Raw genomic sequence first — 72089 nt, 5'->3', positions numbered from 1 at the left:
GGACCAACTGACGGTGCTGGACCACGGTTACTAAGCAGAAGATACCTGTGCTAAAAAGCACTACCAAGGACCAGCTGACGGTGCTGGACCTCGGATACCGAGATGGAGGCACCTAGGCCAAAGGCTGTGGCGAGAACCAGCAGACATTGCTGGCACCCGGATGGGTAGCAGAAGGAACAAGAGCCAATGGCACTACCAAGGACCAACTGACGGTGCTGGACCACGGTTACTAAGCAGAAGGTACCTGTGTTAAAAAGCACTACCAAGGACCAGCTGACGGTGCTGGACCTCGGATACCGAGATGGAGGCACCTAGGCCAAAGGCTCTGGCGAGAACCAGCAGAGAGTACTGGAACCCGGGTGGGTAGCAGAAGGTACCCATTGAAAGCAAAGTAGCCAGGCCGCAAGCCGGCCGCAGTTACCGAAACCCACAGTCCTACAGGGGGTCCCTGTCCCATTGGCACTACGGATCCAGCCTTCAGTGCCAGTTCCCGCAGCCCACATAGGAGTCACCTAAACTGCAGGCACCGTAGAGTCGGTTAACCCGGCCGCAAGACGACAGGACAACGGATTGGTGGCATAGTGACCTTGACACTACCCGGAAACAGCAGGCGTGCTGTAACCAGGCTGGGCAACAGGGAGTCCCCGTGCCAAAGACACTGCCGAGAACCAGCTGACGGTGCTGGAACCCAGATGGTTATCAAAAGCTACAAGAGCCAATGGCACTACCGAGGAACAGCTGACAGTGCTGGACCACGGTTACTAGGCAGGAGGTACCTGTGCTAAAAAGCACTACCAAGGACCAGCTGACGGTGCTGGACCTCGGATACCGAGATGGAGGCACCTAGGCCAAAGGCTCTGGCGAGAACCAGCAGACAGTGCTGGAACCCGGGTGGGTAGCAGAAGGTACCCATTGAAAGCAAAGTAGCCAGGCCGCAAGCCGGCCGCAGTTACCGAAACCCACAGTCCTACAGGGGGTCCCTGTCCCATTGGCACTACGGATCCAGCCTTCAGTGCCAGTTCCCGCAGCCCACATACGAGTCACCTAAACTGCAGGCACCGTAGAGTCGGTTAACCCGGCCGCAAGACGACAGGACAATGGATTGGTGGCATAGTGACCTTGACACTACCCGGAAACAGCAGGCGTGCTGTAACCAGGCTGGGCAACAGGGAGTCCCCGTGCCAAAGACACTACCGAGAACCAGCTGACGGTGCTGGAACCCAGATGGTTATCAAAAGCTACAAGAGCCAATGGCACTACCGAGGAACAGCTGACGGTGCTGGACCACGGTTACTAGGCAGGAGGTACCTGTGCTAAAAAGCACTACCAAGGACCAGCTGACGGTGCTGGACCTCGGATACCGAGATGGAGGCACCTAGGCCAAAGGCTCTGGCGAGAACCAGCAGACAGTGCTGGAACCCGGGTGGGTAGCAGAAGGTACCCATTGAAAGCAAAGTAGCCAGGCCGCAAGCCGGCCGCAGTTACCGAAACCCACAGTCCTACAGGGGGTCCCTGTCCCATTGGCACTATGGATCCAGCCTTCAGTGCCAGTTCCCGCAGCCCACATAGGAGTCACCTAAACTGCAGGCACCGTAGAGTCGGTTAACCCGGCCGCAAGACGACAGGACAACGGATTGGTGGCATAGTGACCTTGACACTACCCGGAAACAGCAGGCGTGCTGGAACCAGGCTGGGCAACAGGGAGTACCCGTGCCAAAGACACTGCCGAGAACCAGCTGACGGTGCTGGAACCCAGATTGATATCAAAAGCTACAAGAGCCAATGGCACTACCGAGGAACAGCTGACGGTGCTGGACCACGGTTACTAGGCAGGAGGTATCTGTGCTAAAAAGCACTACCAAGGACCAGCTGACGGTGCTGGACCTCGGATACCGAGATGGAGGCACCTAGGCCAAAGGCTCTGGCGAGAACCAGCAGACAGTGCTAGAACCCGGGTGGGTAGCAGAAGGTACCCATTGAAAGCAAAGTAGCCAGGCCGCAAGCCGACCGCAGTTACCGAAACCCACAGTCCTACAGGGGGTCCCTGTCCCATTGGCACTACGGATCCAGCCTTCAGTGCCAGTTCCCGCAGCCCACATAGGAGTCACCTAAACTGCAGGCACAGTAGAGTCGGCTAACCCAGCCGCAAGACGACAGGACAACGGATTGGTGGCATAGTGACCTTGACACTACCCGGAAACAGCAGGCGTGCTGGAACCAGGCTGGGCAACAGGGAGTCCCCGTGCCAAAGACACTGCCGAGAACCAGCTGACGGTGCTGGAACCCAGATGAGTAGCAAAAGCTACAAGAGCCAATGGCACTACTGAGGAACAGCTGACGGTGCTGGACCACGGTTACTAGGCAGGAGGTACCTGTGCTAAAAAGCACTACCAAGGACCAGCTGACGGTGCTGGACCTCGGATACCGAGATGGAGGCACCTAGGCCAAAGGCTCTGGCGAGAACCAGCAGACAGTGCTAGAACCCGGGTGGGTAGCAGAAGGTACCCATTGAAAGCAAAGTAGCCAGGCCGCAAGCCGGCCGCAGTTACCGAAACCCACAGTCCTACAGGGGGTCCATGTCCCATTGGCACTACGGATCCAGCCTTCAGTGCCAGTTCCCGCAGCCCACATAGGAGTCACCTAAACTGCAGGCACCGTAGATTCGACTAACCCGGCCGCAAGACGACAGGACAACGGATTGGTGGCATAGTGACCTTGACACTACCCGGAAACAGCAGGCGTGCTGGAACCAGGCTGGGCAACAGGGAGTCCCCGTGCCAAAGACACTGCCGAGCACCAACTGGCGTTGTTTGAGCCCAGGGACAATCATGGTGTAGGCCGAGGCCTACTTGGTGGTAGTTTTAGATTGTTTGTAGGCTATAACAGACTGTCAACGTGCTCCAATTAGGCATCTGTCTCCACTCTGTTTCCAGGATTTCACGTGACCACCAACACCGCCAGTTTATGCGTACAGTAGCCGTCTGCCCAATCCACACGTGTTGCTGTGTTACTGGGATTCTGTAATGTCAGCAGATCCCCTGATGTGTGTTTGCCACTGTCTCCTGCTCTGTCCACCTTCCCACCGCTTGCAGTGGGAAGGTGGACAGCGCAGGAGACAGTGGCGGACACATATTGGGGGATCTGCTGATGTTACAGAACCCCAGTAACACAGGATCACGTGTGGAATGCGTGGACGGCAACTGTGAGCAGGAAATGGCGGTGTTGGAGGTCAGGGGAAATACTAGAGACAGAGTGGAGACAGAGGCCAAATCAGAGAATGTTTAAATCTGAAGTAGTTACAATTTGGAGGCAGCAGCAGTTTGCCCTCCACACAGCAGGGGAGCAGCTGACATTACTGAACCCCACTTTCACATGAACGAGTGTGTTTTTCTGTGTGGACTGCACTTCCGAGCACCAACTAGCGTTGTTGGAGCCCAGGGAGAACCAGGGTGCAGGCCGAGGCCTACTAGGAGCCAGGTGTAAAGCTGAGGTATTTTGACTTTGGAGGGAGCAGGACACTTTGCCCTCCACACAGCAGGGGATCAGCAGACGTTACTGACCCCCACTTTCACATGAACGAGTGTGTTTTTCTGTATGGACGGCACTTGCGAGCAACAACTGACGATGTTGGAGCCCAGGGATAGTCATTTTGTAGGCCGAGGCCTACTTGGAGGCAGTGTAAGATAAGACGTTGTTTGAATTTGGAGGCAGTAGCAGTTTGCCCTCCACACAGCAGGGGATCAGCTGACGTTACTGAACCCCACTTTCACATGAACGAGTGTGTTTTTCTGTGTGGACAGCACTTCCGAGCACCAACTAGCGTTGTTGGAGCCCAGGGAGAACCAGGGTACAGGCCGAGGCCTAATAGGAGCCAGGTGTAAAGCTGAGGTATTTTGACTTTGTAGGGAGCAGGACACTTTGCCCTCCACACAGCAGGGGATCAGCTGACGTTACTGACCCCCACTTTCACATGAACGAGTGTGTTTTTCTGTGTGGACAGCACTTCCGAGCACCAACTAGCGTTGTTGGAACCCAGGGACAATCATGGTGCAGGCCGAGGCCTACTAGGAGCCAGGTGTAAAGCTGAGGTATTTTGACTTTGAAGGGAGCAGGACACTTTGCCCTCCACACAGCAGGGGATCAGCTGACATTACTGACCCCCACTTTCACATGAACAAGTGTGTTTTTCTGTGTGGACAGCACTTCCGAGCACCAACTAGCGTTGTTGGAGCCCAGGGAGAACCAGGGTGCAGGCCGAGGCCTACTTGGTGGCAGTTTTACAGTGTTTGTAGGCTACAACAGACTGTCAACGTGCTCCAATTAGGCATCTGTCTCCACTCTGTTTCCAGGATTTCACGTGACTACCAACACCGCCAGTTTATGCATACAGTAGCCGTCTGCCCAATCCACACGTGTTCCTGTGTTACTGGTGTTCTGTAATGTCAGCAGATCCCCTGATGTTTGTCTGCCAATGTCTCCTGCTCTGTCCACATTCCCACCACTTGCAGTGGGAAGGTGGACAGCGCAGGAGACAGTGGCGGACACACATTGGGGGATCTGCTGACGTAACAGAACCCCAGTAACACAGGAACACGTGTGGAATGCGTGGACGGCAACTGTGAGCAGGAACTGGCGGTGTTGGAGGTCAGGGGAAATACTAGAGACAGAGTGGAGACAGAGGCCAAATCAGAGAATGTTTAAATCTGAAGTAGTAACAATTTGGAGGCAGCAGCAGTTTGCCCTCCACACAGCAGGGGAGCAGCTGACATTACTGAACTCCACTTTCACATGAACGAGTGTGTTTTTCTGTGTGGACAGCACTTCCGAGCACCAACTAGCGTTGTTGGAGCCCAGGGTCAATCATGGTGCAGGCCGAGGCCTACTTGGAGCCAGGTGTAAAGCTGAGGTATTTTGACTTTGGAGGGAGCAGGACACTTTGCCCTCCACACAGCAGGGGATCAGCTGACATTACTGACCCCCACTTTCACATGAACGAGTGTGTTTTTCTGTGTGGACAGCACTTCCGAGCACCAACTAGCGTTGTTGGAGCCCAGGGACAATCATGTTGCAGGCCGAGGCCTACTAGGAGCCAGGTGTAAAGCTGAGGTATTTTGACTTTGAAGGGAGCAGGACACTTTGCCCTCCACACAGCATGGGATCAGCTGACATTACTGAACCCCACGTTCACATGACCGAGTGTGTTTTTCTGTGTGGACAGCACTTCTGAGCACCAACTAGCGTTGTTGGAGCCCAGGGAGAACCAGGGTGCAGGCTGAGGCCTACTTGGTGGCAGTTTTGCAGTGTTTGTAGGCTACAACAGACTGTCAACGTGCTCCAATTAGGCATCTGTCTCCACTCTGTTTCCAGGATTTCACGTGACTACCAACACCGCCAGTTTATGTGTACAGTAGCCGTCTGCCCAATCCACACGTGTTGCTGTGTTACTGGGATTCTGTAATGTCAGCAGATCCCCTGATGTGTGTCTGCCACTGTCTCCTGCTCTGTCTACATTCCCACCGCTTGCAGTGGGAAGGTGGACAGCGCAGGAGACAGTGGCGGACACATGTTGGGGGATCTACTGACGTAACAGAACCCCAGTAACACAGGAACACGTGTGGAATGCGTGGACGGCAGCTGTGAGCAGGAACTGGCGGTGTTGGAGGTCAGGGGAAATACTAGAGACAGAGTGGAGACAGAGGCCAAATCAGAGAATGTTTAAATCTGAAGTAGTAACAATTTGGAGGCAGCAGCAGTTTGCCCTCCACACAGCAGGGGAGCAGCTGACGTTACCGAACCCCACTTACACATGAGCGAGTGTTTTGTCTGTGTGGACAGCACTTCCGAGCACCAACTGACGTTGTCGGAGCCCAGGGAAAATGAGGTAGTAGGCCGAGGTCTACTTGGAGCCAGGTGTAAATCTGAGGTTGTTTGACTGTGGAGGGAGCAGTACACTTTGCCATACACACAGCAGGGGATCAGCTGACGTTACCGAACCCCACTTACACATGAGCGAGTGTTTTGTCTGTGCGGACAGCACTTCTGAGCACCAACTGGTGGTGTCGGAGCCCAGGGAAAATCAGGTAGTAGGCCGAGGCCTACTTGGTGGCAGTTTGCGATTGTTTCTAGACTACTACTAACTGTCAACGTACTCCAATTAGGCCTCTGTCTTCACTCTGTTTCGAGTATTTGCGTTGGCTTCCAACCACGCCAGTTGCTGCTCTGAAATGCCGTCTGCACAAGCCACACTTGTTCCTGTGTTACTGGGGTTCTGTAACAGCAGCTTCTCCCTAGAGGTGAGTCAGGCAATGTCTCCTGCTCTGTCCACATTTCCACTACAAGTAGTGGGAATGTAGACAAAGCAGGAGATATTGCCGTGCTCAACTCTGGAAATGAGCAGATGTTACAGGACCCAGGTACCACAGGATCAAGTGTGGATTGTGCAGACGGCACTTGAGAGCAGAAACAGGCGGTGTTGTAGGCCGGAGGAAATACTCAAAACAGAGTGGAGACAGAGGGCAAATCAGAGAACATATTAAATCAGAGGTAGTCAGAAGTTGTAGGCAGCAGGAGAGTTTGCCGTACACACAGCAGGGGATCAGCTGACGTTACCGAACCCCACTTACACATGAGCGAGTGTTTTGTCTGTGCGGACAGCACTTCTGAGCAACAACGGGCGTTGCTGTAGCCCAGGAAATAAAGTTCAGGTCATAGAAACATGAACACAACAGGAGACCTGGATCCTGTTGCCAGCCAATTATTTATTCTGGAAGAGGACTGGGAAATTCAGGTGAGATCCAGGCCTTGTTCATTTTCACAAAAGTAAGCCGGTCAACATTATCGGCGGATAGTCGCGTGCGACGGTCTGTTACCACACCACCTGCAGCACTAAAGACACGTTCCGATAATGCACTGGCAGCAGGGCAAGCCAGCACCTCCAATGCATACTGGCTAAGCTCTGGCCATGTATCCAGCTTAGAGACCCAATACTTGAACGGGGAAGAGCCGTCTGGGAGAACACTAACAGGGCACGACAAGTAGTCTGTCACCATCTGACGGAAACGTTGCCTCCTGCTGACTGGAGCCATCTGTGATGGTGTAGCCGTTTGTGGCGGTCCCACAAAACTTTTCCACATTTGGGCCATACTGGCCTTGCCTTGTCCTGCGGCACTGCCTCTGCTACCTCTTTGTGCAGAGCTTCCTCCACTGCCTCTACCCACATGGCTGCTTTGAAAAGCACTACCAGCAACACTTGTGGGGGGAATGGAGAACATGATGGCCTGCACAAGTGTTTCTTGGTACTCCCGCATTTTTCGCTCCCGGTTCAACTGTGGTATGAGGCTTTGTAAATTGTCCCGGTAGCGAGGATCTAGGAGGGTGTACACCCAATAATCAGCCGTGTGGAGAATGTTGGCGATGCGGCGGTCATTTAACAAGCACTGCAGCATGAAATCAACCATGTGCTGCAGACTGCCAACTGGACCGGAAACGCTGTCCCCAGCTTGAGGCAGCATCTCTGCCTGCTCAGCATCACCCCACCCTCGCTGTACACACTGACTACTAGAGCCTTGTGTACCTCCCTCCTCTGGAGAGATGTGTTCCTCCTCCTCCATTGACTCCTCGTCATCCTCCTCACTAAGTGTCCCCTGCCTGGGCCTTTGTGTGGAAGCACGTTGCGCAGACTTGCCAGAAACAGATGGCATTTCTGACTGCTCATCCTCGACATCTTCAAAAACCTCCTCACTTAGTGCTTGTAAGGTTTTTTGAAGCAGACAGATGAGGGGGACAGTCATGCTGATTAGTGCATCATCTGCACTGGCCATCCGCGTGGAGTCATCGAAGGCACGCAAAACTTGGCAGATGTCCCTCATAGTGGCCCACTCAGTGGTGGTGAAGTGTGTCCGGCGCACAGTGCGACTTGTTTGCGCCTGATGCAGCTGGTACTCCATTACTGCTGCCTGCTGCTCACACAACCGCTCCAACATATGTAACGTTGAATTCCACCTGGTGGGGAGGTCACATATGATGCGATGTTCTGGCAGGCGGAATCGGCGTTGCAGAGATGCAATGCGCGATCTTGCCATGCTGGAACGCCGCAAGTGAGCACACTCTAGGCGAACCTTGTGCAGCAGTGCATCAAGATCCGGATAGTCCCTCAGAAAGCTCTGCACGACCAAATTGAGCACGTGTGCCAGACATGGTATGTGAGTGAGGTTGCCTAGGCCCAGAGCTGCCACTAGATTTCGGCCATTGTCACTCACTACCAAACCTGGCTGGAGATTCGCTGGCACAAACCACACATCGCTCTCCTGCTTGATGGCATTCCAGAGCTCCTGTGCTGTGTGGCTCCGATTCCCCAAAGAAATTAATTTAAGGACGGCCTGTTGACGTTTGGCCACACCTGTGCTCATATCTGGCCTAACAGGCTCACACAGTGCTGATTCCGAGGAACTAGAGTAGGAGGAGGACTCAATATGTACAGACTGCATTCCTGCAATCCTTGGAGTTGGCAGAATACGTACAGAGCCACTCTCCAGACCTGTACCCGGCTCCACAACATTGACCCAATGGGCAGTGAGGGAAAGGTATCGTCCCTGTCCATGGCTACTGGTCCACGCAACGGTGGTCAGGTGGACCTTGCTACTGACGGCATTTAGTAGCGCATTTTTAATTTTTCCCTCCACATGCTTTTGCAGGGCAGGGACAGCTTGCCTGCTGAAATAAAAGCGGCTGGGCACATTGTATTGTGGAACTGCCAATGACATAAAGTTCCGGAATGTGTCAGTCTCCACCAGCCTGAATGACAGCATCTCAAGGGCCAGTAGTTTGGCAATGCCGGCATTCAGAGCCAGTGCTCGGGGATGGTTTGCCGAGTATGGCCGCTTTTTCTCCCATGCCTGTGCTACCGATTGCTGGTGAGTGGCCTGGGAGGGTGCTGATGACTGCAAACGTGGTTCAGTGGGTGGAATTTCACTGGGTCTCTGGACAACAGTGGCAGTGGTTCTTCCATGGCGTTCCAGTGAGGAAGCCGAACCAGCTGTGTGTGAGCTAGAGGAAGAGGCCCCAACACGAGCTGAAGAGGTGGTAGGTGCTGCTGAAGGTTGGCCTACATCTTCAGTGTGTCTGTGTAACTCCACCTCGTGCTTGGTACGCACATGTTTCCACATATTTGTGGTATTGAGGTTGGTCACATTTTTGCCTCGTTTCACTTTCTGATGACACAGCTTGCATTTGACAAAGCAAATGTCATCTGCAACTGTGTCAAAAAAATACCACGCACTGCAAGTCCTGGGAGCGCCCGTTTTGTGTTTTGGAAGAGGATTGCTCCTCACGGGTGCCAAAGTGGAGGCTACAGGCAACCAAGTCTGCCCCCCGCCCTCTCCCTCCTCTTTTGGCCGTTCGGAGAATCTCTTCCTCAGAGCTGCTCCCACCACCTTCCTGTGGCTGACGCCATGATGGGTCAAGGACCTCATCATCTCCACTCCCCTCTTCAAGCACCGGCTGGTCCTGGGTTGTCTCGCCAGCACCATACGCACCAGAAATTGGCAACTGAGTCTCATCATCATCTGATGCATACTGAGGTGTGCTGACCATAGGCACTGGCCCACCCGCCTCTTCAGATTCAGAGGGACAAAGCAGTTGCGCATCACTGCATACTCCCTCTTCTTCACGCTCTAGAATGCTGCTTGGCTGGCCACCTCTTTCCAAGCCAACAGATTCTGAGAACAGAAGTAAAGATTGAGATGGCTCCTGTCCAGGGCTCTCAGACTGCCTGGGCAATTTGGCAGGTGGTGAAGAGACAGATGGTTGCTCTTCAGTGCTCTGGCCTTGGGAGGATGCGGAAGTCATTGAAGTGGATGCGTTAGCTGCCATCCATCCGACAACGGCTTCAATTTGTTCGTCACGCAGCAGTGGGGTACGGCGAGGTCCTACAAAGCTGCGCATGAAGGACTGTTGCCTGGTAAAAGTGGGGGATGCCGGGTCACTGGTGGCCGCAGCAGACACCGAATCCCCATGTCCTCTCCCTGCTGAATCCCCCCGTCCTCTCCCTGCTGAAACTCCATGGCCACGACCACGTGCCTTACTCCCTGCCTTCTTCATCTTGGTAGACTGATAAAGATAGGCAGAAAAGTAAAAAAGGGGTGGCTTAGTGTTCTTATTCCTGAACACCTGCTAACCAGTATAAGAAACACTAATTTGGCTAAGAGTGTGTGTACTACACTTTAATATGATCTAATGTGGCCTAGACAACTGTAAAGTGGAGTGTTTGGTGAACTTTATTTCCTTTTTTTTTTGGGTGGGGGGAAAGGAAAGGAAAGGATGTGACCAAAGTTTGAAAGCTATAGTATCACAAACTTTTTGGAGCGATTACAATGCAGGAAGCTAACCTACAATGCAATTGATGAGGCTCCAAAAAATAGGGTGATACTAGCCTGGCTGGCCCTGAAGGGCACAAGCCAGCAAAAAGGCTCCTCTATCTAATCCTATATAGTGTTTGCAACCAACCAATGACAATGGATGCGGTTGGAAGCACACAAATATAGGAGCAAAAATCTGGCTAAATTTGCTGCAAAAAAAGGACTATGTATGAGGCAGTGATGCACGCTGAGCAGACTACAGCTAGCGGTGGCTGTAGAACACACTGCAACGTGAGCTGCACTCACACACAGAGAGACCTATCAGACAGCCAAAAACAGTGCAGAGAAATGGGCTATAGCACTGAAAGGCTGCTGAAAAGCTCCGCTGTCCACTCCTTTAGTGTTTGCAACCAACGTATATGGATACGTATGGAAGCACACTATACAGGAGAAAAAAAAAGCAGCAATAAAAGAAAAATGTGTATGAGGCAGAGACACACGCTGGCCGGCCTACAAGCAGACGTGCCTGCAGGACACACTACACAGCGTGGGTCTGCACTCACACAGCCCTTGCAGACAGCTGTGAAAACAGCGCTGCTAGGGAAAAGCAAGCTACAGTGGTGGTTTATGTAGCCTGGATAAAGCACAATATTGTTTTTAGAATCGCTATTTCTAACTGTCCCTCACAGTCTTCAACAGCAGCCTGTCCCTAACTGAATTCACAGCAGAGTGACCAGAAATGGCGGCTGCAGCGCTTTTTATAGTGCATCATGACATCATTTCAGCAGCCAATCACAGCCATGCCAGTAGTTAACATGCCTACATGCCTAACAGGATATGCCCACACTTCTGAGGATCCCCATTGGCTGAATCAAATCGAGCGGGCTCCTAGCATTATGGGAACTTCCGATTCCGGTATTCGATATGAAAAAAGTATCGGAACTAACTATCGGAATTCCGATACAGCTAATATCGGCCAATACCCGATACTTGCGGTATCGGAATGCTCAACACTAATGCTGTCAGATCACCTCCGGTCAGCCATGGACTCCGCACAGCCTCACTGACATCAGTGGTAGTCAGTGAGGCTGTGCGGAGTCCCTGGCTGACCTGAGGTGAACTCAGGAGCGTGGAAAAAAGTTCAGATACGTTCCCACGCTTATTAGTTCATCTTCGGTCAGCCGGGGAAGTCATTCATTTGGCAGTGGTTTACAGTGGGGTCGGTAGCATTAACACAGGTCCTCGTTGTAAACTAGCTAACCCCTTGTGATGGATTGCAGCGAGGGACCTGACTAAATGGCGGAGAGGCATGTATATTGTTGGTTTTCTATTTTTTCCATGACAAAAAGGGATTCCTTTGGATTAGCAGAATAATAAATTTAGTCAAAAACCTTGTGTGATTATGTCATTAAAAGAATTTTTAATGTGTATGTGCCTTTTTTTAACCCTTTACTATTCTAGGGTTAATAATGGAGAGGTGTCTTATTGACACCTCTCCATTATTAACCCAGCTTAATGTCACCTTTCAATAGCAAGTTGACATTAACCCATTATTATTAACCCATGAGCCACAGCTAAAGGCAATGGGAATAGAGAGGCTAAGCGCCAGAAAAGGTGAAACTTATAGATGCACCTTTTCTGGGGTGGCTGGGGGCAGATTTTTTTAGCCGGGGGGGGGGGGCAAAACAATGGTCCCTCTCTAGGCTATTAATATCTGCCCTCACTCACTGGCTTTCCCTCTCTGGCGGAGAAGTTATCACAGGAGTCCACGCAATTTTTTTCAACGAATTTACCCGTTAATTTAATACCTACATGTGCAAAAATTTGCACACATACCCTAATCTAATTATTAGTCAAAGACATATAAAAAACTAAATGAAATGAAATGGTTTACTGTATGTAAACCATGTGTCATTTCATGTCGGGTTTTGGAATGAATTTACAGAAGCCGGTAATTGATTTAACAGCTATTATGCTATGCAGAATTCTATGAACTATATATATATATATATGTATATATGTGTGTATCAATGACATCCTTATGGATATAATGTTATTCTCGGGCTTACTGTGCGCTGCTTGACCAGGATAAAGTCACCACAAAATGAGAAATTTTAACTGTTTAATTGGTGAATTAAACAGTTAAAATTTCTCATTTTGTGGTGACTTTATCCTGGACAAGCAGCGCACAGTAAGCCCGAGAATAACATTATATCCATAAGGATTCGTATTGGTGGTCACACAGTGGACCTTCGGGTGTGCAGCAGGCTGACGGCGAGTTTATATGCTTATACTTTTCCTGGAAAGGGTGAGTATACTCTTGCTATATCTATTCAATTGTCCGCCAGATAAGACCCTATTGCGCTTTTCTGTTTCCTAGTTTTATTATATTGTATCAATGACATGACGCATAACATGGAAACCTTCAAAAAGAACTTGAAGACCTACCTCTTCCGACAAGCCTACAACTTGCAGTAACCACCGATCCACCAAACCACTGCATGACCAGCTCTACCCTCGCCTACTGTATCCTCACCCATCCTGTTGTAGATTGTGAGCCCTCGCGGGCAGGGTCCTCTCTCATTCTGTACCCGTCGTGACTTGTATTGTTTAAGATTACTGTACTTGTATGTATTATGTATACCCCTCCTCACATGTAAAGCGGCATGGAATAAATAGCGCTATAATAATAAATAATAATAATAAATATATATATATATATATATATATTGGTACAGTAAAGAGTGTTTTACTGGATGGGAGATACATTACTCCCAGCAGGTTAATGTTTGGCCGGGCTTTTCCCTAAAGACATGATCTGCGATGATGTCATGGTCACATGATCAGCCCATGTGATGTCTACCTCACTTGTAGGAGGGGTTATGGGCTATGTAATGGAGGTTGGTGTTTGGCACATGGTGAGTGTGTCTGAAAGTTACAGGAACTTGGCTGGACTTAGCCTGAACTTGTATACAGGATCCCCGTGCTGCAGGACTATAGCAGCAAGACTCTAAACAACCATGGGAATGGCACCTGGCAGATGCCGCGGACCTGGCAGCCGCTTAGTTAAGCCCGTCCCATACAAGGGGTGAGTCTGGGACCAGTGGTTCTCCAAGCTGGAGTATATTTATGTTTTTCCTTACTTTCTGTTAATCTGCTGTTTGCAACGTGATATTAAACCATTGAAATTGGACTTTACGCCTGTGTGTTGCCTCGTTACTGCAGCCCTGCCATTACCTACCAGAGTGAATCCCTACAATTGGTGGACTGAACACTGGCAAACGCAGTGAGGCCAGGCTGTTTTTCTTATTTTTGATTTGTACCCCAGTCTATGTCCTGGGTGAAACGAGTGGCATAGACCTAGGCGGAGAACTTTCCAGAAATGGAGGCCACGATAAAAACGCTCATAGAGGCCATGCAACAGCAGCAGCAGGCTATGCAGCAACAGGCTACACAGCAGCAGGCCATGCAACAGCAGCAGGAGGCCATGCAACAGCAGGCTATGCAGCAGCAGGCTATGCAGCAGCAGCAGGAAACCAATCAGCTGTTGATACATCATATCACGACAGCGCAGACAAAAGGAATTAACCGGGGAATCCATGATGTCCAGAAAGCGGTTCGTACAGCGGTTCCCAAAATGGAGAAGTCGGAAGATGTGGAGACGTACCTGGAGATGTTCGAAGGAGTCACTGAGAGAGAGAAGCTACCCCGGGACCAGTGGGCAGAAATCATCGCTCCGTTTCTGGCCCCAGGACCTTTGAAAGCATATCAGGACCTACCCACGGAGCAAAGTGTGGACTACACGGTCGTCAAGGGTGAGATACTGGCACGTCTTGGGGTAAATGTGTTAGTTCGGGCCCAGCGGGTACATGAGTGGGAGTTTACCCCCTCCAAGCTGGCTCGATCCCAGTATTACGACCTGATGCACCTGTTACGAAAGTGGTTGCAGTCTGAGGTGTTGTACCCCACAGCCATGCTGGACCGCATAGTGACTGATAAGTTTTGGAGGGCATTGCCCCCCTCCCTCCAGACATGGGTTGGACAGGCATCCCCTACTAATGCCATGCAGATGATAGAACTCATAGAAAGGTATGGGCTACCAAAGAGCTACAGGGAGAGACTCCCCAGAAGGTAACAGGAAGGTTCCCTAAGTCTCCACCCCTGGTTCGGCGAGCGGAGCCCAGGAAGGCCACTCTGGACTTATCTGGGGAAGTAAGGAGCCCCATAATCTGCTGGCGGTGCCAGGAACCAGGTCATATGAGAGCTGATTGCCCCCACCTGGCTGAGCCCATGGACACAAACTATGGGTACCTCCAGTCTCACTATGCCGAACCAATGTGTGCAATGGGCACCCCGAATGGTCCCAATATGGAACATTTGTGTCGGGTTGAAGTGGAAGGCACCCCGGCTGTGGCCCTATTGGACTCAGGGAGTCTTGTAACGCTGGTGCGAGCCAGCTGGATACAAACCAGCGAGTATACGGGTCGGAAAATAGGGGTGTTGTGTATACATGGGGACTTAAAAGACTATCCCACCACACTAGTGGTGATAAACACGCCAGCGGGAAGGCAGTGCCACGAGGTGGGGGTTGTGACTAATCTGCATTATGAAGTGATAATTGGAATAGACTTTCCTTTATATTCTGTGCTGTGACCATCTGTTGTCCCACCCACGGATCAACAGCCGGCACCAGTGGCAACCAGGTTACATTCTCCAGAAGTAGGGCATGAACCTGGTGGCCCGGAGGAAGAAGTGCTGGCGGTAGGGGTAACCTTCCCTTCGGTGGAGGAGGGGAAGAATTTTACCATAGAAGTATTGGCTGGAGAGGTGGAAGACTTGCCGCCGGGACCCGAGTTGTCAGACTTGAATGTAGCAGGTGACAATTTTGGTACGGCGCAACTCCGAGACCCTACTTTGGCCCGGGACAGAGAAAATGTACTGTTTGTTAATTGGGAACCCCAACAACCTGGGGCAGCTACAGTGTTGCCACACTTTGAGCTGAACCAAGATTTGCTGTACTGAGTAGATAAAATAAGTGGGGAAATGGTAGAACAGTTACTGGTACCTCAGGCATATCGTAGGCTGGTAATGGACTTAGCGCATGCGCATGTACTTGGGGGGCATTTGGGCAAAAAGAGAACCCTAGACCGAATTCTGCAGCAGTTCTACTGGCTAGGGGTCCATGAAGAAGTTAAACGGTACTGTAATTCCTGTCCGGTGTGCCAGGTAACCAGTCCCCAGCCTCACTTTCAGAGTCCCTTGGTACCTTTACCAATCATAGAGGTACCCTTCGAGAGAGTGGCAATGGATCTGGTCGGTCCTCTCAATAAGGCGGCAAGGGGACACCAACACATCTTGGTGGTTCTAGATTATACTACCCGATATCCTGATGCCATTCCTCTGCACCACACATCAGCTAAGCTTATAGCAAAGTAACTCATGGGTATGTTTTCGCAGGTGAGAATTCCTCAAGAAATTTTAACAGACCAGGGAACCCCCATTATGTCAAAAATTATGAAGGAACTCTGCCGTTTGCTAAATATTATACAGTTGCGCACATCGGTCTATCATCCCCAAACAGATGGTCTGGTAGAAAGATTCAATAAGACACTGAAGAACATGTTAAAAAAGGCAGTTTCCAAAGATGGGAAGGACTGGGATCTCTTATTGCCATATTTGTTGTTTGCAGTGTGGGAGGTGCCTCAGGCATCTACGGGGTTCTCGCCTTTTGAACTATTGAATGGCAGAAATCCACGGGGCTTACTCGATATAGCCAAAGAGGCCTGGGAAACCAACCTACCCCCCACAAAAGTGTGATGAACATGTTGCAAAAATGCAAGAAAGAATGGAGACAGTCCTACCTGTTATGAATGGGTCACTGAGGAGGAAAGTGCAAAAGGCTGTGCCACCAGAACACCAGAGAGGTTGGTCACTCAGCGGATTGCAGACCCCTGATCTTAACAACACAACTAGCAGTAGCCGTGGAACGTTCCTACGATGCCCTAGACGCTTTGTCACAGGCGGAGGACTAACTAATCCTAAAGACAGAAAGGTGAAATCTAAACTGCCCCGGAGCAAATCCCCAAAGGAATAGTCAGCCCCCAAACATATATTGTCGGTGAGACAAGATGAAACACAGACAGAAAATAGACTGAGCAAATGATGGGGCCCACACTGACTAGATAGGACAGGACAGAAAAGGCACTGTCTGCAATCTCGCAAAAACCCTAAAAATTCCAACACGACTGAAGCACAAAAATACTGAGGTTAGCACAACCTCGCCCCCACTAAATCAGCATTTTAGGTGTGAACTGGCGGCTAGCAACAGGCTAATACAGCAGGGGACTGAGCAAACAAACACAAGATACAAAAATACAGGGCAGGAGCCAGCAGCCCCAGGGGGAGCCAGCTGACTCCTGACAGCAAGGCAAAATCAGATGCAAAGGATTTAGCAAATGACACTTAGCTGGAAAATGCAGGATCAGGCAGGAGACAGATATCCTCACTATGCACAGACAGGAATATCACCGGCAGCCACTTAGAGAAGCTTGCTCGCTTAAGTACTCCAAGTCACTACCTCCACTTCTCCACTCATCCTCTGCAGCTGTTGGATTAACATCCTGTTGACCAGCTCCACTACCAGCAGTATCCACCAGAGGGAGCCCTGCCACAAAAGTCGGATTAACCCCTTCACTACCAAGGGTGGTTTGCACGTTAACTCCCAGGCCAATTTTTACAATTCTGACCACTGTCCCTTTATGAGGTAATAACTCTGGAACACTTCCATGGATCCCGGTGATTCTGACACTTTTTTCTCGTGACATATTGTACTTCATGTTAGTGGTAAAATTTCATTCATATAACTTGCGTTTATTTGTGAAAAAAATGGAAATTTGGCGAAAATTTTGAAAATTTTGCAATTCTCCAAATTTGAATTTTTATGCTCTTAAATCACAGAGATATGGCACTCAAAAAACTTAATAGATAACATTTCCCACCTGTTTACTTTACATCAGCACAATTTGCGAACCAAAATTTTTTTTGTTAGGAAGTTATAAGGGCTAAAAGTTCACCAGCGATTTCTCATTTTTACAACACCATTTTATTTTTAGGGACCACATCACATTTGAAGCCACTTTGAGGGGTCTATATGATAGAAAATACCCAAAAGTGACACCCTTCTAAAAACTGCACCCCTCAAGGTGCTCAAAGCCACATTCAAGAAGCTTATTAACCCTTCAGGTGCTTCACAGGAATTTTTTGAATGTTTAAAAAAATGAACATTTAACTTTTTTCACAAAAAAAAATACTTCAGGTTCAATTTTTTTATTTTACCAAGGTTAACAGGAGAAATTGGACTGCAAAAGTTATTGTGCAATTTGTCCTGAGTGCGCTGATACCTGATATGTGGGGGGAACCACTGTTTGGGCGCATGGCAGAGCTCGGAAGGGCAGGAGCGCCGTTTGACTTTTTCACTGCAAAATTGGCTGGAATTCAGATTGGATTCCATGCCACTAGAGTTGAGCGACTTTTGTTTTTTAGGGTCGCGTTTCGTTTCGTGAAACCCGACTTTTTCAAAAGTCGGGTCGAGCAAGATCGTCCGATTATAGGGAAAAGTCGGGGTCGTCCCGAAACACGAAACCCAATGTAAGTCAATGGGGAATAAAAGTCGGCAGTGAGAGGAGGACAGGAAACACACCTACAGTGCCCATTTGAATGCCAAAAGCATCAATTCTTCTTTCTTAAGCTTGTCAACCTTAATTAACTTCATATTACAAGTTACGCACTGAAAAATGGGGGTTATTTGGCTACAAACTGTGGGGGGGAGGGCTGGCTCCAGGTTTTCATGTGCCCTGGGCGAAAGAGCGCCCCTTTAACACATACCACAACTCATCATGCTCCGATACGGCAGAGAAATAGCGGTATAGTACAATGAAAAATACCTCACTTTTAACATCTCATGACGAGGCCCATCTATTTCTCCATACAGAATCATTGGTCCCATATAATGTTTGAAACAGTATATGATGAGCTCCACATAATGCTACAGTATATGTTGGTCCCCATGGATGAAGCTCCACTGCCTTATGGGCCCAAATAATGCTCCAAACATAATGGGCCCCATTTCTAATGCTCTAGTGTATAATGGGCCCTGTAAATGCTGCTCCAGTGTCTGATGTCCACCTTTGGAATGTTCCAGTGTATGGTGGGCCCCATCTATCATTCTCCAGAGTATAGTGCTCCCCAAAAATTGCTGTCCCAACATTGAAAACAATCAAATAAGTCTCCTCGCTAGGGAATCCCTGTACTTGTCTGGACAGGTGCTGTAGCTTGCTTAACAGCTCGCCAGCCGTTCTCACGCCCAGTATGGATTGCACGTGATTGCACAAAGGTTAGAAAGGGTACCGTATCCCTGGATAACATGTATGGATAGCGTACACATTCAAAATATATGTCTCAGGAGGCAGGCTCAGACGGTGTCAGGCCCAGTATGGATTGCACGTGATTGCACAAAGGTTAGAAAGGGTACCGTATCCCTGGATAACATGTATGGAAAGCGTACACATTCAAAATATATGTCTCAGGAGGCAGGCTCAGACGGTGTCAGGCACAGTATGGATTGCATGTGATTGCACAAAGGTTAGAAAGGGTACCGTATCCCCGGATAACATGTATGGATAGCGTACACATTCAAAATACATGTCTATACAGCATGAGGCAGGCTCAGACGGTGTTAGGCCCAGTATGGATTGCACGTCATTGCACAAAGGTTAGAAAGGGTACCGTATCCCCGGATAACATGTATGGATAGCGTACACATTCAAAATATATGTCTATACAGCATGAGGCAGGCTCAGACGGTGTTAGGCCCAGTATGGATTGCACGTCATTGCACAAAGGTTAGAAAGGGTACCGTATCCCTGGATAACATGTATGGATAGTGTACACATTCAAAATATATGTCTATACAGCATGAGGCAGGCTCAGACGGTGTTAGGCACAGTATGGATTGCACGTCATTGCACAAAGGTTAGAAAGGGTACCGTATCCCCGGATAACATGTATGGATAGCGTACACATTCAAAATATATGTCTATACAGCATGAGGCAGGCTCAGACGGTGTTAGGCCCAGTATGGATTGCACGTCATTGCACAAAGGTTAGAAAGGGTACCGTATCCCCGGATAACATGTATGGATAGCGTACACATTCAAAATATATGTCTATACAGCATGAGGCAGGCTCAGACGGTGTTAGGCCCAGTATGGATTGCACGTCATTGCACAAAGGTTAGAAAGGGTACCGTATCCCCGGATAACATGTATGGATAGCGTACACATTCAAAATATATGTCTATACAGCATGAGGCAGGCTCAGACGGTGTTAGGCCCAGTATGGATTGCACGTCATTGCACAAAGGTTAGAAAGGGTACCGTATCCCCGGATAACATGTATGGATAGCGTACACATTCAAAATATATGTCTATACAGCATGAGGCAGGCTCAGACGGTGTTAGGCCCAGTATGGATTGCACGTCATTGCACAAAGGTTAGAAAGGGTACCGTATCCCCGGATAACATGTATGGATAGCGTACACATTCAAAATATATGTCTATACAGCATGAGGCAGGCTCAGACGGTGTTAGGCCCAGTATGGATTGCACGTCATTGCACAAAGGTTAGAAAGGGTACCGTATCCCCGGATAACATGTATGGATAGCGTACACATTCAAAATATATGTCTATACAGCATGAGGCAGGCTCAGACGGTGTTAGGCCCAGTATGGATTGCACGTCATTGCACAAAGGTTAGAAAGGGTACCGTATCCCCGGATAACATGTATGGATAGCGTACACATTCAAAATATATGTCTATACAGCATGAGGCAGGCTCAGACGGTGTTAGGCCCAGTATGGATTGCATGTCATTGCACATAGGTTAGAAAGGGTACCGTATCCCCGGATAACATGTATGGATAGCGTACACATTCAAAATATATGTCTATACAGCATGAGGCAGGCTCAGACGGTGTTAGGCCCAGTATGGATTGCACGTCATTGCACAAAGTTTAGAAAGGGTACCGTATCCCCGGATAACATGTATGGATAGCGTACACATTCAAAATATATGTCTCAGGAGGCAGGCTCAGACGGTGTCAGGCACAGTATGGATTTGACGGCCCAGATTACACAGAGGAGGAGCAGGGAGAGGTAAAGATTGCAAATGCTGGGGCCCTGCCCAAGCAAGGGGGGCCCACTCGTGGGCGTCGGTACTGGCACTGGGCCCCTCATAGTACAGCGGTGTGTCTGACGGCGGGTGTGCATCACCGCCGTCAGAGACACTTGATTGCACTACGAGGGACCCTGTGCCAGTGCCCGCGCCCAAGAGTCGGCCTACCCACCTGTCCAGGGCAATGGCACTCGCACGGTGTCGTGCGGTAGGTGGTGACCCCGGCCATGGGGGGGGAGGCAGCACAGTTAGGGAGTTTTAGAAAGTGGCATATGTTGATGTTGGACATTCAGCTGATGCAAAAGGCGAAATAGGTGAAGTACCAGGAAGAGGTGGACCAAAGCAAGCCATTTTTCTGTCACCCTATGTGTCATCAGGGGAAGGTGGGACAAAATCCTTGGAAACCCATGCGTGGTTCATTTTAATGAAGGTTAGATCATCCACATTTTGGGTTGACAGACGGGTCCTTTTTTCTGTCAGGATTGATCCAGCTGCACTGAAGACTCTTTCCGATAGCACACTTGCAGCTGGGCAAGCGAGCTCCTGTAAGGCATATTGGGCCAATTCAGGCCAGTTGTCCAGTTTAGCGGCCCAATAGTCAAAGGGGAATGACCTGTGTGGGAGAACATCGATATGGGAGGAAAAGTAGTTTGTAACCATAGTTGACAACTGCTGTCTCCTGTCGCTTTCCATCAATGCAGTATTACCAGTTGTGTGAGCGGTATTTGAAAAATCAGTCCACAACATTGTCATGAAACCCCTGTCTCCAACGCCACTTCTGCTGTGTGCACCACGAACACCTCTGCCAAGCTGCCCCCGGCCCGTACGGCTCGTGTGAGAACCATCACCGCTGCTGTGTGCTGGGAATGCCTCAAGCAACCGATTTACCAAAGTTGCTTGTTTATTAGCCAATATTAGGTCAAGGTTCTCCTGTGGCATGATGTTTTGTAATTTGCCTTTATAGCGTGGATCCAGGATGCTGGCCAACCAGTAGTCGTCATCGTTCATCATTTTGGCAATGCGGGGGTCCCTTTTTAGGATCCGCAAGGCATAATCTGACATGTGGGCCAATGTTCCCGGTGTCAATGATGCACTGCGAGTGCTGGGTGGAGGAGCACTTTCTGGCAAATCCACATCCCTCCAGTCACGCACAAACCCTGTACCAGACCTTGCCACGCCAACATTTTCACTTGCCCCACGAGATGCATCCTCCTCCCCTAAGTAATCATCCCCATCATCCTCCTCCTCCTCCTCCTCTTCTTCCTCCACTTCGTCCAGGAGAGGTCCCTGAGCAGACAATGGCTGAATGTCATCAAGGATTCCCTCCTCCTCTTCCTCCTCATCAACATTGGCTGCAGACGCCTGCTCCTTAAGGTGCGTCAAAGTTTGCATGAGCAGACGCATAAGTGGGATGCTCATGCTTAGGATGGCGTCGTCTGCGCTTACCAGCCGTGTGCATTCCTCAAAACACTGAAGGACTTTACAAAGGTCTTTCAGCTTCGACCACTGCACGCCTGTCAACTCCATGTCTGCTCTCAAAGTGCCTGGCCGTGTATCCTCCCACAAATGCATTATGGCCTGCCTCTGCTTGCACAGCCGCTCCACCATCTGCAGGGTGGAGTTCCACCTTGTTGCAATGTCGATAATGAGGCGGTGGTTGGGAAGGTGGAGCAATCGCTGCAGCTTCTGCATACGAACGGAGTGTACAGGCGACCGGCGGATGTGCGCGCACAGTCTTCGCACCTTCTGGAGCAGGGCTGTTAACTCCGGATAATTTTTGAGGAAGCACTGCACCACCAGGTTCAATGTGTGAGCCAAGCAAGGTATGTGGCTGAGTTTTGAAAGGGCTATGGCTGCCACAAAATTACGGCCGTTATCACTAACTATCTTGCCTGCCTCAAGATGTACACTGCCCAGCCATGACTCAGGTTGTCGCTTCAAGTACTCGGCCAGCACCTCGGCGGTGTGTCTGTCGCCCAAACACATCATCTGCAACACAGCCTGCTGACGCTTTCCACTAGGTGCTCGATAGGGGGACACCTCGTGTGCAACAGTGGCAGCTACAGATGGAGTGCTCGTACGACTGCGCTCTGTGGATGAGCTTTTGCTTCTGGAGGAGGAGGAGGGTCGAACGCCTACAGCCAACTGTTTCCTATACCGTGGGCTAGGCAGCACTGTCCCACCACCGCTGTCCCCTGTGGACCCTGCATCCACCACATTAACCCAGTGCGCAGTGATGGACACGTAACGGCCCTGGCCATGCCAACTGGACCATGCATCAGTTGTGAGGTGCACCTTTCCGCTCACTGACTGCTTGAGTGCATGGACAATGCGGTCTTTCACATGATGGTGGAGGGCTGGGATGGCTTTGCGAGAGAAGAAGTGGCGACTGGGTAGGTCATAGCGTGGTACTGCATAGGCCATGAGTTTGCGGAAAGCTGTGCTTTCCACCAACCGAAAGGGCATCATCTCAAACGAGATTAGTTTGGCAATGTGGGCGTTCAAACCCAGTGTACGCGGATGAGAGACTGAGTACTTTCTTGACCTACTCATAGTGTCTGGGAGGGTGAGCTGGACTTGAGAGCTGCATATGGTGGAAGTAGCGGTGGACAGGGCGGACTGAGGGAGGGTTGATGATGGTGATGGAGTTGGTGTTCTTTCTGATGGCCTAGAATCAGTCTTTCGTTGATATAACAGTGGGATTCCCTGACTGCTGTGGCCTTGCAACGACACCTCAACATTTGCTGCTGTGCTAACCGGTGGGCTTACAGTGGGGGAAACAATGTAGCGTTGCTGACTACCTTCGTTGTGATCAGTTGCACATGTGGCACTTGAGGTTTGGTGTTGTGTCCACGCTTGCAAGTGCATGCTGGTTAAATGTCTAAGCATGCAACTGGTATTCAAATTTTTCAGATTTTTCCCTCGGCTAAAGGTCTTTGCGCACTTCTTACAGATAACCTTGGCCTGATCATGAGGATTTTGTTCAAAAAAGTGCCACACTGCACTCTTCCTACTTTGGCAGACATTTTGCGGCCTAGCACGCTGTGATCTTTTGACCCTCTGGACAAGCTGTCCAGCAACTCTTTTGATGTTTGGAACCTGTCTTTGGAGTGCTCCGGGCCTGCCAGATAACAACTGTTGCGATGTCGATGTCTGCTGTGGATGCTCCTCATCTGAGCTATTGGAAGCAGCACCCTCTTCCCCCAATGGATGCCAATCTGGGTCAACAACTGGGTCATCCATCACCTCCTATTCTATGTCATGTGCACCTTTCTCTGTGTCACCGTGTATGGTGGTATAGTGTGTGGGAAGGGGCACCTGAGTCTCATCAGGGTCAAAATCTGGCTCTGTACACTGCGAGGACAATGTAGTGCTCTGAGTGAATGTACCAGCAGAATCATCCATCAGCGGCTGTGCATCAGTGCACTCCATGTCAGATTCATCTTGGCCTGGGTAATTCACCATTTGACTTGATAATCCAGGCATGGTATGTGAAAACAGCTCCATGGAGTAATCAGTAGTATGGCCTGCGTCATCCTTCAATCTTGGTTGGGGTGAAGGACACAAGGAAAGGTGTGGTTCATGAACATGAGCCTCCAATGACGACTCAGTGTTTTTACTTTTTACAACTGAAGAAGAGGAGGCGATAGAGCTGGAGGCTGAGTCAGCAATGTAAGACAAAACTTTTTCCTGATGATCTGCCTTTAAAAGCGGTTTGCCAACTCCTAGAAAACTAAGCGTTCGAGACCTTATGTAGCCAGACGATGACGCAGGGTCAGCACCTCCTGCATTCGGTCCTATTTTGCTCTTGCCACTACCATCAGATCCACCACCAACACCATCATTACCAGCTGCCAACCCCCGCCCAATTCCACGGCCTCTTCCACCAGCCTTCCTCATTTTTGGTAGAAATGTAGACAAAATCCAACAAACTATATAGTAATGTAAAACAAGGTAAAAGGTGTCTATAGGACAGGGGAGATTTAGAATTTCTGCACACACTTGTGGACAGTGGACACTTTTGGATTGTGTGAGGCCCACTGATATCTGAGCGCTATGTGACACGCTCGATGGCACAGCTGCCTGTGACCAAAGTGACGAGAGGATAATGGAGATTTTGAATCTCTGTGTACACTTTTGGACACTGGACACTTGTGGATTGTGTGAGGCCCACTGATATCTGAGCGCTATGTGACACGCTCGATGGCACAGCTGCCTGTGACCAAAGTGACTAGAGGATAATGGAGATTTTGAATCTCTGTGTACACTTTTGGACACTGGACACTTGTGGATTGTGTGAGGCCCACTGATATCTGAGCGCTATGTGACACGCTCGATGGCACAGCTGCCTGTGACCAAAGTGACGAGAGGATAATGGAGATTTTGATTCTCTGTGTACACTTTTGGACACTGGACACTTGTGGATTGTGTGAGGCCCACTGATATCTGAGCGCTATGTGACACGCTCGATGGCACAGCTGCCTGTGACCAAAGTGACGAGAGGATAATGGAGATTTTGATTCTCTGCGTACACTTTTGGACACTGGACACTTGTAGATTGTGTGAGGCCTACTGATATCTGAGCGCTATGTGACACCCTCGATGGCACAACTGCCTGTGACCAAAGTGACGAGAGGATAATGGAGATTTTGAATCTCTGCGTACACTTTTGGACACTGGACACTTGTAGATTGTGTGAGGCCTACTGATATCTGAGCGCTATGTGACACGCTCGATGGCACAGCCTTCTGTGACCAAAGTGACGAGAGGATAATGGAGATTTTGAATCTCTGCGTACACTTTTGGACACTGGACACTTGTAGATTGTGTGAGGCCCACTGATATCTGAGCGCTATGTGACACGCTCGATGGCACAGCTGCCTGTGACCAAAGTGACGAGAGGATAATGGAGATTTTGAATCTCTGCGTACACTTTTGGACACTGGACACTTGTGGATTGTGTGAGGCCCACTGATATCTGAGCGCTATGTGACACGCTCGATGGCACAGCTGCCTGTGACCAAAGTGACGAGAGGATAATGGAGATTTTGAATCTCTGCGTACACTTTTGGACACTGGACACTTGTAGATTGTGTGAGGCCCACTGATATCTGAGCGCTATGTGACACGCTCGATGGCACAGCTGTGACAAAACTGACTAGAGGATAAGGGAGATTGGATTGCTTTTAAAAAAGCAGTTGCGGAGCAGTGGGTAAACAGCAATGCCAGCGTGTCAGGAAGCCTTAGAAGGCAGCCCAACAACCAACACCACTGATACACCACAATATAGCCTCCCCTTGCACTGCACACACAGTGACTTGTGTGTTGTGCAGGCCAAATCGCTAGCAGCAGAAGCAGTTCTTTTGTATTCTTCCCTGCCTAACGCTCTCCCTACAGAATCAGCAGCAACCTCTCCCTATACTAAGATCGGCAGAAGTAAGATGGCGGTCGGCGTGCACGCCCTTTTATACCCCCTGTGACGCCCACCAAAGCAAGCCAATCACTTGCATGCCCTTCTGAAAGATGGTGGTGACCCGTGCCTATGTCATCACGTTGCCCACAGTGTCCGTGGATCCTGATTGGCTGAAAAAGAGCGCAAAACAAACTTTTGAAACGCGACTTTGGCGTGTAAGTCGCCGACCTCGTGGCCGACCTTATCCTAGGGTCGGGTTTCGTTTCATGAAACCCGACTTTGCCAAAAGTCGGCGACTTTTGAATTTTTTCGACCCGTTTCGCTCAACTCTACATGCCACGTTTGGAGAGCCCCTGATGTGCCGAAAGAGTATAAACCCCCACAAGTGACCACATTTTGGAAACTAAACCCCCCAAGGAACTTATCTAGATATGTGGTGAGAACTTTGAACCCCCAAGGGCTTCACAGAAGTTTATGACGTACAACCGTACAATTAAAAAAATCATATTTTTTCCACAAAAATGATCATTTCACCCCCAATTTTTATTTTCCCAAGAGTAAGAGGCCCCCAAAAGTTATTGTGCAATTTGTCCTCAGTACGTTTATACCCCATATATGAGGGTAAACCACTATTTGGGCACATGGCAGAGCTCGGAAGGGAAGCAGCGCCATTTAACTTTTTTGGCTGGAATTGAGATAGGACGCCATGCCTCGTTTGGAAAGCCCCTGATGTGCCAAAGCAGTGGAAATCCCCCAAATCTAACTCCAAACCTAACCCTAGCCCTAGCCCTAACCCTAGCCCTAACCCTTGACGTTTTTTATTGATACCATTTTCGGGCATGTGACATTTTTTGATCGCTTTTTATTCCGATTTTTGTGACGCAGAAAGAACAAAAACCAGCGTTTCATGAATTTCTTTTGGGGGGTGCGTTTACACTGTTCCGCGTGCGGTAAAATTGATAAAGCGTTTTTATTCTTCGGGTCAGTATGGTTACAGCAATACCTCATTTATGTCATTTTTTATGTTGTGGAGGTTTTATGCAATGAAAACAATTTCTATTTAAAAAATAATTATTTTTGCATCGCTTTATTCTGTGAGCTATAACTTTTTTATTTTTTTGCTGATGATGCTGTGTTGTGGCTCATTTTTTGCGGGACAAGATGACATTTTCAGCAGCACCATGGATATTTATATGCCTCTTTTGATCGTGCGTTACTGCACTTTTTGTTTGGCGGTATGATAATAAATCATTATTTTTTGCTTTGTTTTTTATTTTTATTTTTTAAGGGATTCACTAAAGGGGTTAACTAATGGAGCAGTTTTATAGGGTGGGTCATTACGGACGCGTCGATATTAAACATGTGTACTTTTATTTTTTTTTGTTTTTTTATTTTCAAAAAATGAATTTATTAGGGAATATTTTTTTTTTTTAATTATTTTTACACTTTTTTTTAACTTTACTATAATGTCTCATGGGGGACATCACTGTCCTGTGACAGATCGCTGATCTGTCACATCACAGATCACTGTGACAGATCAGCGATCTGTCACAGGCACTGCTGCAGGCTTGCTCATGCCTGCGCTCTGTGGGGGTCGCAGGGAAGCACGGAGGGAGCCCCCTCCTTGCCGATGCTTCCTTTAATCCCCGGTACACCGCAATCATGTTTGATCACGGTGTGCTAGGGGTTAACGTGTCGGGGGCGGTCCGTGACCACCCCTGACACATTGTGCCGGGTGTCAGCTGTGATAATCAGCTGACACCCGGCCGCGATCAGCGGCGCTCATCATGTGAGCGTCGCTGATCGCATTAGACGTACTATTCCGTCCTTGGGACTTAGGTCCCTGGTCACATGGACGGAATAGTATGTCCAATGTAGGAAAGGGGTTAAGAGAGTTCACAACACCTACCCTTAGTCCGGGAACATATGGAGGCAGCATAACAGTCACAGAGTCGGGTTTATAACTGGGGGGCTCGGGTAAGAACCTTTAGCCTTGGAGATCGAGTGTTGGTACTTGTGCCTACCGTAGATAGCAAATTTTTTGCAAGGACCCTACGAGATCATGGAAAAGGTGGGGCAAGTAGACTTCAAGGTACACCAGCCAGGACGGAGAAAGCCAGAACAGATTTACCATGTTAATTTGCTTAAACCATGGAAAGATAGAGAAAACCTTGGTGGGGATAGTTTCAGGCTCCATCACCTCGGGGCGAGGCAGGAGAAGCCCAACCTGCAGTCAAAATTGCAGACACTTTGCCTCCTAGACAGGTACAGGAGGTCCGGGAGCTCATTAGCCGAAATAAGGATGTTTTTTTTGGAGCTCCCCAGACGCACCTCCCTAATCCTACATGACATTGTCACAGAGCCACAGGCCAAAGTCCGACTAAAGCCATATTGGGTGCCTGAGGCCTGGCGACAAGCCATCTTGGAAGAGGTAAAACTATGCTACAGTTAGGGGTCATAGAAGAGTCCCAAAGTTAGTGGGCCAGCTCAATAGTCCTAATACCCAAGCCTGATGGGTCTCTAAGATTCTGTATTGATTTTAGAAAACTTAATGATATTTCAAAATTTGACACCTACTCTATGCCTCGGGTTGACGAGTTGATAGAACGATTTGGGCAGGCATGGTATTTTGCAACTCTGGATCTCACAAAAGGTTATTGACAGGTACCCCTAACAGAGGCGGCGAAGGAAAAAGCGGCTTTTGTAACACCTGAGGGGCTGTTCCAGTACAAGGTGTTACCCTTTGGGTTGCATGGCGCACCAGCAACGTTCCAGCAATTAATGGATATTGTTCTCCGTCCCCATTGCCGCTATGCCTCAGCCTATCTAGACAGTATTATTGTGTACAGCACCGACTGGCAAAGTCACTTAGCAAAAGTACAGGCAGTGATAGACTGTCTGCGACAAGCATGGCTAACTGCCAACCCAAAGAAGTGTTCCATAGGGTTGGAGGAAGCTCGGTACTTGGGTTACATCATTGGGAGAGGAGTTCTCAAGCCTCAAGTATACAAAGTGGAGGACATTCAGAAATGGCCACGTCCCCTCACAACAAAACAGGTAAAAGTCTTTTTAGGTTTGGTGGGATATTACAGGCGGTTCATTCCAAACTTTGCAACCGTGTCCGCGCCTTTAACAGACTGCTTAAAAGGGAGGAAATCTGTGATGGTCCACTGGAATGATCAGTTAGAGGAGGCCTTTACAAAGTTAAAGGGGTACTGTGTGGTACACCAGTCCTGATCACTCCAAATTTCAAAAAAAGAGTTTGTTGTGCAGATGGATGCCTCTGAGACAGGGCTCGGGGCTGTGCTGTCTGAGGAGGTTAACAGGGAAGAGCATCCCATTAGTTTCCTAAGCCAGAAGATTACCCCAGCTGAAACCAGGTAAAGTATTGTGGAGAGAGAGTGCCTGGCCATCAAGTGGGCACTGGAGTCATTGCGCTACTATTTGCTGGGGAGAACATTTCGGTTGGTGACAGATCATTTCCCTCTTACGTGGATGAGTCAAGCTAAGGAGAGGAATGCCCGAGTCACCAGGTGGTTCCTGTACCTGCAAAATTTTAAATTTTCAGTAGAACATCGGGCAGGCAGACTACAGGGGAATGCAGATGCCCTGTCCAGAGTTTACTGTATGTCATGTGTCCACCCCCTTAGGGTTGAACATAGGAGGGAGGTATGTGGTACAGTAAAGGGTGTTTTACTGGATGTGAGATACATTTCTCCCAGCAGGTTAATGTTTGGCCGGGTTTTTCCCTAAACACAGGACCTGCGATGATGTCATGGTCACGTGATCAGCCCATGTGATGTCTACCTCACTTGTAGGAGGGGTTATGGGCTATGTAATGGAGGTTGGTGTTTGGCACATGGTGAGTGTGTCTGGAAGTTACAGGAACTTGGCTGGACTTAGCCTGAACTTGTATACAGGATCCCCGTGCTGCAGGACTATAGCGGCAAGACTCTCAACAACCCTGGGAATGGCACCTGGCGGATGCCGCAGACCTGGCAGCTGCTTAGTTAAGCACATCACGTGAAAGGGATGAGTCTGGGACCAGTGGTTCTCCAAGTTCGAGTATATTTATGTTTTTCCTTACTTTCTGTTAATCTGCTGTTTGCAATGTGACATTAAACCACTGAATTTGGACTTTAAGCCTGTGTGTTGCCTCGTTACTGCAGCCCTGCCATTAAATACCTACCAGTGGCAATCCCTACTATATATATATATATATATATATATATATATATATATATATACAGGGGTTGGACAAAATAATGGAAGCATCAACAAAAGTTAGTTTAATATGGTGTAGGTCCACCTTTTGTGGCGATTACAGCCTCAATTATCCGAGGTATGGATTCATACAAGGTGTGAATTGTTTCCAAAGGAATTGTAGCACATTCTTCAGTTAAAACACCCTCCAGTTCTTTGAGTGACGGTGGCGGCGGAAATCGACGTCTAACTTGAATCTCTAAAATTGGCCATAAATTATCAATAATGTTGAGGTCTGGGGATTGTGGGGGCCAGATGAGATGCTCAACTTCATTACAATGTTCCTCGTGCCATGCTTTAACGATTCTAGCTGTATGAATTGGTGCATTATCATCCTGAAAGATGGCGTTCCACTCTGGGAACAGTGCTTGAACCATAGGATGCACTTGGTCGCCCAAAATGCCTAAATAATCGCGGTTGTTAATTCTTCCATGAAGGGATATCATTGGCCTGGCGGATCTCCACGAAATAGCACCCCAGATCATAACAGAACCTCCGCCATGTTTTACAGTTGGGAGAAGGCAGTCTGGATGGAATGCTTTTTTCGGCTGTCTCCAAACGTGCACTCAGGAAAAACATCCGCAGCAAAGCACAGGTCCGGCCGAAAGGTCGGAAATAGGGTAAACGATGATTCGTCTGAGAATTTCACATGTTTCCACTGCTCGAGGGACCTATTCTGGAGGTTTCTACACCACTCTAAATGCTTGGAAATATTTGTCATTGATATCAGGGGTTTTTGAATTGCAGCTCTTCCGTGGAATCCAGATTTGTGCAGCTCCCGATGAACATTTTTTGTGAAAACTGGGTTCTGTAGGTGTTCATTGAGCTCAGCAGTGATTTTCAGAGCCGTGGCCTTGCGATCCTCTCTCACAATTCGCTTTAGAGTCTGACGGTCTCTCTCATTCAACTTCGACTTTCGGCCGGACCTGTGCTTTGCTGCGGATGTTTTTCCTTCTCTTTCAAATGCAGTCATTACTTTGGAGACAGTACCTCTTGACACGCCAAGCATTCGGGCACTTTCTTTTACACTAGCGCCTGCCATACAAGCACCAACAATTTGGCCTCTTTGAAAATCCGAGAGGTCTGCCATTGGTATCAGGTTTTCATCAATTCTGCAAAACAAACAGTTAATTTACATACACATATCACATAACACAAATAATCAACTACAAAACATTACCGTATGTCATGGTTTGCATGTTTATAACATGTTCGAAGATTATGATGCCAAAACGTTAGGTGTTTCCATTATTTAGTCCAACCCCTGTATATATGTGTCTATTCTATGTGTCTATTCTATGTGTCTATATCTATTCTTTCTATTCTTTATTAAGCATGTCAGTGTGATTTTACTGTATCGCAAAATGAATTGCCAGCTTTTGTTAAAGGACACCAGTGCATATTTATTGCAAGTCACACTTGTGGTCCGTGTGTAATCCGATTTTTTCCAAAGACTTGCATTGGCAAGTTTTTACCGAGAATCGGTGACAACCGCAGCATGCTACGATTTTCTCAGCCTATTTAAAACAGGCGAGAAGAAATGGGATGGAAGCTGCCCCATAGATTAATATTGGGATAAGTGCAATGCGATTTTTTTATCGCATAGCACTCGTCCGTTTTTTGCGCTAGTGTGACTCCGGCTTTAGAAGAACTGTTGATTTAGCTGGATTTGTGTATTCAATTATAGTATACCCACAGTAATTGATACCCCATCTATTCTGTTTCTATGGCTGCAGTAAATCTCCCTACACTGGTAATTCTGGAGCTGACTAGGATGAGCAGGGCGGTGACAGGTCTGATAAAGACCTAATGATGCTGTGCGGCCAGCCAATCACTGTAATGCCACAACCAACATGGCTGCAGCATTACAGTGCGTGGCACACATTCCCTACATGTTGATTGGCGCTCTAAAGAACACCAAACATGCAGGAAGGGGACCTGAACTTCCACCGAACAATCCCGGATATACTTGGCGCTCGCCGAGCACTGCAAGTACAGCGATGATCAGGTGAGCACCGAGCATTACCGAGTATGCTCGCTCTTCACTATTCTTTTGCACTTTGCTGCAAGAAGATACTTTGTCAATCTGTTAGATCTGCAAGAAGAAAATAAGCTGTGGTTGTACTTTCTCATATAGAATAAAAACATAAAAACAACAGTTCTCCATTAGTACATGAATAGGTTTAAGCGAACCAGTGCATATTTGGGTTCGTCAGATTCGACTGAACAGGGGTTCAAAGTTCGGTGAGGTATCCAAAATTGATCCTGAAACCAAACCCAATAGATGTTAATAGTGATCCGAGCGCCACACCATCCTAGGATGCTTCATCTATCCATCCTTGAAATACTGGAGAGAAAGAGTAAGTTTTCCCTTTACCCACCCTCTAGTTCAGGTCCTGAATGAGAGCAATTCAAAATTCCTTAATTTTGAAATGCTGCCATTCTGGCTAATGGAGATAGACACTTTTAAAAACCTTATGGCAATGGCTGACCATCACTACGTGGTTCCCAGCGCCACTACTTTTCCAGGTGGACCATCCCTGCCCTGTACAAACGTTTTACGGACAAAGTCAGGTGTGCACTGTGCAACACCATGAGTGTAAAGGTCCACATAATTACCCATACATGGACCAGTAAACACTGGCAATAATGTTATAACTGCCCACTGGGTTAATGTTGCAGTGGCTGGGCCTGAGGAAGAAAGCGATTTGGTGCATGTCCTACCACCACATAAAGTTACTGTTTGTATTTTGAATTTTTCTCTGTTTATGTTGCCTTCTCCTTCTATTCCACTTCCTTCAGTGACTACTCATCTGGCTCTGAAACTCATTTGTTTGTGGGAAAAATCCCACACCACCCAGGAGCTGTGGTTAGGGATCAAAGAACAGACAGATGTGTGGTGGGTGCCACTAAACCTCAAGCTCGGCTTGGTGGTGTGCGATAACTGTTGAAATCTCATAGCAGCTCTGAGCCTAACCATTTAGACACATACCCCTTGCCTTTGCCTTGTGCATGTGCTGAATTTGGTTGAGCAGAGCTTCCTTAAAAATTACACAAATATGTCGGAGCTGCTGCTGAAAGAGCAGGCCATCTGTACGCACATGGCTTGGTCTCACCCTGATGCTGCTCACCTGTCTGCCCTGCAGCTTCACTTCTGCCTCACTGTTTCATATGCGATGTACCCCATGTGGATCTCCACCATGCTGGACAGACTGTGAGAGCAGCAGCAGACAATACTGGAGTTTGAGCTGCAGCAATCACGAGTGAGTTGCTCTGCAGAAAACCACTTCACTCCCAATAAGTGCACCTCCATGCTGGACGTGTGTGCCGTGTTGGGTTGTTTCGAGTACTCCATGAACATGGCCAGCTCTGATACCGGCATTATCAGCATTACTATCTCACTTCTATGCTTTCAAGAAAAACGCTTCAGGTTATATTGGATGAGGTGGCAGCACAGGAGGAGGAGGAACAGGGACCATTCACACCATTATGAGGCTAGTTTTCCACACATGGCTTGGAGGATGGGTTCCTATACCAATAGTGACCAGGAACAAAACTGTCCAACCAGGGAACAGTTTTGGAGGCTAAATAGGAGAAGGAGAATGAGGAACAAACATATTCACAGCAGGGTGCCATTCAAAGCAGCCTACAAGCATCACTGGAGCGTGACTAGGGGGATACAGAGGATACAGATGATGCAGTGGACCCAGATGATACACCTCCCATTAAGGACAGCCTGCCATTGTCTAGTACACATAAGGTAATATATGTTGCTGTGCCTGCTCAATGAACGCTGAATTGTTTTGATGTTTTCAAGTGCTAATTAGTGTGTGGTGACTGCTGGATCCCCGCTACAAGCCCAATGTGCCACCCTTACTTATGTCATTAGAGCATGATTGAAAAATACGGGAATACAAGCTCATGATGATAAATGAACTACTGACTGTGTCCTTACTTGACAGCGAGAGCTCAGTGGAAGCACAAGGCAGAAGAGGAAGAAGACTCCAAGGCTGCTGGGGCACCCGCCCAAACTCGAGAAGGAGTATTAACATGGCAGAAATGTGGAAAACCTTACTCTGCTTGTGGCAAAATCTAGCTCCACTTTCTGATACGGTCCATATTAGCATGAATAAGCATTTAGGTTCTGCCTATGTAGCTATTCACTCAGGATTAATAGGTTGGACACTAAAAAAACACAAGACTAACAGTGGCATTTAACATGTTAACAGCTGCAGGTGGTTTGCAATTCCACCCACGGCTGTAAGGGGACACATGACAACTGACCAAATCAGCTGTCATGTGCCTGAAAAGGTGTAGGATGAGCATCGGAGCCGACATCAAAGAGGGGGATGTGACCTATGACATACCTATACGTCAAAAGGTCGTAAAGGGGTTAATAGAGAAAAAATTAAATGACGCCATTTTTTTACACCATTTTCCAATCACCTTTAATAATTTGATCCCTGTGTTGTGCGGGTTGTTAAAATTACTGAAAGACCAAATATGTCCATTTAAATGCTGATTTGCTGCACTCAGATGCAATCCTGCCTGTTGCACTCTATGTACAAATCCTGCTTGCTGCACTCAGAAGCAAATCCTTTCTGCTGCACTCTGACATAAACTTTGTAGCTGCACTCAGATGTCAACTTGGTCAGCTGCACTCTGATACAAGCTCTGCCTGCTGCTCCATCCAGTCTGTCTTTCTGGGTCCATCTGCTGCGTGACTGTTGGTCTGTCCTGAAGTGGCATCTGGCATTCATCGGGAGCCAAGTCTAACCTCACCATCAGAGGCTCTAATGAACAGTCTGGTGTTCGCTTAGTTACACCCCTTCAGGCTCTCCATGCTCTGTGGCACAGTGGTTCCACAAACCATGTTCGAGAGACCTCTATAACACAATAGATGCCACAACTTCTTTTTAAACTCAGGTCCCTTACTGTATGATGTTAGCAACAGAAGAATGTTTTTGAGGACCAAGGATCAGGCTTCTATAACACACTAGATGCTGCAAACTATTTTTCATTATAAATAGACAAGTTTTTACATTTTTTCTGCTTGCAGGAACATGTTCCTGCTGTTGTTGGAGAGGAGAGGGAGCATCTGTAAATGATGTTTCTTAGATTTGGGGGCTGCCGAAAACACAGAAGTGGAGGTCTAGAAATATAAATTATAATTGGACATTTTTTTGTAATAAAGATTGAAGTTTGCATGCACCTCCCATTAACACTTCCAGATTTGGATTGTAGGTGACTACTAGGGGTACCGATAGCTTTCTTCTTTAGTTTTGCAATGTAGGAGATGATTCCTTAAAATTGTGATGACTCTTGAAATCTGGTTTTCAATTGTTCTTCAATGGTAGATTTGATTCCAGAAGGTCTTTCCATGGCCACCAATGTGTTTGTCTCTATCTCTAGGATTGACTGACTGTGATTTAAGCCCCCTTCACACATAGCGAGATTTGTGACGCAACAGCAATATCGCTAGCATTCTCGCCACAAGTGACACTTACCTCCGACCCGGCTCCCCACTGGATATCGCTGATTGTGCGAGATCGGCCTGGTCCATTTCTCGTCGCCGGCTTCCTGCTGGCGCCGACGAGCGACTCCATGGATGCGGGAGGACGTCGTCACCCTTGCTGCGTGTGACAGGTAAGTATCGACCGCTGACCGCTGCTGCATCGCTGCTGCATCGCTGTGAGATCTGCCTGTTTGGCAGCTCACTAGCGACCATTTAGCGATGCACCAGCGATCCTGAACGGGTCGTATCGTTGTCGGGATTGCTGGTGCATCGCTAAATGTAACAGGGCCTTTAGCAAGAAAGGATGTTATCCCAACCTTGATATGCAAACATTCCCTACTGTATCTCTTCAAAGGAAATGGCCAGAGATGGCAGGAGTGCTTTCTTTAGTTCCCCCACCAATTATGCTGTGTGTTTACTTTGTTCACTGTTCCTATTACTATGAAAAACCTTATTATTGTCATTAGGCAAACAAAGCATAACTAAAAGAACTTATTTATTTGTTATGATTTTTTTTTCATTTATTAACTTTCTTTATTTCCCAGAGAACTCAATTAATATTTTTGGCATATCTTCGAGACTGCCAGTGCACCAGTAACTGGCTGGTATAACGTATGCCTCTGTCTGGTGTAAATTATATTTATTCTGAATTCATTCACATCTCCTCCCACTATGCATAACTTACTTTTCAAGAATCATCAAAAGCCACAATACTTTTGTGACTTTTACACTCAAGTTTTCTGGTATATAATGTTTTCTATATGCCCTTTTGTCACTACCTAATTACTCATTGCAATAAAAACTAAAATAAATAAGATTAATGAAGCAATAGTGTGGGGGTTCCTACAGAAAGAACACTTTCAGATTGGAATCTCCATTTCTGACAACCTCATTTAACAATGGTAGCCTTCTTGGACAATGTAGTATTAGGGTCCCATTTCACATAGCGACACACCAGCGATCCCGACCACGATACGAGCTGGTAGCGATCGCTGGTGTGTCGCTACATGGTCGCTAGTAAGCTGCCAAACAGGCAGATCTCATCAACGACGCACCAGCGATCCCGACAAACGATGCGGCCTGGTAAGGATCGTTGGTGCGTTGTCACACAACAGCTATTCTGAATTATTCCAGCCTGAGTCCCTGAGTTCTGCGTCGCCAACCAGGTCGCTCGTTGACGTCAAACACAGCAAAGCACGCTGGCCACCGGGACGCCAATGATGAAAAAATTGCCCAGGACATTTGAGCATGATCACCAATATCAAGCGGGGGGGGCCGGTCGCAGCTATGTGTCACATATAGCGAGATTGCTGGTGAGATGGCTGTTGTGTCACAAAATCGGTGACGCAATCAGCAATCTCGCTAGCGATCTCGCTATGTGAGATGGAGCCTTTACAATAAAGCTATTTCATTGAAGGGTTCCACTTATCTTACCTGATAGGGTAAATTGGAGGGGTTGTCATTTATAATGTTCTGTATAGATTGCTTAATGAGAATTAACATTAACATGTGTTACTTATTCAACATTGTTTACTACAAAGTCTAGGTTAAGCACTACTCATTTAATAGTTTCTAAAACATTGTATTAATATCCTAGTTTTATCTTTCAGAACTTTATGCTTTGCTGATTTTGAAACTAAAACTTCTCTATTAATTAAATTGGCAACAAATCACAAAAGAGGACTGCTGAATTTCACCAACAGATTAATCCTGGTCTTCCAAATCAGCAATATTAATTTTTCTGCATTCTGTTTTAGCACTTAGCTGTTTCATCCCTGGTACCTAGAGTGAATAACAGTAAGTTGTTCATCCATCCTATAAAAATAATTTCTAGTAGATTTACTGCTCTATATTTTATTGTTTTAAAGATAGATATGCTATTTTTCCTAATACACTGAAAATGGTTGATATTTAATTTACAGCTACTGTACAGACATTTCAGTTGCATCCCTAAATTAAGATCTTTGTTATTGAAGGCAGAAATATGCCTGCATAATAATATGATTGTGTCAAATGAAATAAAATATGCACTGTTGAAATCATTTGTGCAATTAGGATAAAAGTCATTGAATTATCAGCAGGTATAAATGCAAATATTGATTAACCAAAAATTGAAGAAGGAAGCAAAAATGCCATAAAATTGTAAAGTTTTTATTGATGCAACAATAATTTAAAATTAGTAAAAAGTGATATAAGGACACAAAATGCAAAAAAAAAGCCACTTTGTACAAGATTACAGCAATATAGAAATATTAATACAATTCACCTAAGGTGCTACATCCATTAAGGCTCTATTTAGTTGTTTTATATAAAAATGTATAGGTATATATGGAGTTGAAATACAACGTCCACAAATGAAAAGCCTACAAATTTTGCTTCACCCAAAGGGAAGAACAAGAAAAGAAGGTACAATCTTCACTTTTAAGTAAATAGTATAACTGTACTACCATACAATCAAGTGACATGTTTCATCGTTGTAACATAGAAAGAAATGCACTCAAAAGTACACTCAAAAAAAATCTCCATTCAAAGAAGTCCCTATTTCATATGTGTGTCATAATCAAATGAGGCAAAAAAAGAAGCAGTATTTAGAGTGTGTGCTTTCCTAATGGTGAAGCAAGTAGCTTCAAGGTAATATAATTGCAAGATTCCAGAAAGTGGATGCTTAAAAAATGCAGACGTGGCAAATAAGCCCGGTGTATTACCTGCAAGTGGCTGGCAGACCCCAACGCACGTTTCGCATATAGCTTTGTCCCCTGGTTTATTAATTATTATGGAAGTGCCACAGACCTAGGCTGTATTTGCAGTGTTGTGTCAAATGCAAATATTGTTTGCCAAATTAAATGTAGAAACATGTCATGCGTATATATGGCTAATCAAAAGGCATTCAACAAATGCTACATAATAATGTATTATTTGTACTAAGCCAATCAATGTTAATTGATTACGTAATATATTCAGTTAGTTATTATTGTAATAAAATGGTACTTGCCTAAATACTTACACGAGCAATTGACTGTCTTTGTTTAAAAAGCATTCACCCGAAGACCAGATGCCTATTAGAATCAGAAGTTTTTAAACCTGACCAGGGTTCAACATACTGTATATTCACTAACAGCAGTTATTTTGCCTGTACTTTAATGGGGGGAAGTGTTATGTCTGTTAGAGGCCACAGGCTCAAAAAGGCTACCTCGGACAGACTTGGCACAAAACACCCCATCTGGAATATTGCAGAGTAACCCCCACCACCATTTAACCACTGTACAGAGATCTGGTATTACATTGGCGTGAAGTGGATTGCTTCAAAGGAAAGGCTGCTGTCAAGAAATGTGACCCAGAGACAGGAAGGTTCACCAAGCAGGGTCAAAGCCAAAAAGATGTGTTAAGGACAAAATCAGAAGACATGCATCTAGACAAAATTCAAGTTGTAGGCAGAACACAGGAAATGCAAACAGTCTACAGGAATCAAATCAAAGCCAAGTCAGAGAATCTAGTACTAGCTAAACATTAGAGTAGAGCGAAACGAGTCGAAAAATTTCAAAAGTCACAGACTTTTAGTAAAGTCGTGTTTCATGAAACGAAACCCGACCCTAAGGTGAGGTCGGCCACGAGCTCGGCGACTTTAGCGCCAAAGTCGCGTTTCTAAAGTTTGTTTTCCGCCCTTTTTCAGCCAATCAGGATCCACGGACACTGTGCGCAACGTGATGACATTGGCAGGGGTCACCACCATCTTTGAGAAGGGCATGCAAGTGATTGGCTTGCTTTGGGGGGCGTCACAGGGGGTATAAAAGGGCATCCACGCCGACCGCCATGTTATTCATGCTGATCTCAGAATAGGGAGAGCTGCTGCTGCTGCTGATTCTGTAGGGAGAGCGTTAGGCAGGGAAGAAGACACCAAAAACTGCTTCTGCTGCTAGCGATTTTGCATGTACAAGACACCAGTCACTGTGTGTGCAGTGCAAGTGGAGGCTATATTTTGCTGGATCAGCTGTGGTGGTTGTTAGGCTGCCTTATAAGGCTTCCTGATAGCTGCATTGCTGTTGTCATGATCCAGGACGGGATTTCGCTTTGACCCGTCCTGGTTAGACTATGGGTTAATTGTGCTGCCTCTCTCTGGCAGCAGGAGGCTATTTAGTGCTCACTGGACCTGGGTCCGGTGTCAGTTATACTACTGCCCTCGGCTGAGTTAAGTGACCTCTTGTATATGTGTGCCTTGTGCCTGATATCTTGCTTGCTTGTTCGGTTGTGATCTGGTTCTGTCCCTGTTACGAGTTCTGCCTGACTCTCTTGTACTGCGCTACCTCTCGTGTATGACTCTCTGCTTGTGACCTGATTTCTCTCTGCTCGTCCCCTTGGTACCACGTCGCCCTCTTGTGTATGACCTTTGGCTCTGTCTGACTACCCGTCTGTTTGTCCCTCCTATACCTCGTTTGCCCGTACTGCTGTGACCTCTGTTTTGCCTGACTCTGAGTTGTTGTATGGTGCCCTGTCCTATCTGAATACAGGACGCTAAGCCCCGCCCCCTTGCAGTCACATGACCATAGGTCCCATGCAGACTATTCAGTTTCAGTGTCCGCAGGTCCTATGCCTCTTTACTTTCCAGCGCTGACTGGACCCTGACACTATTAGCCTGAAGCACGCATGGTCACCTCTGCTGCCCTGCTCCACAGGTATCTGTTAGCACTGCTTCTGTACTCAGGACATGTGCACTGGCTCTATGAGCAAGTGCAGTGCGGTGTCTCTGACAGCTGTTTTCCCACTGCTCTGCAAACTGCTTTTTTAAAAGCAATCCAAATTTTTTTTTTGTCCTGGTGAGGTACTGAGCGTGCATTTTTTCACACCATACAGCAGTGTACGCTCCTCACACAGTACCGTGTAAAGGCTGTTATCACGGCCACAGTGAAGCTATCTGTGTGTGACTCTGTAAGGATAAGTCGAGGACCTGTTCCGTTCTTACAGACCTCCACCTTCTAGTTTTGTCTGGTTTTCAAACAGTTAAGTATATTTGCTGTTTGATCACATTCAAAACTATAGAGAGACAGCGTGTGTCAGTCCGTATACTTAAAAAACACGGAGCTTGACAATTTTACGGACACAGGACAGCGGTGTACGTGCACGCTCCTCTCTCAGTACCGTGTAACGGCTGTTATCACGGCCACAGTGAAGCTATCTGTTATGATTGAGTCACCGTAGGAGGTAGACACAAAAATAGAAGCTACGTCCAGAAAACCAGAGAAGTTGGCAACTATCAGATTGCAGACCCCTGAACCTATCAACACAACTAGCAGTAGCCGTGGGGGGTTCCTACGATGCCCTAGACCCCTCGATCACAGCCGGAGTGCTAAATAGCCTAAAGACAGAAAAGGAATTCTAAACTGCCCCAGAGCAGACCCCAAAGTAAAAGGCAGCCCCCAATATATAATGATGGTGAAGCAAGATGAAAAAACACTCACACAGATAGAAAGATAGGCTGAGCAAACGATGGGGCCCAAGCTAGCTAAACAGAACAGGAAAGGAAGGTTGCTGTCTGCAATCTGCCAAAACCCTATCAAAGACATAAGCCAACAAGATGATATGAAAAAGACCCTGAAGCAGCTAGGCTTCAAAAACTAAATCAGCACTCAGGTATTTTCAGAAGACAGAGCTAAAAGAATTCAGCACACCCCAGCAGGGAATGGCAGAAATCCAGAAAAACAAAGCAAAACAAAGTCTAAGCACAAATGCAAAAGGCTGAGCAGAAAACTTAGCTTTAGAGGAGCAGGAATTCAGACTGGTCTCCAAGGATCCCACAGAGAATCACCCGCAGGGCAGAAGGGCGTCGGCAGCCTTATATCCAGTCAGTAACTCCACTCAGCCAGTCATCATCATCAGACTCAGGTGTTTGATAATCAGGCTCACTACCTTTCTTTACCAGAAGAGGGAGTTCCTCGGGCCTCAGTAGTGAAGGGGAAAATGAACTCACAACAGCTATCTGTGTGTGACTCTGTAAGGATTAGTCGAGGACATGTTCCATTCTTACAGACCTCCACCTTCTAGTTTTGTCTGGTTTTCAAACAGTTAAGTATATTTGCTGTTTGATCACATTCAAAACTATAGAGAGACAGCGTGTGTCAGTCCGTATACTTAAAAAACACGGCGCTTGACATTTTTACGGACACCGGTGTACGTGCACGCTACTCTCTCAGTACCGTGTAACAGCTGTTATCACGGCCACAGTGAAGCTATCTGTGTGTGACTCTGTAAGGATAAGTCGAGGACATGATCCGTTCTTACAGACCTCCACCTTCTAGTTTTGTCTGGTTTTCAAACAGTTAAGTATATTTGCTGTTTGATCACATTCAAAACTATAGAGAGACAGCGTGTGTCAGTCCGTATATTTAAAAAACACAGAGCTTGACAATTTTACGGACACCGGACAGCGGTGTACGTGCACGCACCTCTCTCAGTACCATGTAACGGCTGTTATCACGGCCACAGTGAAGCTATCTGTGTGTGACTCTGTAAGGATTAGTCGAGGACTTGTTCCGTTCTTACAGACCTATACTCTAGGGAGATTCCTATTCTGCCCAATTCTATATACACCTTGTAGTTTGTCATACACTAGCCAATTTCTGCATATGACATAGCGGTGTGATATTCACTGGGCCTCACACAATCCAACAGTATCCACAAGTGTGTTCAGAAATTCTAAATATCCCCTGTCCTATAGTGACATTTTTCACACCGACGACATGAGCCTGTGACATAGTGGTGTGATATTCACTTGGCCTCACACAATCCAACAGTGTCCACAAGTGTGGACAGAAATTCTACATCTCCCCTGTCCTATAGAGACATCTTTCACACCTGCGACATTGAGCCTGTGACATAGCGGTGTGATATTCACTGGGCCTCACACAATCCAACAGTGTTCACAAGTGTGTTCAGAATTTCTGCATCTCCCCTGTGCTATAGTGACATTTTTCACACCTGCGACATTGAGACTGTGACATAGCGGTGTGATATTCACTGGGCCTCACACAATCCAACAGTGTCCACAAGTGTGTTCAGAAATTCTACATCTCCCCTGTGCTATAGTGACATTTTTCACACCTGCGACATTGAGACTGTGACATAGCAGTGTGATATTCACTGGGCCTCACACAATCCAACAGTGTCCACAAGTGTGTTCAGAAATTCTACATCTCCCCTGTCCTATAGTGACATTTTTCACACCTGCGACATTGAGACTGTGACATAGTGGTGTGATATTCACTGGGCCTCACACAATCCAACAGTGTCAACAAGTGTGTTCAGAAATTCTACATCTCCCCTGTCCTATAGTGACATTTTTCACACCTGCGACATTGAGACTGTGACATAGCGGTATGATATTCACTGGGCCTCACACAATCCAACAGTGTCCACAAGTGTGTTCAGAAATTCTACATCTCCCCTGTCCTATAGTGACATTTTTCACACCTGCGACATTGAGACTGTGACATAGCGGTGTGATATTCACTGGGCCTCACACAAAATGCAACAGTGTCCAGAAGTGTGTTCAGAAATTCTACATCTCCCCTGTCCTATAGTGACATTTTTCACACCTGCGACATTGAGACTGTGACATAGCGGTGTGATATTCACTGGGCCTCACACAATCCAACAGTGTCCACAAGTGTGTTCAGAAATTCTACATCTCCCCTGTCCTATAGTGACATTTTTCACACCTGCGACATTGAGCCTGTGACATAGCGGTGTGATATTCACTGGGCCTCACACAATCCAACAGTGTCCACAAGTGTGTTCAGAAATTCTACATCTCCCCTGTCCTATAGTGACATTTTTCACACATGCAACATTGAGACTGACATAGCAGTGTGATATTCATTGGGCCTCACACAATCCAACAGTGTCCACAAGTGTGTTCAGAAATTCTACATCTCCTGTTGTGAGTTCATTTTCCCCTTCGTCACTGAGGTCTGGTGAACTCCCTATTCTGGTGAGGGAAGGTAGTGAGCCTGATTATCAGGCACCTGAGCCTAATGATGATGACTGGCTGAGTGAAGTCACTGACTGGATATAAGGCTGCCGACACCCTTCTGCCCTGCGGGTGACTTCTCTGTGGACTTCTAGGACACCAGTCTGATTCCTGCTCCTCTAAAGCTAAGTTTGCTTCTTTGCCTTTTTGCATTTGTGTTTTGTTTTTTGCCTTGCTTTTCTGGATTCTGCTATTCCCTGCTGGAGTGAGCTGAATCTCCTTTTGCCTGTTGCTCTGTCTTCAGAATATTCCTGAGTACTGACATAGTCTTTTTGAAGCCTAGCATCTTCAGGGCCTTTTTCACTGTCAGCCTGTTGGCTCTTATTTTCATAGGGTTTTTCATGGATTGCAGACAGCAGCCTTCCTGTCCTTTCCTATCTAGTTAGCTTGGGCCCCGTCTTTGCTCAGTCTATCTTTCTGTCTGTGTTGTGTTCTTTCTTCTTGCTTCACCGTCATTATATGTGGGGGGCTGCCTTTTGCTTTGGGGTCTGCTCTGGGGCAGTTTAGATTTCCCTTTCTGTCTTTAGGCTATCTACTCCTTCGGCTGTGATCGAGGGGTCTAGGGCATCGTAGGAACCCCCCATGGCTACTGCTAGTTGTGTTGATAGGTTCAGGGGTCTGCAATCCGATAGCTGCCAACCACTCTGGTTTTCTGGACTTAGCTTGCATTTCTGTTTTTGCCTCCTGCAGTGACTCAATCATAACAATCTCCCCTGTCCTAGAGTGACATTTTTCACACCTGCGACATTGAGCCTGTGACATAGCGGTGTGATATTCACTGGGCCTCTCACAATCCAACAGTGTCCACAAGTGTGTTCAGAAATTCTACATCTCCCCTGTCCTATAGTGACATTTTTCACACCTGCGACATTGAGCCTGTGACATAGCAGAGTGATATTCACTGGGCCTCACACAATCCAACAGTGTCCACAAGTGTGTTCAGAAATTCTACATCTCCCCTGTCCTATAGTGACATTTTTCACACATGCAACATTGAGACTGTGACATAACGGTGTGATATTCACTGGGCCTCACACAATCCAACAGTGTCCACAAGTGTGTTCAGAAATTCTACATCTCCCCTGTCCTACAGTGACATTTTTCACACCTGCGACATTGAGACTTTGACATAGCGGTGTGATATTCACTGGGCCTCACACAATCCAACGGTGTCCACAAGTGTGTTCAGAAATTCTACATCTCCCCTGTCCTATTGTGACATTTTTCACTCCTGCGACATTGAGACTGTGACATAGCGGTGTGATATTCACTGGGCCTCACACAATCCAACAGTGTCCACAAGTGTGTTCAGAAATTCTACATCTCCCCTGTCCTATAGTGACATTTTTCACACCTGCGACTTTGAGACTGTGACATAGCGGTGTGATATTCACTGGGCCTCACACAATCCAACAGTGTCCACAAGTGTGTTCAGAAATTCTACATCTCCCCTGTCCTATAGTGACATTTTTCACACCTGCGACATTGAGACTGTGACATAGCGGTGTGAGATTCACTGGGCCTCACACAATCCAACAGTGTCCACAAGTGTGTTCAGAAATTCTACATCTCCCCTGTCCTATAGTGACATTTTTCACACCTGTGACATTGAGACTGTGACATAGCGGTGTGATATTCACTGGGCCTCACACAATCCAACAGTGTCCACAAGTGTGTTCAGAAATTCTACATCTCCCCTGTCCTATAGAGACATTTTTCACACCTGCGACATTGAGCCTGTGACATAGCGGTGTGATATTCACTGGGCCTCACACAATCCTACAGTGTCCACAAGTGTGTTCAGAAATTCTACATCTTCCCTGTCCTATATAAACCTTGTACCTTGTTTTACATTACTATATAGTTTGTGGGATTTTGTGTACATTTTTACCAAAAATGAGGAAGGCTGGTGGAAGAGGCCGTGGAATTGGGCGGGGGTTGCCAGCTGATAATGATGGTGTTGGTGGTGGATCTGATGGTAGTGGCAAAAGCAAAATAGGATCGAATACAGGAGGTGTTGAGCCTGCGTCATCGTCTGGCTCCACAAGGCCTCGAAGGCTTAATTTTCTAGGAGTTGGCAAACCGCTTTTAAAGCCAAAGCTTCAGGAAAAAGTTTTGGCTTAATTGCTGACTCAGCCTCCAGCTCTATCGCCTCCTCTTCTGAAGTTGTAAAAAATAAAAGCACTGAGTCCTCATTGGAGGCTCATGTTCATGAAACACACCTTTCCTTGTGTCCTTCACCCCAACCAAGATTGAAGGATGACGCAGGCCATACTACTGATTACTCCATGGAGCTGTTTTCACATACCATGCCTGGGTTATCAAGTGAAATGGTGAATTACCCAGGCCAAGATGAATCTGACATGGAGTGCACTGATGCACAGCCACTGATAGATGATTCTGCTGGTACATTCACTCAGAGCACTACATTGTCCTCGCAGTGTAATGAGCCAGATTCTGACCCTGATGAGACTCAGGTGCCCCTTCCCGCATACTATACCACCATACACGGTGACACAGAGGAAGGTGCACATGACATGGAAGAGGAGGTGATGAATGACCCAGTTGTTGACCCAGATTGGCATCCATTGGTGGAAGAGGGTGCTGCTTCCAATAGCTCAGATGAGGAGGAGGAGCATCCACAGCAGACATCGACATCGCAACAGCTGTTATCTGGCAGGCCTGGAGCACTCCAAAGACAGGTTCCAAAAATCAAAAGAGTTGCTGGGCAGCTTGTCCAGACGGTCAAAATAGCACAGCGTGCTAGGCCGCAAAATGTCTTCCAAAGTAGGAAGAGTGCAGTGTGGCACTTTTTTGAACAAAATCCTCATGATCAGGCCAAGGTTATCTGTAAGAAGTGCGCAAAGACCTTTAGCCGAGGGAAAAATCTGAAAAATTTGAATACCAGTTGCATGCTTAGACATTTAACCAGCATGCACTTGCAAGCATGGACACAACACCAAACCTCAAGTACCACATGTGCAACTGATCACAAAGAAGGTAGTCAGCAACGCTACATTGTTTCCCCCACTGTAAGCCCACCGGTTAGCACAGCAGCAAATGTTGAGGTTTCGTTGCAAGGCCAAAGCAGTCAGGGAATCCCACTGTTATATCAACAAAAGACTGAATCTAGGCCATCAGAAAGAACACCAACTCCATCATCAACCCTCTCTCAGTCCGCCCTGTCCACCGCTAGTTCCACCATATGCAGCTCTCAAGTCCAGCTCACCCTCCCAGAGACTATGAGTAGGTCAAGAAAGTACTCAGTCTCTCATCCACGTACACTGGGTTTGAACGCCCACATTGCCAAACTAATCTTGTTAGAGATGATGCCCTATCAGTTGGTGGAAAGCGCAGCTTTCCGCGAACTCATGGCCTATGCAGTACCACGCTATGACCTACCCAGTCATCACTTCTTCTCTGGCAAAGCCATCCCAGCCCTCCACCATCATGTGAAAGACCTCATTGCACTCAAGCAGTCATTGAGTGGAAAAGTGCACCTCACAACAGATGCATGGTCCAGTCGGCATGGCCAGGGCCGTTACGTGTCCATCACTGCGCACTGGCTTAATGGGTTAATGTGGTGGATGCAGGGTCCACAGGGGACAGCAGTGGTGGGACAGTGCTGCCTAGCCCACGGTATAGGAAACAGTTGGCTGTAGGTGCTCGACCCTCCTCCTCCTCCAGAAGCGAAAGCTCGTCCACAGAGTGCAGTCGTACGAGCACTCCATCTGCAGCTGCCACTGTTGCACACGAGGTGTCCCCCTATCGAGCAGCTAGTGGAAAGCATCAGCAGGCTGTGTTGCAGATGATGTGTTTGGGTGACAGACACACCGCGGAGGTGCTGGCCGAGTACTTTCAGCGACAAACTGAGTCATGGTTGGGCAGTATCTTTTGCACACCCGCCGTCAGACACAACGCCGTACTATGAGGGACGCAGTGCCAGTACCGACGCCCACGAGTGTGCCCCCCTTGCTTGGGCAGGGCCCCAGCATTTGCAATGTTTACCTCTCCCTGCTCCTCCGCTGTGTAGTCTGGGCTGTCAAATCCTTCACTGGGAGTGCCACTACAAATTGATTGAACTGAAAGATGATGGTTAAGATGTAGCTATGCCCTGTCCTGCTGGCCGGGCTCTAGCTCCAGATGATCAATGGCTTCCATTTCTTATGGACGTCGACTCACAATGACATGCAGTGGTGGTTTATCATCAGCTTTCACAGTTTTCCTACTCACAAACATGTGACATAAAATGTGCCCTCTCATGCCAATCAAATAGAATCGCCTACGGCCTGTGGCTTCTGTCTTTTGCACTCCAAAGTTATGTGACAGATCATGATAGCCAGTGAGCACCATGTTTACATCGCTCCCTGTGATAAAAATTGGATTGAGATGAGTAACAGTGATGGAATCAACGGAAGTGCGATACAGCAAGACTTTAATCACAAAAAAATGTTTTCACTGTCTCAACACACAAATTAATTGAGGGTCAGCATCGCCTATGAGAATTGTGACGGAAGTTTTTCCCGTGAATAGTAATTCCTAGATTTCTGCAATCACTAGCCTTTATGTCAGTAATTGTATGCATCTCATTTCCTATTGCGGAGAGGCTGGACTGTATTACTGAGACAGAAATATATATATGAAGATTTAAAAATAACACCAAAAGTATATAGTTGTGTATGCCTCAAATGCATTTCCTTTTTTCCACTTTTTAGATTGCTGTGTAATCCATACTGAGAACACGGAGATTTTCCATGTTTAAACTATGCTATATATTTACCTGCTTTCCAGTGATAAAGTACCCTTTCTCAACTTTGTACAATTTGGTCAAATCCATACTGGGCCTGAGAACATCTGAGTCTGCCTCCTGATAGACATATATTTTTAATGTGTAAACTAGGCTACATATATACGTGTTATCCGGTGAAACTGTACCCTTTATCAACTTTCTACAATGTTGTTGAATCCATACTGGGCCTGAGAACGGCTGCCGAGCTGTTAAGCAAGCTACAGCACCTGTGACTTGGACACGTAATTTTTTCAAGAATGACGGTTAGGCCTAACTCCGGAATTGTGGTTGACCTGAACTTACTGGGAAATCATCGTTCGCGGGGAATAATCTGAATCCCAGATCCCCATCACTATCTGCACCTGTTAGCGACAAAAGCTGGTCCTTTCAGTGTAGCGTGCACGCAGCCCTGGACATGTACGGGAATGCTAGACCTGTTATTGCTCGATCTCACGTGCCAGAGCCTCGCTTATTCCTCTAGTAAGCTTGACGCGTACTGCGGGGGCATGCCGGAGTCTCGGTTGTTAACGGAATAAAGCTGAGAAATCGCTAGCACAACTACAAACACACATACCACACCACACACAGAATCAACAAAGCTTTCAAAGTGTGCATCTATTCTTTAGGTGGCATGGTTGTGGTTTCCCGGGTGGAGTCCAATTAAGCCACAGGCTCCACTCCTGGTGGTGCCCTTTTGGACAATCCTTTAAGGTTCAGCTTTGCAATCATACTGCCCCCGGAAACCAAAAACTTTGCCTTCATGGACGCTGTTTGGAGGTTCGTGGGAATAACGCCGCCCGATCAGCAGTCGGCATATGGGTCGCCCTCCCAGGGCTGTGGGGTACTCGGTACCGGGCCGGTGTCAATGGGATGTGTCACAGCAGCGGTGACCCGGACGGTGGCCCTGGGCTCCCATGTAAATGGCGTGGTATAATGGTAAACAGTTTATATAAATAGTTTGACGCCACCTGTGGTGTTCGGCAACATAGATGTTAGGCCGACGCTGCATGCAGATCCTCTGGGACTGATGGTGTTGTGCAGCAAAGATGGTGAAGCTCCCCACAGGTGGAGCTGGAGTCCCAGGGAAGTGTAGATGTAGTGATGGGGGAAAGGCACAGGCTGTGTAGGTGCTTGTACCCAGATGTAGCGGTGCTGGAATAACTGTAGGACACCAGAGCGTGCAGTTCCAAAGCTTTACTCACAGTCTGCAGGTTACACAGATGCCTGCCTCCGTGCTGTGTCCTCCGGGTCAGGACCTCAGCCAATCTCCGGGACCAAAATGGAAAGCTCCCTTCCAACACTCCGCCAACATGTACCTTCCTGAACGTCTCCTTTCTAATGCTTGTGGGGGAAGCACTCACAGGACCGTGGTTCACTGAAGCGCCTCCTGTCTAACAGATGTTCCTCAGACTTTACTTGTATGGCAGACAGCTGTAGCCTTTTCCTTCTGGCTCCCACACGTCGATGCTGGGGCCTCCGAGCCTTAGTTGGGTACAGAGCATTCATAGCTGCTACTTCCCCCGGTTTCTGCTGCAGGAACGTCAGTGTCCCTACAAACTCGGAGACCGGAATCGGGACCATGCACTCCAGCTAGGAGTGAGCCTTAACTCTGCTCATCCTCCAGCTCCCCTTCTCACGTCCACACACTTCCCCTTCCCTGCACAGAGTGCCCTAACTTACCTCCTCCCGACCACAGAGAGCAGCTCCTCAGCAGTCAGGTTCAGAGGTCTCCCTGCTAGCCTGGAGTGGGAAATGTGTTGTGTGTTGGTTTCACTGCTAGAGAGATCCTTTGTTGCTCCCAAGCTTGACAACACACTCCCTAGGATGAAGGTAATGCCACAGTGGCGACCGTACTCTTGGGGATGCCACAAGTGCACTGAGGCCCAGCCACTGCTGGATGATGCTGCTGGTACATTGACCCAGACCACTACATTTCCCTCGCACTCTGCACTGCCAGAATCTGACCCAGAGGAAACTCAGGTTCCCCTTCCCACATACTATACCACCTTACACGGTGACAAAGAGGAAGGTGCAGATGAAAGTGCAGGTTCCTTGAGCAGGTGGGGGGGCATACTCATAGGCGATGGCACTGGCACAGGGCACCGCATAGTACGCAAAAGTGTCTCTGCCGGTGGGAGGGCCTAAACAGCCAAGTGCAGTGAGATGGAAGATGGGGACGACAAGGAGTTCAGAGTAGTGCAGGGATTCCCTAGCAAGGAGACTTATGTAATTGTTTTCAATGTTGGGACAGCAATTTTTGGGGAGCACTATACTCTGGTGAATGATATATGGGGCCCACCATACACTGGAACATTCCAAAGGTGGACATCAGACACTGGAGCAGCATTTACAGGGCCCATTATACACTAGAGCAGTAGAAATGGGGCCCATTATATATGGAGCATTATTTGGGCCCATAAGACAGTGAAGCTTCATCCATTGGGACCAACATATACTATAGCATTATGTGGAGCTCATCATATACGGTTTGAAACATTATATGGGATCAATGATTCCATATGGAGAAATATATGGGCCTCATTACTCTGTATAGCGCACTAAGCGCTGGCCATAATACTGTATGGAGTTATATACTGTCCGTTTTTGGAGGTATTGGAGAATTTAAAATGGATATCAGTCATGAGATGTAAGAAGTGAAGTATTTTTCATTGTACTATACTGCTATTTCTCTGCCGTATCGGAGCATCATGAGTTGTGGTATGTGTTAAAGGGGCGCTCTTTGGCCCTGGGCCCACAAAAACCTGGAGCCAGCCCTACCCCCCCACAACTGTAGCCAAATAACCCCCATTTTTCAGTGCGTAACTAGTATTATGAAGTAAATTAAGGTTGACAAGCTTAAGTAATAAGAATTGATGCTTTTGGCATTCAAATGGGCACTGTAGGTGTGTTTCCTGTCCTCCTCTCACTGCAGACTTTAATTCCCCATTGACTTACATTGGGTTTCGTGTTTCGGTCGGACCCCCGACTTTTCTCTATAGTCGGCCGATTTTGCTCTACCCGACTTTTGGAAAAATCGGGTTTCATGAAACAAAACTCGACCCTAAAAAAACAAAAGTCGCTCAACTCTACTAAACATATTAATAACTGGCAGCTATATACTGTCTGCTGGGGTTTATATAGAAGGGAGACCAGCCCATGACTTCCAACAGTGAGCTAATTACCTACCAGCTCACTGCAGCAAAACACAAGAGTAGAGGAAATGGGAAACTAGTCTCAGGAATCTGAAACCTAAACAGCCACATACTGTCATCCAGCATTTACTATATTGTAACCCCCCCCCGTGCAGGCGTTACACCAGCTCGCTGCAACGCCTTCTCAGACACAGATGTGACAGCTTGTCCCCTTTAGGACAACAGAGAAATAAAACCACTTTCACACCGAGGACAGAAACCATTTGCACACCATTGGAGATGAGACATGTCTATCCGAATTACGTTTCTAAATTCATATTTATGGGAGTTCTGAAAACAGTATAGCCTACCTGCTTAACAATTTTTATAATTCCTAGATAAGTCATGATAAACATGAATGAGGAGTTGCTGCTCCGCTGATGAAGCACAACAGGATCCAAATCCATTAAAAGAAGCACCGAAGAACTGTAGAATGCAGATGATTATTGTTTTACAAACATTCTTACACTAAGTAGAAGAAAAAATGTTATCATGGTACTATATGTATAATATAGATGAGCTGGAAAGAATTGTTATTTGGCATTCTATGGTAATGTTAGTCACTTTGGGAATAGTGTAATAGCAATTTACTCTCTAGTTTTTTACTTCAAATTCTAAAAAATCAAGCCATGTCAACTAGTTTGGCCATACTGATCTTGATGACAAAGCTTCACCTGGCCCGGAATGCTGCAATCACATTTCAAAATATTAATGATAATGAAAGGAATGGAAAACAAAATTAAATGGTTTCCTTATATGACTAGACATCCTTATGAAGCTACACTAAATGTGATTAATATGTAATTTTATTAATAATCTACTGTACACACATAGTAGTTGGAAGGCTATTGGTACTATAATGCCAAAGGCCATCCTTGATAACATTTGTTTTTCTCATTAATTGTACTCTCCACTCATGTTTATGGTATCAGAGAACCTCTGCAGCTTTCTGATTGTGTGAAAAATGATATACAGTATTAAAGAACATATGAAGTTTCAACCATTAAATAAATCATATATTGAGAGCCTTTGTATTAGGCTCTCCATGCATATGCTGTGACTGTCATACAGCCATGACACATGCCGCTGCGGCGCCGATCAGCTGTTCAGCTGACGCGATCAAGGAAGCCAGGTCCCCCAAAGTCACTTCAAACCTGGATAGGTCCTTAAAGAATAAGTTTTGTAAATTTGCTTGAAAAAATGAAAAATGACTACAACATTTTAAAATCTCCTAAAATGCTAACAAAATAAAGCAACATTTTACAAATGGTGCTAATATAAAGGAGGCATGTGGGAAATATTATTTATTAATGTTTTTCTATGGCATGAAAATCTGGATTAAAGGAATAATCATTCAAAGTTTGAAAATTGCTAATTTTTTAACATTTTTGTCAAATTTCTAATCTTTTTTGTAAATAAACACAACACATATCAATCTAAATTTACCATTATCATAAATTCTAATGTGCCACGAAAAAATCTCAAACTCAATGGGTTTTGTTGAAGCGTTCCAGAGTTATTACCACTTAAAGTGATACTGGTTAGATTTAAAAAATTTGTTTTGGTCACTAAGGTTAAAAACTTTTTTTCAGTTTTTAAGATTGCATTAAATGCTGTATTACACTCATCCCCCAGCTTAATTCGAATGAGATTATATGCCACTCTGAAGTCCAGTTTAGAAAACTTTTTTCCCCAGCAATATGATTAAAGAGGTTAGGAATGGTATGGATCCCGGACCTGAAAAATGGAGTGTCTCTTTATATGTCTTGCATAGATAACAATCCACAAAAATAGCCAAAGATATGGCCACCTCCAGGGAAACTGTGCTCACATACATGGCAAAGGCATCCTTTACCCTCCCAGAAAGTCCCTGTCAGAACTGACTGCAGGGTGTGTGGTCCTTCTGCTTATAATCCCTGGACGACCTGCGGAAATCGGAGCAATAGACCTTTGCTGACAAATTTTCCTGCCGATGTAATTTAGATTAGGTCAGAGAGATGGGGTCAGAGATGTCGTATGTAAGGGTACCGTTACACTAAGCGACACACCAGCGATCCCGACAACGATACGACCTGGTAAGGATCGCTGGTGCATTGCTAAATGGTTGCTAGTAAGCTGCCAAACAGACAGCTCTACTCAACAATGCAGCAACAATCCGGCAATCCGTATAACGACCTCGGCGGTCATTGGGACCTTGCCACACAGCAGCTCTTCTGACGACTCACGCCTGCATCCCTGAGTTTTGCATCGCCAACGAGGTTGCTCGTCAGGGTCAAACACAGCGATGCATGCTGGCCCGCGGGACGCCAACGATCAGAAAATGTAGAAGAGCAGAAGGCTAGCACTCGACTCTTGTGGATATGATGGTGCTAATGAACGGAGCCAGTGGTACCATAAATAGTAGAATATATAATCACTGCACTCATAGAGGTTGAAGAGGTTTGCTTCAAGTGAATCGTTTATTACTTGTGATAGGTGAACTGACAGGCAAAAATTAACGTTTCGGCCAGTTAATGCATATCAAGAATCCACAAGACCTTGCCAATTTTACCAGGCCTTTTGCCATTACTGTCTCTATGCTTTGTATAATAATTAAAATATGTACAAAAATTAAAGTATGTATGATAAAGTAACTATACCTTCATTGGTAACCTATAGTCATGCTCCCATACTTGTATTTTGTTTTTTGCCATGACAAGTTTTCGCTATATATGTAAATATGTATATATTTTCTGTCTTTTCTGCATGATTTATTGTTTTCTTTCACTTGTTTTCAGTGGCATTGTGATCAAGGCCATTAACTGGCCGAAACGTTAATTTTTGCCTGTCAGTTCACCTATCACTAGTAATAAATGATTCACTTGAAGCAAACCTCTTCAACATCTATGAGTGCAGTGATTATATATTTTACAACGATGAAAAAATGGCCTGGGACATTCAAGCATGATCAGCGATATCCAGCGAGGGGGCCGGTTGCCACTATGTGTCACACATAGCGAGATAGCTGTTGTGTCACAAAATCGATGACGCAACAGCGATCTCACTAACGATCTCGTTATGTGAGATGGGGCCTTAAGACTCAGAGCCTGAAAAATTCCTGAACAATCCGAAGTGCCTGAGAGTTATGTAGGAGAGAAAGTGCCCAGACTTGTGGGTCACTACGGAGGAGAGAAATTAGGATTGAAGATGTAATTTAAAATAGAGTTTACAAGCCTACCTAAATACAATGAATTTTTCCTGACCCCCAAAGAACCTATCTGGTAGAGTAAGCTTGAGGTCCACCAGGAGTTACCCAAGAGCCGCAGTCCCTAAATCTGAAGTATTTGGGAGCTGAAAAGCAATTGTGCACAAGTCTGCCACCTCCAGGCTGAGTTATTGCAGGTGCCCTGCCAGAGTAGCCACCAGATCCATGATGGATAAAAAAAAGTTTTGGGCCAGTGGTAATGTAACAGAGTGCACTAGGACTATGGGCTCTTACCAGGACCATAGAACCGGTTCACGTGCCTTGATATGCTCCTACATGAACGCTAATTTATCTCCTTCCCCGACCAGGGAGATGGGAAGCCCAAGTGTATAGAATAACAACAACCAGATAAACAAGGGAAGGTCGACAAGGATAAATGAAAACTACAATCATACAAAATACTCTCACCAAATAACATAGAAGAACCCAGGAGAGTTAAAGGAAAAAGGAACCAAATATGAGAGGTTGAGGATTTGCACACAAACAAAACTCCAAGCAACAATCTCCTGAACAAATCTACAAACTCCAAACATGAACCACGTACTACACCTCCAACTAAAAACCCTGCTGTTAGAACTAGCAGTGGCAATTCCTAAGTGCCAGAGGCTAGGTCGTGGCTAACACTGAACAGCTGAGACAATCCAGATAGGAATGCTCCAAAAGCGTCAACTGAACAGATTAGCCCTTGCACTGCCAGCAAGAAAAAAACCTGCACTGTTTAATAGAATAGTGAAGTACTTCTAACCAGCGCAGGAGTTCATGAACCAGACGCCATGATCTTATGGCCTTGCTCTGTCCCCATGACACAGCTACTGCTGTGAACTGAGGTCACATCAGTAAGGTTATCTCAGTTCACAGCAGCCAGTTGTTATGAGGGCAGCACTAAAGCCAAACTGATGAGTGATGATGTCAGTCCGGCTCTCGTGCTGCACTCCGCAAGACCTAGCTGCTGAGAACTGAGGTGATGGCAATTAGGTTACTTCAGTTTGCAGCAGCCAGTTCTCATGAGGGAGCAGTGCAAGAGCCAGACTGACGAGCTGTGACATCACCTTAGTTCACAGTGGTCAGGACTCGTGGACTAGAGCGTGAGACCCAGCAGTGGATTTAGTCTGAACAGAGCTCCATACATTGGATGAAGTAGATGGGGATCATCAGGGGACCTCCATTTGGGTTATGCCAGGCCCTGTGGATTCTTTTTATATAACTGGCTGAAAGAAGGAAATTGTTAGGTAGTTTTTTTAAAAAAAAAACTGTGTTTCTGTGTGTTTTTTTCAAATAAAGATTTTTTTCTGTATGTTTTCTTCTATTTTTACCTTTTGGGCTTGTAATTGGGGTGTCTGGAAGAAGCCTCTCTATTACTAACCCATGGGCTTGATATTGGCAGATATTACACAACTGACATCAACCCCACAATCCCATTACCCTAATTGCCACTATACCAGGGCAGATCAGGAAGTGCAAGGTTAAGCACTAGCTTTGGAAATGCCCCATTTTGGGGGGCAGATGAGGGCTGGTGTTATTAGACTGGGAAGGGCCCAATGTCCATGGTTCTTCCCAACCTATTAATATCAGCTCCCAAATGTCTAATTTGCCTTAGCTGTTTAGTAAAAATAGGTGGACCCCACATAATTTTTTTAGTGTCCCACCAATTTTAATAACCAGCAAAGGCAAAACTGATAGCTGGGGGCTGATATTATTAACCTGGGAAAGCATATGAATATTGGCCCCTTCCCAGCATAATAAGATCAGTGCAGAATTACCTGCTTACCTTGCCTGGTTATCAAAAATTAGTGGGCAATCACTGGATTTTTTAAATGTATATATTTATACATTTAAAAAATCCAGTGATTGCCCACTAATTTTTGATAACCAGTGTAGTAAAATGCACAAGCAAATCACTGCTTAAATCATCCACTTGGACCTCTATTTCCTGGCTCAACATTATTTTTTTTATTTATTTTAAGCCATTTTCCTACCCACATTTATTTGCAGGGTAATTGTCCTGCTTTTACCCTCATTTTAGGGGTTTCTGTCCTAATGTTGTCCTGCGCGATCTTGAAACGCATTGACACTGTAAACCTATTTAATAAAATTTTATCAGTTGGAAACATTGTGGATTCATCAGCAACAGCTCAGGAGTGACATCTCCTTCCCAGTCATTTTGCACTATTTGGTCCCTCCAGTGTCCGATGTCCTTGCAGCAGATGATATATATATTATGCCATGTTGTTCTGTAGCAATCATACAAGGTGAGAGGATCCATTTCCTTGCCACCTTTTTGTTACCGGTTAAGACCATATTGCATTTTCTTTCTTTCCCTGTTTTAATGTTCTCATTACCCTCACTTTAACCATATGTAAACCTATAGCACTGGAAAAACTCAGATAAAGTGAATCCAAAGCACGTAATTTCTTCCACGCATTAACCCCTTTACCCCCAAGGGTGGTTTACATGTTAATGACAAGGCCAATTTTTACAATTCTGACCACTGTCCCTTTATGAGGTAATAACTCTGGAACGCTTCCATGGATCCCGGTGATTCTGACACTGTTTTCTCGTGACATATTGTACTTCATGTTAGTGGTAAAATTTTGTTGATATAACTTGCGTTTATTTGTGAAAAAATTGAAATTTGGTGAAAATTTAGAAAATTTTGCAATTTTCCAACTTTGAATTTTCATGCCCTTAAATCACAGAGATATGGCACACAAAATACTTAATAAATAACATTTCCCACATGTTTACTTTACATTAGCACATTTTTGGAACTAATTTTTTTGTTTCGAAGTTATAAGGGTTAAAATATGACTAGCTATTTCTCATTTTTACAACACCATTTTTTTAGGGACCACATCAAATTTAAAGTCTCTTTGAGGGGTCTATATGATAGAAAATACCCAAAAGTGACACCATTCTAAAAACTGCACCCCTCAAGGTGCTCAAAACCACATTCAAGAAGATTATTAACCCTTCAGGTGCTTCACAGGAATTTTTTGAATGTTTCAAAAAATGAATATTTAACTTTTTTTCACAAAAAAATTATTTCAGGTCCAATATTTTTTATTTTACCAAGGGTAACAGGAGAAATTGGACTACAAACATTATTGTGCAATTTGTCCTGAGTATGCTGATATCACATAAGTTTATAACATACAGCTGTAAAATTTAAAAAAAATCATAATTTTTCCACGAAAAATTATCATTTCACCCTTAATTTTATGTTCCCAAGGGAATCAGAAAACCTAAGGTTATTGTGCAATTTGTGCTGAGTACGCTGATACCCCATATATGGGGGTAAACCACTGTTTGGGTGAATGGCAGAGCTCGGAATGGAAGGAACGCTGTTTGACTTTTTTAACACAAATTGGCTGGAATTGAGATCGGACGCCATGTCACGTTTGGAGAGCACCTGATGTGCCTAAACAGTGGAACCCTCCACATGTGACCCTATTTTGGAAACTAGACCCACCAAGGAACTTATCTAAATGTGTGGTGAGCACTTTGAACCCTCAAGTGAGTCACAGAAGTTTATAACGCCCGGGCGTGAAAATAAAAAAATCATATTTGTTCCACAAACATGATCTTTTAGTCCCCATTTTTTTATTTTTCCAAGGGTAACAGGAGAAATTGGACCTCAAAAGTTGTTGTCTAATTTGACCTGAGTATGCTGATACCTCATATGTCGGAGTAAACTACTGTATGGGCAAACATTGGGGCTCGGAAGGGAAGTAGTGACATTTTGCAATGCAGATTTTCATGGAATTGTGTCATGACTGCGGCCGTGGATGCGGCCCAGCAGGCGCCTCCATGCAGACGGCGAGGGGCAGGCATCCCCCGGAGGTGCAATATGGACCCTCTATACCACAGAGGGGGACCCGAGCCTACCCAAACTAGGGAAGGGCAGCGACTGGGATACTGTGGCAGTATAAAGAACATAAAGCTTACTAAAGTAAAGTCACATAGTACATAGACGAAACAGGGCTATGTCAAGCTCCCGATTCCACACCTCCCAGAAGGATACCACCCAGAAGGGTAACACCCAGTGGACCCCAAGGCACCAAGGGATCACCAAGGCACACATAGGAGGGACATCGGGATGCAGGAAGGACATAAGGGTACATGAGGACATCAGGACACTGGCTGGACATCAGGACATCACTACGCAGGCTGTACATCAGGAAATTAGTACACATGCTGGACATCAGGACATCAGTACACAGGCTGGACATCAGGACATCAGTACACAGGCAGGACATCAGGACACAGGCAGGACATCAGGATCACAAGACATCAGAATCACCGGCAGACATCAGACAGGAGTCGCTTGGTTCTGGACATCCGACATGACCTACAGGCACCAATGCAGCCATCAAGAACCAGGATCCAGACAGCGGTCATCAGGTTCCAGACTGCGGTCATCAGGCTCTGGGCATTGGACCTAGGAAGGAACTCAAGCGCGATGGTGCTAGAATTGCTTGGCCTGCATGGAGCTAACACTGCATGGTAGTCAGAGCACAGGGTAGTAGATGCTGAGCAGGAACACCGGTTATAAAAAGACTCAGTCACTAGATGCGAGGCTCCAAACACAGAGGGATTCCAGAAACATAACAGCAGACACAGTTCAGACAGTGTCAGGTACAGGAAAGGTACAGGATCAAGGATTCAGGCCTTGATTTACCACCTCCAGGGCAGAGCACAGGAGCAGGACAAAGCAGGAATCAAGGCAGGGACTTTGCTACCAAAACATAGACAAGAGAGGTCCAGAGACACAGACACAAAACACACATGGCAAAGTTCTGGAGCTTTGTGAGTAGCTCTGGCAACGCCAAGCAGGGAAGGGGAAGATTATACAGGAGCTGCCGCTCAGCAATTGGCTGGGGACAGAATTTCGAATACACACACTAACCCTGATAAAAACAGGGGAGGTGTGGCCGCGCATGCCCTAAGCACACACAGAAACCATTGCGGCACATTCAGTGCAGGAACTGAGGCTTAGAGCACCTGGCATCGTCTGCAAGCCTAGACACACGTGGAAAGTAATGCACCAGCTGCAAATGAACTCGTAACCCGTGGACAGCTTCCACAGTGGCAACCAGGGACCACACATGAGGGCGGTCAAGCAGCAGAGCAAAGACCTAGCAACACATGCACGGCCACACAGCAGAGCAGGGAACTGAGCAGGCTCCATACAGGTAACAGCCAGCAGTATCCCAGCTCAATTAGGGGGAAAGGAGCAAAGGGTTAAAGCAAAGACATGCATTGTCATGCCGGCAACCAAGTACAGGCAGAACGGCGTGACAAATGATCTACGGGTGTCATGTCACGTTTGGAGAACTGTGCCTAAACAGTTGAAAACCCCCACAAGAGACCCCATTTTGGAAACAAGAAACTTATCTAGATGTGTGATGAGCACTTTGAAGCCCCAAGTGCTTCACAGAAGTTTATAAAGTAGAGCCATAAAAATGAACCCAATTTTTTTATTTTCCCAAGGGTAACAGGAGAAAATGGACCACAAAAGTTGTTGTGCAATTTGTCCTGAGCAGGCTGATACCTCATATGTGGGGGTAAACAACTGTTTGGGTACATGGCAGAGCTTGGAAGGGAAGGAGTACCGTTTGACTTTTTCAATGCAGAATTGGCTGGAATTGACATCAGGCGCCATGTCGCATTTGGAGAAAGCCTGATGTGCCTGAACAGTGGAATCCTCCCAATTCTAACTCCAACCCTAACCCCAAAACACCTGTAACCATAATCCCAACCCTAACCTTAGCCCTAACCCTAGCTCTAAACCAAGGCTTAAACCTAACCCTAGCTCTAACCCTAGCCCTAATGTGAAAATGGAAATAAATGCATTTTTTAGAATTTTATTATTTTTCTTAACTAAGGGGGTCATAAAGGGGGTTTGATTTACTATTTATAGCAGGTTTTTATGTTTGGTAGCTGTCACATGCTAAAAGACGCTTTTTATTGCAAAAAAATAATTTTTGCAACACTACATTTTGAGAGCTATAATTTTTCCATATTTTGACCCACAGAGTCATGTGAGGTCTTTTTTTTGCGGAACGAGTTACCATTTTCGGGCACATGACATTTTTTGATTGCTTTTTATTCCGATTTTTGGGATGCAGAATGAACAAAAAACAGCAATTCATGAATTTCTTTTGGGGGGACGTTTACACCGTTACATATGTTGTAAAATTGATAAAACAGCTTTATTCTTAGGGTCAGTACGATGACAGCGATAATTCATTTATATTTTTTTATGTTTTGGCACTTTTATACAATGAAAACAATTTTATATAAAAAATAATTATTTTTGCATCGCTTTATTCTGCAAGCTATAACTTTTTTATTTTTTCACTGATGACACTGTATTGCAGCTTGTTTTTTGCATGACAAGCTGACGTTTTCAGCTGTACCATGTTTAGCCATATTCTTCTTTTTGATCACGTGTTATTGCACTTTTTGTTTGGCAGTATGATGATAAAGCATTGTTTAAAGCCTTGTTTTTTTTAAGGGGTTCACTAAAGGGGTTAACTAATGGGACAGTTTTATAGGGCGGGTCATTACGGATGCGGCGATACTAAATATGTGTAATTTTATAGTTTTTTTATTTGCAAAAAAAAGGATTTATTAGGGAATATTTATTTTTTATTTATTTAGGAATTTTTTTTAATTATTTTTACATATTTTTTTACTTTATTACATCATTGTCCTAGGGGGGACATTACTTTATAATGTCAGATCGCTGATCTGACACTTTGCACTGCACTCTGTCAGATCAGTGATCTGACAGGCAGTGTATGAGGCTTCTCAGCACCTGCCCTCAGCATGCATTGAGAAGCCACCTCCCTGCAGGACCCGGAAGGCCCCGTGGCCATCTTGGATCTGGGGGCCTGCAGGGAGGAAAGCCCTCGGAACAACGCGAGCACATCGCGTTGTTCCAAGGGTCTCAGGGAAGCACACAGGGAGCCACCTCCATGCCTTATTCTTCCCTATGCCCCCAGAACACTGCGATCATGTTTGATCGCAGTGTGCCGGGGGTTAATGTGCCGGGATTATCACAGATGACACCTGGCCGCGATCAGCTGCGCTCCCCCCCGAGTGCAGCTGATCACAATAACGTACTATCCCGTCCATGGTCATACGGGCCCGGGTCACCTGGATGGGATAGTGCGTCATCTGTCAGAAAAGGGTTTAACAGATATAGACAGATTATCAATCCCAGCGTTTCATTTTAAAGGATATCTGCATATATAAGAACAAACATAAAATATATAAGCAAGAAATATACACATAAAGAACTTCTTAAACCAAATTTAGCCATGATCTTTAGGTATCTCATATAAAGGGCAAATCCATAATATAATCATGTAGTATTCCAGAAGCATGTAGCAATCATATTCATATAGATGATGTGCAATATATCTAGGGAAATGCATGAAGGTCTTAAGGACAAAAATATATGAATATATTTATATACAGAAAGGACAGATATTATATTTTAATGATAATATTATCTTCAAAATTACAAATACCAACATTCATGTTGACTGGAGGAAAACACTTAAAGACAAAAAAGAAAGAACAAAAGAAGAGAGAAAATCATAAAAAAAAGAAGAAAAGCAAGAAAAACAGGAAAAAAAGCAATAGTAAGGCTTAAAACAAAAAAAGAAGAAGAAAAGAAAAAAATGAAAACAAAATAAGGTATAAGAACATAAATTAATCAAGGAATAAAATTAATCAATCAAACAATCTAAGATTATTCTGTTGTCATAACAGACTACTCCAGCATTGTACTTAGGAGCACCCATAGAATCATAGAATCAAAGAATGGTAGAGTTGGAAGGGACCTCCTGGGCCATCTGGTCTAACCCCCTGCTCAAAGCAGGATTCGCTAAATCATCCCAGACAGATGTCTGTCCAGCCTCTGTTTGAAGACTTCTATTGAAGGAGAACTCACCACTTCTCGTGGCAGCCTGTTCCACTCATTGATCACTCTAACTGTCAAGAAGTTTTTTTCTAATATCTAATCTGTGTCTCCTCCCATTCAGTTTCATCCCATTGCTTCTAGTCATTCCTTGTGTAAATGAGAATAACGATGATTCTTCTACAATTTGACAGCCCTTGAGATATTTGTAGACAGCTATTAAGTCTCCTCTCAGTTTGCTCGTTGCAAGCTAAACATTCCCAAGTCCTGCAACCGCTCCTCATAGGGGGAGGAAGAAGGCTACTAAGCCATGCCCATCGGACCGGACCTCGGCGATTTACATACATCCCCAACAAGATAAAAAAGGTATTTATGCCTCAAAGGTGTGGGGTCGGGTGAGTCAAAAGCCCTAATAGAATCCTTATGGGACGCACAATTGGGTGATATCATTACATGATATCACTAAATATGGGTGACAGATTCCCTTTAAAAGAAACAGGGCTCAATTAAAAGTAAAAACTGCCTATACTCACCTCCGAAAAAGGTTAGGTTCTAGTGATGGTAGCATATTGTCTATCAGCACTCATGCGATTTTATACCACATGAGTGCTGCACCCAAACATGGACTGTTTATAACTTGCAGTGTTGTGGTCCTCCAAGTTTCAGCTGAGGCACCGGGAGCAAGGTAGCCAGTGAATGGCTGCAGCACTCACATGACATGACAATGCTATGCAAGTGCCAGCAGACACAGCATCAATATTATTGGAATAGTCCAGGAGGTGAGAATAAGCTGTTTTTATTTTCTATAGGGACCTGTTTCATTTAAGATGGAGTTGTCCAAGTAGTGGACAATCCCTTAAATTAACAGAGGCACAGAGTTTATGCTATTTGCAGGGTACATTTTCAGGTGTGGTCTGGAATGAGTTAACACTGTAATCCTGAATACTGTGTTCTACTGTTAGTATAAGGGAGTCATAAACTCAAATGAGATAGGGATGGCCCTTTTTAAGCATTATATTCATGTCTTACGTTTGTATTTGTAATTAACAGAGAATATTTTTCTCACTTCAGTATTTTAACACCAGCTGTGGGATAATTGTGAAGAAGTTCATAATCTGGCCAATTAAAACATTGCAGTTGCTGGCAGGATGTATTCTCAAAGCTAAAATGATATGTCACAAAAATGTTATCTGTCTATATTTTCATTTCATTCCAAACTTCTACTGCTATTGATTTCCCTGCTGGCTGTGAAAACATAAAGGTGTTTAATAATGATTGGCATTAATCACTGCAATGATGGTTTTTAATTAATGGCTTGTTACATATGTTGTATATTTATTTTCTATTTTTAGTTCCTTAAGACAAATAAAATATGTTTGCAGTTAGTTTGTACTAGTAAGATACAATTGTGTAATCTGAAATATTCACATCTAAATATGGCTCCACTAATTGAACTGAAAATGGCGATGACACAGGGACGATATGTTTTAGCAAGTTAGAAACCAACATACATTAGTACTATAAGACATAAGAAATCTCAGTGGTAAAGATGAGCAGACTGATCCACTGAGGACCAACTTCAACTAGAATTTCTTGAAATTCTCTTGTCTCTATGATTTCAAACAACTTGTTATTCAATTTGTGAGGATTGCGCGATGAAAATAATCCCCAGCACCACTTCACACACTGCCCAAGACTGCATTAGCCAGAAAGCAGACGAATGATATCAAGCACAGCCTAACAGGCTTCACTATAATGACTTGCAGCTACTACATCTCATGCACAATGAAACATGTGGAAACTACTAAAGTCATTATAAGGAATGAGGGCCGGTCAAGCAATGCTATGTTAAGGATTTTATAGGGTACAGATAGCAGGTCAAAGTGCACAGCTCATTTGACACAGTGCTAAAATGAAGGTCAAAATGTAAATGTTTTGTGGATTACTACAATGTTGAGACAAATTGCATTATTCACAAACTGAAACAGATTGACACTATTTTCAAAGATTGAAGTAATAGGGAGGTGCTGAACCTGCACTGTCAGTGTGATTGGGAATTAATTAATCTGTTATATAATGCAGTAAGAGCACATTGATAATAACATTTTTTTTATTTTTTAAACACTTAAAACATGAAGGAAAGCTTATCATCTCTCTTAATTTTCCCACTAAAGAAAAATCCCAAAACCAAGTCTTGTGTTTCACAGAAAGAGTATTTTGTGGCTTTTGCTTGTTTTTTGAGACTTGAACTTTTACAACTTTTCGTCTCCCATCCATTTTGATAAAGGCGACGGGGTGTTATGTATTTTTAAAAATATATTTTTAAAAAATTAAACATTTTAATTTTTGAATACCTGTTTTAATTTTCCAATATAGCAACTGTATACTTCACAATCAAACTGTGAGCTGTTGCTGCAAGATTGTTTCCAGTCATGAACCTACGTTTAGCTACTTTGCAACGTAGCATTTTAGTGTTACATTACATTTTTGGTCAAAGGTAAGATACTTATAAATAAATTTAAAAAAGGTAATTTTTTGCTACTGTTTAACTAGTCAAATTTAACAAGCGCTCTAAGTTCCACAAAAATATTGCTAGCTATCACTGTCTATTACTGCAGATAAATTTTAGTGCATGAGCCTACGTAGCAACATATTTTAGTACGGTTATAGAATTTTCATTAAGAAGGGTTGGACATGAACTTAGATGTAAAAAATAACAAAAAATAATTTTTTTGCACAACCATTTTGTTAATTCAATGTAATATAAGTAAATGCCTCAGCAATACTGCTGTCTATTGCCAAAAGTTCGATTCTATGCATGTACCTACCAACTAAAGTAGCATTCTTGGTGACAGTTTTTTGAGAGTTTAACATTGGTGGTTGTGGAAACACTGCACCACAGGCCGAACTTACCATGGAGGGGCGGGACAAAGTGATTTTTGGGTATTCACTAGACCCTGTGATTGTGTGGATAGGCTGGGCAGCTGGTATTCACTAGGTACAACTCCAGGGCAGTCTCTGGGTCTACAGAAGCTGACTGGAGGGACAAAGACATAGGTACGAGATACAAATGGATGAAGTCAAATATAAAGTCAGACAATCTGGGGTCAGGAAAGGCAGAAAAGTTTCAGTATATTTAGCTGAGATCAGATGCGGAGAGAAAAGGATAAACAAATAGACAAGCTAGGTCAGAAGACAAGAAAGACAATACCTTACAGGAATCTAGACAGAGACTGTATTAGAACCTTAGATCAGGTGAGGAGTGGTGGGAGGAGCTGCCTAATAAACCCTGGGCTGCTTGGGGATAGGCCACAGAATCTAATCTCTGCAAGACACAATAGAATTAAATGCCTGCAGAAAGTTATTGCGCCTCTCTATAGCCAGGTGGAGACTTACCAGCAGCAGGAAAATTCAGCAGTGTTGGAAATGCTGCAAGAGGCAGCTCAGCAAGACAGCCTGGACTGGGAAGAGCAGAGCAGTGTTCGCATGGAATAGGGCAGTGCTTACCACCTGGGCGAGTTGCCTGTGTGACAATACCCCTCCTTTGAACCCCCACTTTTTGGCCATCCAGACTGAAAAAGAGCTCAATAATAGGGGCATAGATGTTGTCATAAGGCTCCCAAAACCTATCCTCAGGACCAAAATCCTTCCAACGCTCATAAAAAGGTCATCTCTGAACTTTCTTGGTATCCAGGATGTCATTCAACTCAAACAGGTCCAAAGGACTTTCAGGAACAGGCATAGAGGCAGGAGTAAGAGGTTTGAAGAAGATTTGGGACCACTGTTTTTAGGATTGAGACATGGAAAAAGTTGGGGATCTGTAAGCCACAAGTCCATAGGTCACTGGATTCACCTGCCTGAGAGCCTTGAATGGCCCAAGGTACCGAGGAGCGAGCTTGTAAGAAGGCACCTTCAGGTGAATGTTAGGAGATGACAGCCAAAGTTTATCTCTGGGTGTGTATCAATGGGGAGAATCTCTCTTCTTGTCTGAATTGTATTTCATTCTGTACACAGCCTAAACCCCTTTACTACATGTGCCATACATGCATATCAGGTCTCCCCAGTTGATGTGGGCTTCAGTGCTAAGCTCACATCTTTTCCGGTACATGTCAACTGATTTCAGCAGCTGACATATGTCCCTAGCAGCCGTGAGTGGAATAGCGATCCACCCGTGGCTGTTAGCATGTTAAACACCACTGTCAATCTCTGACAGTGGCATTTAAAATGCTTGCACCAGAAGAATGACAAAAACCCAGCCCATCGTCCATCGTTGCCCATGTCACATGATTGTGGGTCGCCAATGGGTTGACATGACAACTCTGGGTCTGAAGGAGACCCCTGTGATTGTCATAGCCAGATAGCTATAAGCACCAACTGCTGAGCATTTCTGCAGCACAGAATTCAGATTCTGTGGGTTTGGCCGAACAGTTATAAAAAGTTCAACGTTTGGGTTCGGGTACCAGAACAGTACCTGGACCCAAGCCAAGACCCCATTAACTTGAATGGGGGCAAAAAATCCAGTGTTTGTCACGCTGTCATGTGCATGACAGCGTGGCAAACACCTGGTATTCGGGCAGTCGAACCCGAACAGCAACACAGACTTCCTGGTGAAGTCCATGTTTGGTGTCCATGCCCGACTAGTAGGTGTTCGATACGAACACCGAACTTTACTGTTCGGGTTCGCCCATCTCTAGTGAGGGCACTTTATAGTGCCGGTAGTAAACAACAAAGAATGGAGATGTTCCAGTAGTCTCCCCAATGTGGTTGCTGCAGGAAAACTCTGGCCAGGGGAGTAGCTGTACCCAGTCATCCTGATGGGCAGAGGTGAAGTGGCAAAGGTAGATCTTCAGATTCTGAGTTGCCTATTCCACTTGCCCTTTGGTCTGCAGATAGTAGGTGGAGGAAAAATTAAGCTGTATATTCAGGAAGGCCATGCAGACAAAAAATGTGCTGGAAAAACTGCATGGCAAGCTGTGGAGGGAAGATCGACTATAGGAATGAAACTAGCTAATTTGGAAAACATATCCACCCTGACCCAGATGGTTTTGCAACCTTCAATGAGAGGCAGGTTCATTATGAAATTCATGGCTATGTGTTGCCAGGGAGCTGAAGGAACCAGCAGTGGCAGAAGAAGACCAGCAAGCTTGTCCCTGGAGGACTTGTTTCCGGCGCACTGAGGATAGGTGGTTATAAAATCTCACACATCCTTTGCTATCAGCGGCCACCAGAAGAGGCAACCAATCAGCTCATTGAACTTGCGTATGGTCACATGGCTAGGCAACTTGTATTAGTGACCACAAGACAGAATTCTCTTCTTCTTAGCAGTAGGGACAAAGTTCTTGCCTGGAGGAATGTCTTTTAAAAGGACAGAGGCCAGGTCAATGATGAGCTGAGACTCCTTCTGAGAATCGGTCACATCAAAGAATCGAGATAGAGCATCTCCTTTGACACCATTCTCTACATTACAGAAGTGTAATTTGAAGTTAAAGTGAGAGAAGAAGATTCAATCGCTAGGTGGATTGCAGGAAGGTTCAATTTTTATGGTCTATGTACAATATATTAATACCAGAGGGCTGGCACTTTCCAGTAGATGTCTCCTTTCCTCGACCTCTATCTTAATGTCCAGAAACTCATGATCTCCAATGATTTAGTGTCATTCAGCCTGAGAAAACATATTAGAAAAAAAACCTGCAAGAGACATTGTTAGGCTAGGTACACGTGTGCGTTTGAATCCGCAGTGTATCATCCGCATTCTCAAACTTATGCAAAAACACATGCAAACGTATGTTTGCACAACGTTTTTTATCCGCATCATCTTACACAAGACGCCAAAAAAAGCTGCGTTTGCATGCGTGTGTATGTATGTAGAATCATAGAATCATAGAATCGTAGAGTTGGAAGGGACCTCCTGGGCCATCTGGTCCAACCCCCTGCTCAAAGCAGGATTCGCTAAATCATCCCAGTCAGATGTCTGTCCAGCCTCTGTTTGAAGACTTCCATTGAAGGAGAACTCACCACTTCTCGTGGCAGCCTGTTCCACTCATTGATCACTCTAACTGTCAAAAAGTTTTTTCTAATATCTAATCTGTGTCTCCTCCCATTCAGTTTCATCCAATTGCTTCTAGTCTTTCCTTGTGCAAATGAGAATAAAGTTGATCCTTCTACAATGTGACAGCCCTTTAGATATTTGTAGACAGCTATTAAGTCTCCTCTCAGTCTTCTCTTTTGCAAACTAAACATTCCCAAATCCTGCAACCTTTCCTCATAAGACAGGGTTTGCAGACCGGTCACCATTCTGGTCGCTCTTTTCTGAACTTGCTCCAGTTTGTTGATGTCTTTTTTAAAATGTGGTGCCCAAAACTGGACACAATATTCCAGATGAGGTCTGACCAAAGAGGAGTAGAGGGAAATAATGACTTCACGTGATCTAGACTGTATGCTTCTGTTAATACATCCTAGAATTGCATTTGCCTTTTTTGCTGCTGCATCACACTGTTGACTCATATTCAGTCTGTGATCTATTAGTATACTCAAGTCTTTTTCACATGTGCTGTCACTTAGCCCTATTCCTCCCATTCTATATATGCTTTTTTCATTTTTATTGCCTAGATGTAGTACTTTGCATTTCTCCCTGTTAAAAACCATTCTGTTAGTTGCTGCCCACTTCTCCAGTTTATTTAAATCTTTTTGAATCCTCTCTCTCTCTTCTCTAGTATTAGCTATCCCTCCTAGCTTTGTGTCATCAGCAAATTTAATCAGTTTACCCTCAATTCCTTCATCTAAATCGTTGATAAAGATGTTGAACAATACAGGGCCCAGGACAGAACCCTGTGGTACCCCACTTGAGACATTCTTCCAACTGGATGTGCAGCCATTTACGACCACTCTTTGGGTCCGATCACTAAGCCAGTTATGAATCCACCTAACAGTTGCCTTGTCCATTCCATACTTAGTCATTTTTTCAATAAGGATTGTATGAGAGACTTTGTCAAATGCTTTGCTGAAGTCAAGATATACTATATCTACAGCATTTCCTTGATCCACCCAATCAGTGATACCGTCATAGAAGGAAATTAAGTTAGTCTGACATGACTTATTAGTTACAAACCCATGCTGACTCTGTTTAATCACTTCATTCTTATCCAGGTATTGACATACATGTTGTTTAATAATTTGTTCAATGATCTTTCCTGGTATAGAAGTCAGACTCACCGGCCTATAGTTGCCTGGGTCCACCTTCTTCCCCTTTTTGAAGATAGGAACAACATTTGCTCTTCTCCAGTCTTCTGGCACTTCTCCTGTTCTCCAAGAATTTTCAAAGATTATGGAGAGGGGTTCAAAAATTTCTTCTGCTATCTCCTTCAGTACTCTGGGGTGTAATTCATCTGGACCTGGAGACTTGAATTCATTTAGGTTAGCTAAGTGTTTCCTCACTATCTTTCTGTTTATAGATATCCTGGATTCTTCTATTCCCTTAATAGGACAGTGAATAACAGTTGATGTTACATTTCCTTTCTGAGAGAAAACAGATGTAAAATAGGAATTTAAAAGTTCAGCCTTCTCAACATCCTGTCTTACCATTTCATCATTTTCATCCTGTAAAAATCCTATAGCATCTTTGACTTTTCTTTTACTTTTGACATATCCCCAAAATCCTTTATTATTGCTTTTGACATCTCTTGCAAGCCTCAATTCATTTTCAGCTTTAGCTAATCTGATTTGTGCCCTGCAGGTTCTGCAGACAGCATTATATTCTTCTTTAGATATGCCTCCCTCTTTCCATTTTCTAAACATTTTTTTCTTCCTTTTTAGCATGTGCTTAAGTTCTGTGTTCATCCATCCTGGTTTCCTTAAATGCTTCCTATTCTTCCCTCTTTTCGGAATTGTTAACAACTGTGCTTTGAGAATTTCATTTTTCAAGATTTCCCATCCTTCCTGGACATTTTTGTCTTTAAGGATATCCAGCCATTGGATCCCTCCAATTCTCTTTCTGAATCCCTTAAAATCTGCCTTTCTGAAATCTAACCTTGACGTCTGAGTCTTCACAGGTCTTCCGCCTCTAGTTATCCAAAATTCTAAAATAGCATGGTCGCTACCTCCTAGGATCCCAGCCACTTTTACCTCCTCAACCATTTCCTCCCTGTTTATAAGGATTAGATCCAAGGTAGCAGTTCCCCTTGTTTTCTCCCTTACCTTTTGGAAGATAAAGTTGTCAGCAAGAGAGGATAAGAATTTCCTTGACCTGTTAGTTTTGCCTGAGAGAGATTCCCAACAAATGTCTGGATAGTTGAAATCTCCCATGACAACTATGTCATATTTTTTGGAGAACTTGGCCATTTGATGCATAAAGAGTTCATCCATATCTTCAGCTTGCACAGGCGGCCTGTAGTAAATGCCTACAATGGTGTCCTTTCCATTGTTCTGTCCTTGTATTCTTACCCAAACAGTTTCCACAGAACTCCCATGTGCATGTGCTTTTGCATGCATTTGTGTTGTTGATGCGCATGCATTAGAAATTTCCAATGATTTGCAGTAGCTTTTCCTTGACATCAGACACCCAGTAGACATGTATCATGGGATTTATATATAAATAGACACACTGCACTGAGGAAATCCTCATCTTTGGTTGCTGTATCTAGCTGCAAGATAGATATTGACCTGGACAGCCTCTAGAAGTTCTGGATTTACAACTGAAGTTGGCTGCTGCCTTTGCATTTGCTTGTGAAGAACAAAGAAGATGAGAAAGACGAAGATGTCATCATCGCTATTGGCAACACCCCATCCTTGAACTCTGAGAGAGTCGTGGAGCCTACCATTCTTTGTACACAGAGCTGCAGCATAACTCGGAGAAGTTTTTTGACTACACAAGGATGTCGCAACAGAGCTTCCATGACTTGCTGTTACATGTCCAAGGATCCATCGCCAAGCAGGACACACAGCTCTGTTGATCAATTCCTGCTGAGGAACATCTCTTGGTCACCCTGAGGTACGTAGTGTTGAAAAAGAAACTTCTGTCACAAATAACCATAGCCCTGTTCTATCCCTAACCCTATGCCTAACCCTATCCCTAAACCTAAGCAGTGTGCTGATTTTTGTTTCTCATTTTCTTTTCTGCATATTCCTGGCTACTGGAGAGA

The sequence above is a fragment of the Dendrobates tinctorius genome, unplaced genomic scaffold, assembly GCF_039654945.1.
Source record: "Dendrobates tinctorius isolate UK_male_01 unplaced genomic scaffold, ASM3965494v1 ptg000060l, whole genome shotgun sequence".
Taxonomy (NCBI): domain Eukaryota; kingdom Metazoa; phylum Chordata; class Amphibia; order Anura; family Dendrobatidae; genus Dendrobates; species Dendrobates tinctorius.
Note: the sequence above shows the minus strand (reverse complement) of the source record.